Source organism: Thunnus thynnus, chromosome 8 (genome assembly GCF_963924715.1).
Source record: "Thunnus thynnus chromosome 8, fThuThy2.1, whole genome shotgun sequence".
NCBI lineage: Eukaryota > Metazoa > Chordata > Actinopteri > Scombriformes > Scombridae > Thunnus > Thunnus thynnus.
This window is the reverse complement of record NC_089524.1, coordinates 6121440-6193528: the sequence shown is the minus strand read 5'-3', so window position 1 is coordinate 6193528 and position 72089 is coordinate 6121440. Positions and strand designations below refer to the sequence as shown.

The window sequence follows — 72089 nt, the reverse complement described above, 5'->3', positions numbered from 1 at the left end:
AGAGTTTTGGGAGTCGCAAGCAGCGGCCTTGTTTGCTCTGACAGAGGCGCAATTCACACTCAGAGACATTACCGCAAATGCAGCAGTTCAACAGCGGGCAGAGTTGTGAGCATCCTCAAGCTGTTGATGTTGAGCTCAAGATGTTGAGCAGCATGAAATGTTGGGTTATGAGACTCTCACGCTTTGTACAGTCATAGACTGTAAAAGATATATGGACGTAGTCAACGTGACATCACCCATTGGTCTGTGGAATGTCGTTTTTGAAGCCTTGAGTTTAGCAATTTGACTGTCACCATCTTGGATTTTTGGAGCCAGAAGTGACCATATTTGGACGAGAGGGTGGAGTTGACCCTAACGCTAGCTGCTAGCTTACTTAGCATGGTGCATTTACAGTCTATGGTTAACTGTGATAATGCTAATTTCCACTAGCAAAAAACAGGCCTAAAAGCCATTAAAACTAAATGTACTTACTGGAAAAACGGAATAGACAATTCCTTAGAGGGTCTTTTAGTTCAACCAAACACTGGACAAGAATCTTTTAGTCGACCAAAATGTCACAATTGATTTTCATGAACTGAAAACACACTGAAAAATAGCAGCAGCTACGGCTATACACTGTGAATCTGGGGTTAGACCATCGTTATGTTATCAAGGTTATCGCAGTGGTAGCAACTTGTCAATCACAAGGTACCCACGCCCTTAAGCATACATTGCTTTATTGTCTATTTTACTGTAAATGGGACCATAATTCACAACATGAACATCATGCTTTATTAAAGAAGACTTGAAACTAACGATTGAGACCATAAACTCATTAGGAATTGTAGGAAATCGTAGACTTCCATACAATCAGACTTCTTTTTGCAACTAGTGGAGTCGCCCCCTGCTGGCCTTTAGAGAGAATGCAGGTTTAAGGCGCGTCCACATTGGTTTTACTTTTCAGACCGGGAGCTACCCGCTTGTGTACAGTTAATGTTGACTCACTCCATGATTAACAGCAGCGCCATTTTGTGGTAAAGCGGATGTTACCATGCCACCATTTTTTGGTATTAAACGAAAGAACTGGCACGCTCAACTCACAGTCTTAAGAGAGTAATGAGTGCTGACCCCCCAAAAAAATCACAAATTGAGTCGTCAGCACTCACAGATAAGTGTATATCACTTCTTTAATAGTGCACAGTAGCAAAAAACGGATGCATTTCAGTGCCTATGAGTGCTGACAACTCCATTTGTTATTTTTGCCATTTTTTGGTATGGCAGTTTGAGTGTGTTAATAAACAGCCACAGAGGTGTGCAGCCAAAAAGAGAAGCTTACTGGTTTTGTTAATCCCACGACTCCTACAACAGCATGTAAAACCCTTTTCCCAACACCTTTCTGACTACAGAATTGGCTGCCTCTGATCATTTTTGTAACTTACTGAAAACGACAATCTGACAATCACACCCACTTATTCAATGATTGCCCAAGAGGTGTGAAAGTAGGCTGGTTTGAACTTCCAAAGCTGTCTTTTTTCATTGTGTACAACATCATGAATACCTTTGAGGAGTGACTGTCTCGTCCCTTTCTATGACTTTTTACCCTGCCTTCATACATGGCCAACAGTTAAACACTTTTCCCTTTAGACGTCACTTTGTACGACCTCCTTTGTTTTAAGCATATGCTGGACTTTAACCTGTCAGACGTAGGTTCGTAGGAAATGGTGTTCCTTAATGTGGCTATATCAATTTTTTATCATAAAAATGTGTCAGATGACAATGTGTAATGTCACAGGAGTGACTTGTGGTGATGAACCTACAGAGAATTATCAGCGACTCTGCTTTATGGAGCTTTATAGCGAGTTTCAGCACATTTTCAGAGAAAAAGCTCTAAAAGGCCACTGTACACTAGCACCAAATGGCAAACAGACAGCTGGTGAACATAGTGGTGCATTTAGCAGCTAAAGAGCCAGCTATTTCCATCAGGAATTGGTAGAGAGCAAAAACAGCGCTAAAAGAGATTGAATATTGAACTAACATTCACCAGGTGGACAGAAACACGACTCCGAATGAATGATAATGTTGCTCCGTAACTGCTGGATGTGGAAATAAACTGTTTGCTAACAAGTTCAACATATCAAGTTAAAAGCTGATGATACGTCAGTGTTATGTTCTGTTTAAAGTCGACTAACAGTATTTTATATATATATTCACCACTCCTCTTTAAAGTAATCCAAATTAATTGATCTTGAGCGAGGTTGCAGATTTTTGGTAATTTGCGTTATTAGAAATGTCACATGGATTTTAAATTAGGGTTTCTTTGGCGTTCACTTTGGCTCTCAACACATGTTGGGCAGTTAAAGAGTCACTGCAAAAAACCACCAGTATGGTCCCTTAAGTATGACAAATCCTACAAGCGACAGTCCAGTCCAGGCTCTCCCAGACAAACATTCAAAAGCATGCAGGCATGCAGCATGCTCATGTAACGAATGAGAGGAATGCGCGCACACTCATCTTAACACACACATACACTCACACACACACACACTCCAAAATCAAAGCCGGCATGCATCACGCATACAGTGACTGAGTGGAATGACGTGTGAGGTAAGGGCTGCAGTGTCCTGTGGCCCTGCTGCGAAACATAATAAAACGCACTTTGATTACATTCCTCTGTGACCGGTCTTATCCCATTTTCCATTCTCCTCGCCGCCAACGAGTGTTTTATGCACAGCCGCTCTGTTTTCATGATGCAGGGCAGCGATCTGGAGCCTGTGGGGGTGACTCACCCATGATGCATCCTTTTGATGTCCTGTGCTCAAGACCTCCCAACATTTTATGTCCCACCTGCCACTTAGGTTAGAGGTGGGGGTGGTGGAGCAGCAGAGGGGAGAAGCAGAGGGGAAGGAGGTATTAAAAAAAGAGGACATGTAAAGAGGAGTGAGACTGCAGGGATTAGTGGGGACGTGGAGTAAACGCAGGCATGGCTAATGTGTTTAATGACATGTATTACTGTGTATATATACGCTCAGGCTGGAGGGGTTTCAATGACCTCGGCCCAGGTAGGCGCTGATGTAAGAGCACCGGGTAGTTGCATCATCTTATCAGCCCTTACAGCTGTGTCCTCGTTTGTCCTCACACTAGGAGATGCATAGAGAGTCTGTATTTGTGCTGAGCCGGTACAATGAAAGTCATTTGTAACATTTTTTATATGTTTTTCCTCATTTTCTATCTCATAATATTCATTAATTCTGTTTTTCCTGTTTTTCTGCCTCTTTTTGTTTTGTTCCTTACTCTTTTTCCTTTAGTGTGACATCAAGTCTGTCTTGATTGAACATAAGGTCAAAGAAATAAATGCTTCTATTTTAAGAAATTTCAAGCTGTTTTCTACCGTTCCGGGAAGTTATTGGTTTCTAATTAATTCAAGCAACTCCTCATTTTCTCCTTTGTTTTCTTTTGTTTTTCCTTTCCATCCTATTCTGTATTTAGATATCAAGTCACCATCCTGTTTAAATAAAACATCAATTTAATCACTGCAACTGTGTTTTTACATGTTTGCATCCTTTTTCAATCCTTCCAAACAGATATTGTTTTTTCACTGATTTCATGTAAAATTATGTTTTTCTCCAATTTTTTCCTTCCTCATTTCCTTCCTTTAGTGTTTTGTGTGTGTATTGATTTATGTAACATGCTGTGCTGGGTGATTGTTTCAAAAGAGAGACCCTCCCGGTTGAATTTATGTTTAAATAAATAAATAATTACTGTTTCCAACCATTCGAGGCAACCATAGGTCTTTATTCAATTCTTTTATCCGTTTTTCCTCTTTTTTTTTTATTCCTCCTTTACTTCTTCCTCAGTGTCACTATTGGTTCATGGAACATTAAAGTTATAGTCAAATAAATAAATGATACTGTTCTCAAGAAATTCAAATGGCAGCCATTCATTTTCATTCAATGGTTTTTTTAAAAGTTTTTCCCACTTTTTGTTCTTTCTCTTCTTAATTTAGCGCTCTTATTGGTTCATGTGACACTGGCTAACTGTGCTGGGCAGGACTCGCTTTAAAAAAAACAAAACTTTAGTAGATCTCAAGAGACGATTCTGGTTAAATAAATGTCAAATAAATAACAATTAAATGCTACATTTGATTTTAAGCCACATTATCTTGGATGCATTACAGAAGTGAAGAGTTTGCCCTCTGCATTGCATTTTAAGAGGTAGAACAGAGAAGTAAAATAAGCCTGGCTGTTTTCTGCTGCTTTCGATCAAGCTACCAGATGATTTGACCATAGTGAATTTCTTTTTAACCCCTTGACTGCACAGCTCAGGAGGCAGGGCTTCAGCCCGGCTGCCGGGGTGAGCCATTGGTTATGGCGGGATGATTGACAGACTGCACGGCCGGGCTGTGATTGGCTTCTGAAACCTCCTGATTTGTCTCCACCAGTCCTCGCCAGTCAGGTGACTGTGACACGCTGCAAAAGATCAATGTTATCAATCCGTCCTCACAATCAGCAGGACCACCGCTAATGGGGAGCTGAAATTTATCAATGCAATAAATTGTTCCTCTTTCTCTCCTTTAACAAAAAGCCAGTTCAAACTTCTCTAGCTTGTTTGTGGTTTATTACAGAATTGATTTATTATGTGATAGTCTGAGGATCGAATGGGTTATGAGCTGTTACAAATTGATTCTGTTTCTTTTTAACTCTCCGCCTCATAAACAGTGAATCTTTGTGATTATTTTTGGACAGATATGATCATTTCAAAGCCCTTCTGGCGTATAAACTGCAGGTTTGTGACGTCTCTTGTTTCAGTTTGACTCACAAAGGTCATCATATGACGCTGTTTCTCCTCTCTCTCTTCTTTTTTTGTCAGCAAAATATCACCTAATAAGGAAAAAGTGCCTCATAAATAATGTTGTTTTGACACAGTGTGAGGTTAAGTGAATAAGACAATGACTTCTCCACCTGTTTTGAGTGTGGGTTTGTATATACAAATGACATTAATGTGTGTCTGTGTGATGTGAAACACCCTTTATCACAATCTGGCTCTGCAGACCAGGTGGTTTCTTGCACAACACGAAGGATGTTTTTATCACATTTAAACATCTGTATTAGTCAGACCTGATGTATTGGTTATCCCTTTTTGCTCTGCCACACTCACACACACACACACACACACACACACACACACACACACTCTCACATACACACACACACACACACACACACAGCAGAGTAACCTGTAACAGTTCTTCAATAACATAGTCAAATTATATGACTCATCAACTGTATAATAAAAACTAAAAACCTATTCATATTTGATACAAGGCCTCAGGGTTTTCATATTCTTTTTATTATTATTATCAAAGGTTTGTCTCAAAGTTCAAAGTACAGGCTATAATAATAAAAAAATTATTTATTTACTTGACATTAAGCAGAGAGTTCACCAACACAGTTTGGTCGGATTAGAAGAAAGTAATGTTTTTCCACCTGGCTCTTATTTTGGGATTTGGTGATTTTGGCCGTCATCCCTCTTGGTTAGGATAACCATTTACTTGCCTGCTTTTTGTAGTGATAGAGCAGCACCACTAGTCATATCACACAGGACATCAAAACATGAGTGATCACACATGTTTTAAACATGTTAAGCTCTTTGGCGAACACACATACAGTCATTTAGACTTCTTACCACCATGCAAACTTTAAAACCTGTACAGATTTAGAGTTTTTTATTAAATTTTCCATAGCATCCCTGCCTCCTGACAGGAGTTGGCTCAACCAATCAGCTTGCTCGACACTCAGGTCTGCACGACACATTGCAAAGACATTAACATGTATATTCTGAGAACCATAATTCCAACATAATGATATGTTCAGATAGAGCGTTTGTGCGAGTTTGACCACTGGACCTTTTGTGTTTATTCCCCCGCAGCCAATGTACTGACAGTAGCTTAGCTGTAAGCTAACTAGCATCAGACACACTGACTGTATTTGTGGGAGCGTGCCTCTGTGTTTGTGTGTTCAGCTTCTGAAACATTTTCAATATGTGCCATTGAGAGAATTAGCATCTACTCGTGCCTTTCCGTTGACTTTACATGCGATCGCTCTGCCTCTACAATTTGCTTCACGTTCTGTCTGAACACACAGTGAGTCAGAATGCTATCCGCCAAAACAAAACAATAAATCTGCATTTTTTTCTGTTATCATTAAACCCCTGACACCTCAAAGAACCAGCCCTGACAATTAGACTGATCAAATGTCTCAGTGATCTATCAAAAGTTGCACTTGAGGGCACCCTGTTGGCCAAATGTTTGGGGCACATACCACATAACGGCAATGTCCACGGTTCAACTCTCAGCTGGGCGACCTTTGTTGTCTCTGTCTCCTTATGTTTCATGTCTCCCTACACTGTCTGTCAAATAAAAGCCAGAAAACCAGAAAAACTGCACTCAGACACAAACTCGTCTTACCATTTTAAACCACCGAATCAGTTTCAAATGTCTACTTTTATGCTCCGAATATGGTTTTTTTTTTTATGTTTGATAAAAAGCTGCAACTGATGTGTGTGGAAATTTTTTGCTTTGCTTTGTACTCATATTTTCAGTATTTGTGGAAAAAGAAATTAAAAGACAGTGGGATAAGATAGAAGCCACATGAAATGAGTAAAATCACTGATTGGCTCGGCCGAACAGTAAATCAGACTCTCAGCAACAGGTTTCGCCATGGCCTCAGCCAAATAGTGAGTGGTAAGGGCTTGACTACAACCAATGTCATCTGAGATACCGCAAAAACTCCAAGTGATGGGCGACATCAAATGCTCGACGGTGGCCTGACGGCAACACGCGATGGTCGTCTTGGTATATCAGGTCATAAACAATACTGAGCATAGTGACACAGTGGGTTACCAAACTTTCAACAGCAGTCACTCTGGGATACATTCAAGAATATAACTTCCACAGCAACATGCTGCTTTAGTTATTATGGGGATCTAAAATCTGGAAAGTGTTTGATCTCTTGAATGCAAGGAAAGTAAAAATTCTAAAATTATTTCTCAGTTGATCTACCCTATTCCCCGACGCTCACACGCATACAAATTCATCAAAATCCTGCTGCTTTTTCAGCGACTACATCACCAAACACACACAGACAATCCCTTATTTGCACTTGTGTGATGTTGGCGTTGCAGTTCTGCCTGCTTCTTGGTGTGAACGGCCTGGATCCAGAGCACCATGTACTTTTGCGGCAGAAAGCGGCACTTTCAACTTAATGAGGCCATGTACTGCCTGGTTCATTTACTCTAAAATACATGTTGTGGGGACAAGAGCAGTGTGTCATTAGAAATCACTTGACAGGGACAAGAAATAGAAAACATCTCTCTGTCTTTTTCTCCTCATCCACAGAGAGAGAGAGAGACAGACAAAGGCAAAGAGACAGGAAGAGGGAGAGAGGAGGAGGAGGTGGAGTGAAAAGGGGTGAGGGGTGTCAAAAAAGTGTGAACTCCTGCTACTTTGTGACCTGTTAAAATCACTCGGTGAGCATTCAGGGTCAGCGAGGACGAAGGAGGGAGGGGAAGCCGTTCTTTCTCCGCTCGGCAGGGAACAGCCCCATGCTTGACTAACTCTTTGGATCCCCGCGGAGCCAATCTATATGCTCTTTCTTCTCCCCTTGTATCTGATTCTGAAAGTGTGTCAAAGCCGATCATTATGTTTGTTTCAGATATCATTGACCTGTGTGTGCGTGCATGACTCGGTGCGTGTGTTTGGAAGGGAAACCTCCAGGCGTTTTTTCGTGCACCGACTGTTCAGCATCATACACAAACCGCACAGCCGAGTGTCTCTGGGAAGCACAGCGTTTCTGTCGAATGTGTTTTGCGCTGCATGCAGCTCCAGAGGTCTAATTATGCTCGGTTTGAAAGCACAGACACCCCCATGTCAAAGACAGACTCTATAAATCACACACAGTCATTAGTGGGAAAATATGCTTTTTTCTATTCTTTTGAGGGCTTGGCAATACAACATAAAGCCATGACAAATAAAAGCAATAAACTATTTATTGTCTCGGGGGTAGAAATGGTTACATCTCTCCACACAGACAGGAATGGCTTTTACGCAAACGAATTGGCTGTAAACGCTTTTTATTTGAAACCCAGGTTATAATTAGAAACTTGTGGCTTTCCAAGAAAGGATATGTGTATGTGTGTGTGTGCATGTGTGCATGTGTGTGTGTGTGTGTGTAAACCTTGATGAGTCCATGTGCGTGCATGACAGTGTGTTTTTTTTCTTTCTCACACACTTTCTCTTCTTCATTATGTCAAGTAGCTCCCAAATATTTTGTGTCAGAAATAAAGTTCACATGAGGAATTTCACAGGTGGTCGTGGCAAAAATACATTAGACTATATGGTCAGGAAATATGAATTTGCCATGCACAAGTTGTTCAGAGTGCACAGGAGCAACCTGGATTTCTGACTGCACACGAGACGACCCTGCTTCACCCCGACTTTTGGTGCATTTGTGATCACGAAATTCACTCTGTAATCTTTAATGCAAAAGACTCACACTAGTCTAATAGACTCACGTATAGTCTTAGTTACTCCTCACCTGCCTTATTTTCTTAATATCTTTCCCTTCGACTCTTATAAGATTGCTTCAATTTAGAGGGCTTCAATCAATAATCAAACAGAAAGGACCAGTAAGCAATTTAAAGTCATAATCCTCAAGATTTTAATTATATCGAAACCCATTTTTTAATACTATTCATGGCTGTCATCACTTCACAGGAAATGCAAGGACAGCAAAAGCTAGTGTGCTGTACTATATGTGCGCATTTCACATAACAATAACAACTATTTTGAGTGCACAAGATATTAATTATTTTATTTGTGTAATTAAATATGTTTCAGGACTTTGGGGGCTCTGCAACTATCTTCTTTAAACTTATTTATTAAAACAACGTGATGTGATAAATCCTCTCAGCGCTCGGTTTGTTTGTGTATATTGAAAACAGATACATTACTTACTCTTCTTCTATTGGATTTCTGCTCGTGTTTGTTGTCCCCGGTGGTCACTACACAAGTCATTCTGAAACTGTGGGAGATGTGTAATGATGATGCACTTGGTCTTACCACCAGTAACCACAAGTGTTGCCGTAAAGGCATCAGTATGTTTAAAACGAAGTGCTTGTGGCATCGTTTAACAGCATCTGAAACCTTTTTTTCCAACAGTAGAACGACATTTTTTGCAACTTTTCAAAAGAGACAGCGACTGGGCAAGTGTGTAGAGATGAGAAACTAAGTAGTAACTTTCTTTTTACATTCACACAACCTCTGCCACTTTATTTATGTACAACTGAACACAACACCATGACTGCCTTTGAAAAGAGACTATTTGAAAAGTGAGCACACTGCACATTTATCTCCATTTGTACGATACGATGACAACAAAGACAGAAGACACCAAACTGTTGGGGACAGATCAGTGAGGCAGTAGGATGCAGTCAGGAGAAAGTTATGATGGGAGGCCTTTGACCTCGCTTTTTAAGAAACATGGTAAAAATCATACTGAGGCCTTGAGGATTGTCACTACTACACTTTTCAAAACAATAACACTTACTTACTTACACTGCGATGTTCATTTACATAGCGATTTCCAATTTTTTCTTGGCTCTTGACCTTCAACTTGAGCATTATTAAATATTTAATTTTAAAAGAACAACTTCAACTAAATTGTGTTTCTGTCAACCTTCTTCCAGTTATTGGTGTAATCCTACTTCCAGTGAACTCATCCTGCGAACATTGTTTTTTTTGGTAATGACTGCCGACATCAATATACTCTGATCTTAGTGGTGAAATATCAGCATGCTCTGGCACAAAAATGATCACTTATATCAACTCATTCCCAACAGCACAAAAGGTTGTTTCCAGAGTCTGAAAGGCATCATTTTACACTCCTTATTTGGCTCCAAATGGAAAAGATGGCACTCACCACAAGCTGCAACTCTGGGCTTCAAACCAGCTCCATTGCAAATCAACGGATGACATCACACCTCGCTACATCCATCTTTATATTCAGTCCGTGGTCGAGTCACATGGATGCGCGTTAGCATGGAGATAAATGGCAGCATTCAACTGCAGTTAGCAAGTGAAAAGTTCACGCGTGTCACATTAATGAGATGTAAAAATTAATCTAACTACAAACTGCCTACTGGGAAAATAATATGTCAGTCTTCTACTGGCAATCATAAGTAGGATAAGCTGGATGTTTTGTAGGGTCGGATATCTTCTCCCACTTGATGATTTGCAATACAAGCACTTTTGAACATTTTGAGACCTATGCACTTCAATACGCAATGTATATTTTTATCTGTTCATTTCTTCTTCTTGATCCCACAAGGTTTGTTCCTCAGCCTATGTGAGCACCAGCCTACAGCTCCTCTATCAGCAGCTCTGCAGCCTTGTAATGAAGAGCAGGTGGCATAGAAACACAACCTACAGGAGGCAGCTCTTCAGAGAGATGTTAGCCCAGACGCTGATATTGCTTTCACTCCCGGCATCTTTATTATTGCTCTTCCCCCCACTCTTCCCCACAAATCAAATGATATGATGCATGCATAGAGCCCTTCCTCCCGTCTTCCTCTGTCATCCCTCCCCCGCCAGACTCCCACACAGGCTTCCCAGCACTGTTAGAGGACCGGGATGTGACCATGCATGAGTTACAGAAGATTAATCTGCCGTTTGATGGGAAACGTGTTGTTCTCAAGGTCTCGCAGGGGAGACAGATTTAAAAGCTGGAGTGAGATTACATTTTCATTCTTCTCTCTTTTTCCACAGCTGACAGAGGAGTATGGTGTATTTACTTTACCAACCTTTTACTGCCACTCACCCCACCTCAACACACCAACACCGCCTCACTCAGCTTCTCTGCTAAGCGATAAGCTGGGGGAACCATTAATTTTTCCCCCCGCACACCCTCACTCTCTCTTCACTTAAACAATCTGCAGAGCTGATTGTGTCCTCTACAGAATCACTGATGGAAGGAATACAGTTACATGTGTGCATACAGTACAGTATTTGTAAGCGCACGTACAAATCTAAGGCACCTTAAAAAATAACAGCCTAAAAGCTTATGTTTGACTATCAAACACTCACCAAAAGGTGGCTTCGAAAAGTTTGTAGGACAGAAGTTAGGGCAGCTGATGGCAATTATGACCGATTCATGAGGCATCACGATTTCATGGGAAAATAAAAGCATCAAATTATAATAAAAACTCAAACCACTGCGTCTCTGTAGATTAGTATGTTGACTCACAGTTTGGACACACTTTCCCATTCATTTGAATGGGAAAGTGTGTCCAGACTTTTGGCTAGTACTGTATATTTTGACACAGCACCAATTTATTGTTAGCTTGGTAGGCTGTTTAGTTTAGTTGTGAGCCAAAAGCTAAACAGCTAATCATGCTAATGGTAAACAGAAGTTGTGCATTCAGCCATATTTCAGCAAAAACATAATAGTAATACAATTGAAATATGAATAACAGCAATGTATCAAACATATAAAGATATGTTGCCAAATATGGCTAAATATCCACCTTTGTTACCAAAGCAAGCATATTTGCAATTGACAGACATATAGGCTATGGCTAACTTCATTAGCGACAAAGCTAAGCTGTGTATTTAGCCATATTTTGGCTCTAATATGACTGTTTGGAATATACTGTGCATATGAATGAACAGAGGAGAAGTGTCTAATCCTACAGAGTTATTTGAGAAGTTTCTATGGCTATTTTCCTGCTTCCTGATTTTCCAACTTTGTGTCACTGATGGAATCTATTGCTACTGTAGTGAATCCAAACTGCCTTACTCCATAAAGGAACAGGCTATAAATATTTCAGAGCCACTTTTTTAAGCCTATAAACGGTGAGTGTTTGATAGAAAAAATGCAAAATATTTACTGGTTCCAGCTTCTCAAATCTGAGTTTTCTGCTACTCTTTGTTTTAATTGTAAATTGAATATTGTACCAGTGGTTGGACAAAACAGGCCATTGGAAGACTCCATTTTTGGCCCTGGGACAGCCATCCACTATTGACATTTTATAAATTTGATGATTACTCGAAAAAAAAATGATAGAGCAATTGATAATAAAGTCCGACTCAAACAATTTTAGGTGTAGATTCCCTTTAGCAGCATAGAATCTGATAAAGTTGGAGTCTGAGAGGGACTTCCATACATCATCTTACATGTCGAACATTATGGCCATCCATTAGGCCACAGCTAGGTGCTGCTCGGAGCAGCTGTTAGCCGCCTGAGTGCAGCAGCTAAGACGTGTCGTGGTGGAAGGGCTCCACATCACGACCTAATCAGTCACCCGCAATCCAAACAGCACGTCAGTCGCACAGGTTTAACAGGCGGCGGGGTTCAGCCAGAACAACTCTGCAGCTGGTATGCAGGACATGTTCCCTTTTAGCCCATTCTGGCACACATCTGCTCAGTGTCAGGTCAGGCTCCAAAATGTGTCCAAATATACAAGGGTCGGGAGTGTTACTTTCATACATGATGGGCTGGACTGTGACCTTTGCAATGTTCTCTGCATACTTTTATTATTAGATTTAAATTCCAAGAGCTGCCTTTACTTTTGATGACATTTAAAAGTTTCACTTCACCCAAATGCCCACAAAACATATAAGTGAGTCCAAGTCAAGTCACAAATCTTTAAATACTAAATGCTGGTGAGATGTAAGTCTTTTAGGTTTTGTGAATGGTGATTGTTAAGACTTAAATGTTTTTTTTCAAGATCTAAAGGTGGCTTTGGACTGTGCGACAACAACCATCATGTAAGTTTATTGCATGTAACATTGTGCAAGACGCCTTTAATAAAATCTTGGTCACAATCCGTGTCAGACTGTACGATATATCAATTTGAGGTATGTCAGGTTGTGTGCTGGATGCATGGTGAATCATCGCGCTACGGTGTAAATGGAAAAAAGTATATGAAAGCGGAGACACGTCACACAAAGCCGCAAGTTACACAACTATTTAGTTTCACTTCCATCATTTTGGTTTTTGTGTGTCATGGATGTATTAAGAAGAATGAGTGTGTTTTGCCCCTAAGCTTTATTCAAAAAACTGCACTGTCATGCTGGCCAGTAGATTCTGTGTTATTTAATGTTGTATTCTCGTTGTTTGTTTGTAGACATGGGTTGTCGCAGCAGTCACAATGTGAGAAGTTTGCCTCAGGCTGTCTTTGGTTGCTAAAGCTCCAAATCAGTCGATCTGTGATCCAGGAGTAGTGTTTTGGCGACCAAAGATTTCACATTTCTCTCATGATTGTCATGTTTTGTCTCAGACAGCCCAAAATCATACAGTGTAAAGTCACGCCTAAGTCTTAAGCGTGACAAGTCTCAGTAGGTCAAGTCTTTCAACAGTTAGATCCAAGTACAAAAACTTGGACTCAAGTCCCAGTCTCAAGTATACAGATCTGTTTGTCTGTAAGATTTCTACCAATTCTACCGATGCTCAAAACATTAAAAAAATTATAACAGTAATGTTTCTCTTCTGCAATGTATGAATATGTCATAACCTGGGCATAAAAAACCCCAAACTATCTGTATGTATAGATACCACTAAATAGGAGTGACAAATATGTTTTTTGTTACTTTGGGGAACCAATCCCTTTGAGAAAATTGCTTCATCCCTCCCTCTGTGCCCTATTTCTTTCATCCAACTTAACTCCCCCAAGTGTCCATTCACAGATTCTTCAAAAGGATCTATTGACTTGGAACACATGCACAGCTCTCCGGAGGTGACATCACTACATGTGACACGCTCTGTGCAGCTTCGCCACTCCAAGATCCATGATCCAAGATTAGACACCTCTCTGTCTCTCTCCCCCACTGTGTCATACTTTTCTTCTGTCTGCTTCTCTTCCTTCAGTCTTTCCAGTCTCAATTCCAATGCAGCCACTTTTAAAAAAAATCTATTCTTTTCTACACTATTCTAGTCTGTTTGAACACAGAGTTGGTGAGCTGTATGTGTTGGCCTTTGCCTGCTGCCTACCTGTGGTCACAGTTAGACTTTGTGAGAGTTAAGTTTAAGATCTCAATCCTCTTAGTGAGAGCTTTGTCTTTGCAGTGAAACACTCTCTGATCCCATCCATGCTGCAGGGTAGCATGGCTTTTAAGAAAGCGTAGAAGAGTGTTGGAAGCAGCTATGCCTGGTGAGCAGTGGGCCTGAAAACTTCTGAGTGGCGCTGGCTGGGTATGTGTATCAGGACAGGAAGGGGAAACTGATCCTCTTAGCAGCCTGGAATTGGCCCACTCTCAGGAAAGTGTCACTTGAGTTGGTCAACCTGAGAGCGTCAGGCGAGATTGTGTAGCCTTGTATCTTCTTCCCACAGAAGCCTCCTCCTCCTCCTCCTCCTCTGCCCGGCCGCCCGTGGGAGGACTGCTGACCTAAAGACAGCCAGTGACGGCGAGCACATGACTGTGATCTTTCCTCAGTATGCTGCTAAGTATGCCGTACCTGGCCTCCAGGCATGAGTTCAATCCAAGGTGCCACACTGCCTCTTTGACCAATTAGAGTGAGTCTCTGCTGGGCAGGACTCAGACCTCCTGCTGAGAGCTGCCAGGCATATCTAACTGCAGCCCAGACAAACTGCACAGACTTCACCACAAACACATCATTACACATGCTCGAACCCTAACCTCTTCGCCCTCGTGTTTCTCCCACATGCAGCTGCTTTGATTAAAAACCTACAGCTAGTTAACTTTTTTTGGTTTGAATGTGAAATTTCCTCTCTCTTCACCTTTCTAGCTCCACGCATTCCTCCTCTTGCCTCCAGATGTTTCTCTAACCATCTCAGGCAGACAGTGACAGAGAGCAGTCAGGCCATGTTCATTCCATCAATTTATTGAAAACAGATATTACAGGAAGTGTTCATTCCTGTAGAGCAGCCCCCGTTATAGCAATCAATGAGTAACGGATGGTTTTAAAAGCATGCGTGGCATTTTATAGATTTCAATAAAAGCTGCACCATTATCTCTAGAAAAAGGGTGGCATTGTGTTACAGCAGCACAACTTGTGTCATAAAAGTCACAAATGTTATAATGAGAGCGCTTATAATTTCTGGAACATTTACTCAAAAGTCAGCCCAGTGCTCTCCGAAACCGTACATACCCAAGTCACATTGGCAGCCAATGTGGAAAATGTGATAACTTTTGAGATTATCCAAGGAAAACACATAAAAACACAACAGGATTATGTTGACACAGTTATTTACCTGCTTTCTATCCACTTAAAAACCTTAATGGAAATTCTAACTATTTCAGATACAGTTACAACACCAACTATAGGCCTTGAACTTTCTGGAAAACAATTCAACTGTCAGTCCTAACCTCAAAACTGCAAAATTAATGAGGTCTGAGGATGGCGGTTAACAAAGGCAGATGTCTACCACCCAAGTTCACATCCAACACACTGTTACATCTCATCTACTTTGCTTCACTAAAGTCAAAAGACAGTTGACAGCATTAGGTGGCAATTCTACAGTAGATGTCATTTCTAATTATGATGGATATGTTTGACATCTATCAACTAATCCTTACATTTTTGTACTTTGATTTTACCATATTTTACCACATAATGTACAACTTTTATTAAATCCTCCAAAAACATCCCAGATGCAACTATTAGCCTGCAGAAATGAACTCCACTTCATTAGCTGATCTTCATGTTCCCCCATGACAGACGAGGCCTGTCTTTGCTGTCAGCACCCCGGCTGAGTTAAGGAGCACCAAATGATTTTCCTCAACACGAAGTTGGCGGTGCACATTATTTATGCTTTTTCCCTGTAACCCACAGTCAACATCATTCAACAAAATTACATCTTAATCATTCTCCTGATGGGAAAGCAAACCAACTGTGTGCAAAGAAGAAGGTAAGATTGAAAGTGGCTGTGTTGGCTGAGCAGCAAAACAAAAAACGGTACAACACAAAGCAAACATTTGGGTTGCGTTATATGTATGTTTACCAAGTTGGAATAGATTGTGTTGATAAGAAAGGCCTTCGTTTGGTTGCTTAAAGGAATGCTTAATTAATTTCGACTCTGTTAGCCACTTGGAATGTGCTGAATCCTGTAAGAATTTTTTTTTTAAAACAAAATGTGAAACAGTAACAGGGAACATTTGGATACACGTCAGTGACTTATTCTGCTTCCCACTGTGATTTAAGTTCCTTTTACAAACTAATATATGGCCAAATTAAAAATGTAAAGTCCATCCAAACTGAGTAGGGTTAGAACTGACAAATATTTTCATTGTCAATTATTCTGTCTGATTATTTTAATGATTGAGTGATTTACTACAATCTGGGTCTTATTTTTGTCACACAGTTTTCCTTACCTTGCACTTTCAGTACTTTTCATACCTTTTTGCCTATTTTGTATAAAATTAGAAGGGAGAGGTGGGTTGACATGCCACAAAAGTTCCGATCTGGACTTGAACTGTGGACATTGCAATCACATGGTCAGCATTTTATACCATAAAGCCACCAGGACGCCCCCACATGTTCAGTTTTACCTCCAAATTCAGGCTAAAATCTTGCAACACTGTTACGCAAAATATGACCCACACATTTTCATAAGTACATTGGCCTTTAAAATTGAAGCTAAAATTTAAAGTGAGTGCACCTAAAATGTCACTTATAATCTCATATCGCACAACTACAGCAAATGCTGTACATAAAAATTGATCCTGGAAGTTCAATACAATGGATATGTACAACAGACAGTTTGGGTTATAATTTTACTGTTCACTTTTGTTTTCTCTTATAAATAAGTTTTGACTAACCCGGGGTGTTTGTGTGCAAGCTGTCTGACCATCTGACTCAGTGTTTGAATTACAAAGGAGTCAGGGGGTCTTAGCTCCCCCAAAGGAGTCCAGCGCTCCCCTGGAGGCGACAACAATGTTACTGATAGAAATCATGCCCAAAACTACAAAAATAAGGCACAAGTTGTTACAAACTGGAACTGTCATTTATTTGCCCGGTCTATAAAACGACAACATGATGAAACATGTCCATTACTATTTAACTGAGGCAAATGCTGGTTTTGTCTAACAAATAGTCCAAAGCTCAAAAATATTATACACACATACATACACACACACACACACACACACACACACACACATATATATATATATATATTTTTTTTACAATTTTATTTTCCCTTTTTTCAACAACATAGCAAACTACAATGGAAGAATAATAAATAAAATAAAAACAATAAAAATGAAAAGTAGAAACATAACATCAAAACACAGTATAGATAAAATAATATTAATAATAAATGAAATATATATATGTATATACACACATTTAAAAATTTACATAAACAGAAAAATAGATCAAAATGTAAATATATGTATACATACATTCATACAAACATCCATACCACAGTGTGACGATTTGATATAAAGCTGCGCTGTTGTCTCTGTAGATCGAGCACTCAGCCAATAAAGCATATTTCGTACATTTGCCAGCTAATAACAGAACCGAAAAGTGGGTAAGGCTAGCCCTCCTGATTGTTTTGTTCTTTGTATAAAATCTTTACAAATCTTGGGGGGTTTACTATTCCAAATAAATGCACAAATATATTTGTCCAGTGTATTAAAATACTTTTTTGGTATACCAGTGTGGATACACTGAAATAAACGTAAGAATTTAGATAAAGTATTCATTTTTATGACATTAATGCGTCCAAAAATGATAACGGGAGATTATCCCATCTCTGAAAATCTATCTTGGTGAGATCAAGAAGGGGGGTAAAATTTTTCTCAGAAAACTTTTTATATAAATGTTTAACCTTGATGCCCAAATAGGTTGTAGAGCAAAAGGTCATCGGCATATAGCAACACTTTTTGTTCTTGGCTTGCCCATTGGATTCCCCTGACCTTCTTATCTGCTCGTAACTTAATATCTAATGGTTCAATAGAATCACAAACAGGAGAGGAGAGAGGGGACATCCCTGTCTGGTTCCATAGTGGAGTGGGACACAGGGGGACTGAGAAGTATTTGTTATAACACGAGCCATAAACTGTATAGGAGTTTCATCCATGTTATAAATTTTCTACCTAGACCGAATTTATAGAGGGTGTAACACAAGTAATCCCACTCCAATCTGGTAGAAAGCTTTTTCAGCATCAAGCCATAAAGCAATCTCAGGCATTTGAGGTGGTGCAGTATGTATAATATTAAAAAGCCTGCATAAATTGATGAAGCCTTGCCTACCCTTCAAGAATCCTGTTTGATCTGAAGAAATCATGGAGGGCAAACATTGTTCTAGTCTAAGGGCCAGAGTTTCAGACAATATTTTAATATCCACATTTTAAAGGGATATTGGGAGGCCATTCTAAGGTAATTTGCTCTTCTAGTTGATCTTTACCATGTGGGTCTAAAGTTGGAACTGGCAATTTATTAAAAAAAAAAATTCAAATAATTCAGGTTTGTTCAACAAGTCAGATTGATGAAAATTGGAATAGAAATATTGAAAACTCTTGTTTATCTTGTTAGATTCCATGGTAATACATCCCAATTGGGTTTTGATTTCAGGGATTATATGGGTTCTGATTTACGTAGCTAGTGGGCTTGAAAATCTTGGAAGCTTTTTCTCCATGCTCATACCATGATCGTCTAGACATAAACAGCGTATGTTCAGATTGCTTAGTTGAGAGTAAATTAAATTATGTTTGTAAATTTAGCCTTTGTTTGTGGAGATCTGGAGAAGGAGCGGCTAAGTGTTCTTAATCCAACTTCATTATGTTAATTCTATCAATCGTTTGTTTTTGTTTATTAGTGAACAAACAGTATGAAATTATATGGCCCCATAGGAATGCCCTTAAACTTTCCCAAATAGGATCATGGTTACATCAGTAGTTATATTTGTTTTCAGAAAAATATCAAACTATTTTGAAATGTACAAGATAAAATCCTTCATCAGATAGTAAGAGAAGGTTAAGCCACCATGAATAAACTGAATGTTGATTTGGGAAGCTGAGCCCTAAAACAAGAGGACTATGATCGGATATTACAATAGTATTATATGTGCATGCTTTGGCATTGAATAATAGCTCTTTATCAACAAAGAAGTAGTCAATACGTGAGCATGTTCCATGCACCCGAAAGAAAAATGAGTATTGTCTGGTTGAAAAGAAATTGCCAAGCATCATTTTTAGATATGACTGTAAAACCAAAGGGGACTTTGAGTGTGGTGTGTGTGGTCTAGTGCTGGATCCATAATAATATTTATATCTCCAGTCAAGTATTAATTCGTGAGTATCAATACCAGATAAAGAGTAAAGAAAATTTCTGAAAAAATTACTATTATCTCAATTATACATTTGCTAAAATTAAAGGGGTATTAAATAATGAGCCAATCACAATTACATAATGACCATTTGGGTAGGCTGTTACAGCAGAAACAATAAATGGAGTAGATTACTTAATAAGAATTGCAGTACCCTTAGCTTTACTATTGAATTTAGAATTTGCCCAACCCAATTTTTCTTAATTTTAGGGCGATCTATATTTTCTAGGTACGTTATATTATACTATATATAATACCATATTATATTTGATTTGGTGGTTAAGCCCCCTAACATTCCAGCTGATAAAGTTAATATGGCAACCATTCATTTCTGAGGTTGAGGGTGTAGGTATCACACATTTGAATTAACTGTGACCATATAGTAAACCTTAATACATTTAAACAAGACAAAATAAATAAAAAACATAAACACAAAAAGCAAAAACATAAACCCTACACTCCCCATTATCCTCAGTGTCATCCTCTGAAGAAAAAACGGAAGATTCCTAAAGCTTCCTAGCTTCTCCTGAGATCACAAGAAACATTCCTAATCTCAACCATCGTTCCTTTAATAAGTAGGTTTTCTGAACTATAATGTGTATATTCAATAAGTGATTCAGTTCACTGATAAAGAGAATCAACACGAAGAAAAAACACTGCAAATTGACTTTATAATGACAGTCATAACGTACAAGACAGCACCTGTCTTGATAACAGTAACAGCATGGGTGGAGTCAATTGTAATTCAAGACAGTTGTGCAATGGTAGCGTAAACATCACCAGCCCAGACCGCCAAGAGAAAGGAGACGAGCGCATCCCACCGGGACCTGCCCTTTAACCCCATGGCTTCGGTTTGTTATCATAGGAAATTCATCGCTTGCCATGTAGAGGCTATGCCCGAAAGGCTCCAGAGAGCTTAACAACTAGTTCCATAAGCACATAATCAATAACACAAAAGAACTGCCTTTTAGAATATGAATGAAATCCAAGGCACACATCAGTTATAAACATTAAAACTTCCCCCCACAGTTAAATCCAGTCGAATGGATCATTGTTTCATTGACCAAACAGCCTAACATACCCAGCCTATGTTGACAGCTTTATTACTGGAACAAAACTTATGAACTCAGAAAATAGTTGGTTAGGCATTAACAGAGTCAAACAAAAGTCTGTCGGGGGGATCAGTAACCTTAGTCAACTTATTATACAGGACATTTTAATCTTTTTTTCCCCCTTAAACTGGGGCTGGTCAGATCTTGGTCATGATGAAGTCCTTTGCTGCCTGTGGGGTTTCGAACATCTTTACCTGCCCATTGAAGGAGACCTGGAGCTGGATATAGAAGAACCATAATGGATACCCTCTTCTTTCCAAAGGAGACCTTTCACCTCATTGAATGCCGCTCTGTGTCTACCTGAGTCCACACTGTAATCTGGGAAGATGAGGATCTGTTTTCCCTGGAACTAAGAAGTCTTCTCCACCTGCCCTCAATGGCTATAGACCTGTTGCCCTAACCTCACACATCATGGAAGTCCTGGAGACACTGTTATTGGCCCATCTCAGACATCAGGTGATCGCCTCTCTAGACCCACTGCAGTTTGCCTACCACCCCAAGGTTAAAGTAGAAGACACCATGATGTGGAAACAACCACCTCCTTTTAAATGTAACCAAGATGAAGGAGACGATTTTAGGAGGACCAGGACTACACTACAGATACCTGGCCATTCACCTTGCAACAGACTGGAAATATAACACTGAGACTGTACTTCTTGAGGAAGCTTAGCTTCTTCAATGTTTGCAGCAAGATTTTACATATCTTCTATCAGTCTGTTGTGATAAGTGCAATTTTCTCTGCAGCCATCTGTTGGGGCGGCAGCATCAGAACCGGCGACTCTGAAAAACTGAACAAACTGATAAAGAAGGCAGGCTCTGAGCTGGGGACTGCTCTGGAGTCCCTAGAGTTGGTCTTGAAGAGAAGGACAACCTTCTGGTCAGACAACAGAGTGTCTTCAGTTGGAGGCTCCATCAGCTCCGCTGCAATAAGGACCATTACAGGAGTTCATTCCTGCCCACTGCAATAGCATCAACAATGACTCCTCCACTGAATGACAATGCACAATAGACATTTAACATTTAATTTGCACATTAATAGCAATATCATGCCTTAAAATTTAAAATTCTATTTTTATGCTATCTTTCTGCTTCTACTTATTTTTATCTAGTATAGTACTTTTGTATGTATGTATATATATATATATATATTGGTAATTCACACACATCTCATTGTGTGTTTTGTAAGATAGGTGTGATTTTTGTGTTCTTTATGTGATAGCTGCTATAACACTGAAATTTCCCTTTGGGCATAGATAATGTACTCTGGTACTCCTACAGTATGATACTGTATGTAAGTTACATTGGCATCCCCTATTTTCAAGATCATCAGTTTTGACCTGTAATTTTTTTATAATCACTGCTCAACTGTGCTAGCCAACAAGCGGAGATCCATAGATCCAAAGATTGTTCAGCCCTTTGATCGTGATCACACAGTTTGTCACTACATTCATCAAGGGCAATTTTTACTGGAGAGATGGCTTGTTTGATTTCTTCTCGTAGGCTGTTGCTCTCTTCTTGAATATCTTCTTTGACTATCTCTCAGAAAGCCTGTAGCATGTTTGTGTCTACAGTGGTCTTGCTAGTACCCTCCGAGTTACTAGCTTGCGCAGTTTTACAAGGTTTGGGAGGTGTCCAAAAATCTTTCCAAACACTGAAATACTTTGTTGACTCTCATTTAAACAAATTATAACTCATTTATACATAAAAGTTGGGACCTTGTGGTTTACATGTCTACTCCACGACGCCAAATGTTATTTTTTTAACTATCAAAAAAACAAAGCAAAACAGAAAAAATCAAGAAATTGTCACATTTGATAGGGTGGAAGTGGAACCAGTGAATGCTTGAAATTTTTGATACATAAATGACTTACACATCGTTAATCAATCAACTAATTGGTTTAGCATTTACTCTGCAGATGAAAAACACCACAACAGCCACAATAAAGATCCACTTAAAGCATACTGTAGACCGTCTATAGAGCATTGCGATGAACTTGAAAGTCGTCCAACTGACGAAACACTAAATAACAGTGCTGTCAACATGATCCATGGAGCGTAGCATGTAAAATGCCTGTTTTTTGTATGAAGTGATATGCAGGTCATAATGTGGTCAGTGAGTGCGGCGCGTAGCAATGGTATAGCTCACATATGAAGACAGTATATGTTGACAGCGAGAAAATTTGCTGCTCGAATCACTCGTGGAGGAAGGAAACAAATAAATCTGTCGAGATCTTTTCGTTCCCACAAACCTCAAATTATAAAGTGCATTGTGCCAGTGTTACTGAGGACCGTCACAGACTTTGTGCTTCCAATTAATGATTTATGGCCTGAAATGTGCTGCATTGTGGGAATGTAACACAGAGGAATGTTGACTGGAGCAGAGACACTATAAGGAAGGAGAGATTAATAATGAGAGAATATCAGATTCCTTGAGGCGGAGAAGACAGAGAGGGTGAAGACAAAGATGCAGACGCAAAATGAAGACAAGATCGCTGAGTAAGACAAATAGTGTCTTATATTGCAGTTCGCTGAGACTGCAACAGACGGTTTGAACATATGGTTTGGGAAATGAGACATGCAGGTTTGTGCCAGCAGTTATCTGAATTCATTTTATCTTTTTATTATACCCCTGTCTGTCACGAGGCACATTACAGCATACTCCTCTGCTATGGAAATTAAGTTCTGAGGCATGAATCTTGAAATTTGGAGGATCCCAATAGATGTTCATGGCAAGGTGAATGTCATGTTATGTCCTGATTAGTTGGCGTTAACCACATTTTATCTATCCTGTGCTGCATGATATCTAATCGAGCAAAAATGTCATAAACCTGAGAATGTCATCCATTTAGGGTGCTTATATATCATCTGAGGACCAGTTTAGAAGCTATCTTCAGGCAAAGAAACAATAATGGCACATCAAGCTGAACACTGTCACCTGTATGGTACGACAGAACAAACTGAATTCATACCAAGGGGGCACATATTCTCAAAAGTGTGATTTTGCTGAATGAGTTTTAACAGTAAGAAAGGGAAAAAAGGCGCTCTTGGTAATTCACACCCTGGATGGACGGGCAGACAATAAACAAGCCAAAGGTCAGAAGCTGAATATTTCAGACATGAAAAAATGCAGAAAGAGAGAAAAAAAAGAGTCAAGTAATAAGAAAACTAATCTTAGCTGGAGACGTTTTCTTGCTATTCCGGGGGTGTTTCCTTACTCTCTGCTTGTTTTTCATAATGCAGTCTCAACACTTTTTCTGCTTCTGTGGTGGAAATCACACAATGGCCGATACTGATTGCTTTATTTTCTCAGTGTGTACCCCCCTCTCGCGTTTGTTATTGCAGAACAGGAGGATATGCTGGACAGGGGGGCGATGCTGAGCCTGCAGAATCTGAACATTTTCTTTCTAATAATTTGAAATCCTGTGGGGTCGGGGGGGCATACAGGAGAGGGAAGGTGCAGGGGGCCTGGATGCTTGCCGATGGGGCTCATAGGAGATGGGGGTGGGGGGTGGGGCGGGGTGGGCAATGCAAAGTGCCAGATCACCAGGTCTGCTCAGGGTATGTGAAAGGTGAGCACTGCTTCTGAAACTATTTGGGCAAAAGGGTCAAGTATGCAGTCTGGTCTGCACGTGCTCGCTGGTGGCTGGTGTTCTGACTGACATGTGCGCACTGCAACCGAACGCTGCAGGTTCTACAACCCAGAACAGTAAAGCAATACTTCTTTGGCTGCACCCACCACTGAGCATGTGGTCGCACACACACAGAAGTTATATGCAAAGAAATTATTGTTTTAGTGGGTTAGTATGGAGGCCACCTACACACCTGCCCAGAGGAATGTTTTATCAGTATTGCATGTGGGGGGTATCACCAATGGCATTCACTCACATACCATTGATGCCAGCAGGGGATGTGGCCAGTGGTGTGGAAACCTCCAGAGGTTTGGGAACAGTCAACAGAAGAAAGCTTCAACTGGTGCAACTTATGTACTCTCTGAGCTCTTCTGGTGGAAATCTGCAGATGTGCATCTTATCTGTGACAAGAAAAGTATTTACCTTACTGAACAGTGAGGAGAAATGCAACACTTTCAAGCTGCATGCCATCTGAATCATGTTACTTGCCTGTCATGAGACAAGAGGCCAGATTTCCAGATGGACACAAACACCTTTGCCTTTTTTTTTTCCAGAACAGAGTGAGCATGAAAGCGCAGCAGATGAACAGACCTCAGTAAATTGTTATAATAGATTAAAAGAGTTGAATGTTTGAGCTGCTCTCTCCTCAGACTGGATGTAGCGGTTCCTCATATCGGGGCTCTCCGTTTACATTATTCATACGGAGGAGGGTGTGACTTGTTGGCTCTTTTTTCCGCCTGTATAAAACGAGAAGTTCGCGTAAAAGAAAATACAGATGGAGAAGGCTAGCCGGCTCGCTGTGTCACAGAGAGTCCCCTTAAGCCTACGTGACAACTCACATACTGTCCCTTTGTGACCAGCTTAATCGGCAGAATGCCCGGTCTGTGTGTGCTTTGTCTCGCCGCCGCGCTGGCTGTGTTCACCCGGCTCGCCGACACCGTGGGGCCGGTGGTCCGATGCGAGCCGTGCGACGCCGGGGCACTTCTCCAGTGCAAGCCGCTGCCGAAGGACTGCGCGGAGCGGGTGAGGGAGCCCGGCTGCGGCTGCTGCATGACGTGCGCCCTCGGCGAGGGACAGGCGTGTGGAGTGTACACGGCGCGCTGCGGCTCCGGCTTGACCTGCCAGCACCAGCCGGGGGAGAGCCGACCCCTGCAAGCTCTGCTGGAGGGACGGGGAGTGTGCTCCAGCGCCGCGTCCAAAAAACTAAACAGCATACTCACACCGACGCAAGCAAAACAAGGTAGGCAGCGGTGCTTTTATTTGCGCTTTTCATGGTTTGCTGATACCTTGTTGCTTTTTTTGTTATTTGGTGGCTTTGACAGGCGCTCTCCCCATGAGGTGTTGCTCTGTGCTGACCAGTTCTGGGGAGTCCCCTGCTCATGAAAACACCCAATTAAGTGCGTTTTATTGATAGTGGATGAGATAAAGATGCTCAGATTGATCTACTTAACATAGAAGGCACACTGAAACATGCGCAAAATGATTGCCTGGTCTGTTATGCAGCGTGCCACAATAGAAAACACCATTCCTGTCCGTGAGGTTTTAGAGGGGAGGTTTGACATTGCACAGTGATGTGTTCGTCTGGGTAAAACTAATCCCATAGGCTCCTGAAAGTTTGAGTGGATAACACCAGCTATGGGGTTGGAGGTTTACGCAGCAATTAATCGTTGCTTTCCCCCCTCAGGCTTCCACTTTTTTCTTGTGCGTACGACATTGGACCATCATGCGTAAAATGCAAAATAAAATGTAAGAAATTATAAGATTGTCGTTTGAGATTCGCAGATTGTTTGGTTTTTTGTTTTTTTTTTAAAAAAAAAAAAAGGACAACACTGCTTCCTCTCTCTTTCTCCCTCACACACTCATACACGCAACCTGGCTCCCTCAAACCAATACTTAAGGAATGCCACATACATACTGTAAGTATACAGTGGCTGAGCGCAGACCATGTCCTTGTCTTCTGTAATGTCCTTATTTTCCTACAAGTAAAGCTCATGGATTTTTGTACACAGCATGAAAATATGTGCTGCAGCTTTCATGGTCCAGGATGTGGGCCAAAACATCTCGGGTGTGTTGCAGAGAGGGGGGGGGTGGGGGTGGGGGGATCATTTCTCTGAGTTCCCTATAAGCAACCAACACACACTCACAGCCATATTATCAATCAAGTCCAAACTGCACATTTCCTCACTGCATGCTAGTATGACATTGAGAGACCTTATATGCATGTTTTGTGTGAATGGAGTCATGCTGCTCACACTGGTGAAATGGCACACATGCCACCTCCATGTGAATACACACTGCTGTGTGTTTAGGCACTGCTGACGTCAGGCCTCCAGGAGCCTCTGTGTGTGTGTTTTCTTCTTCCTGGTTATTTGGTTTGGCCACATTCATGTGTGGTGTGCAAGCACTCAGCAGTCACATTGTCATACACACACAAATGCACATAGGTATGCATCCACCATCATCAACTTGCCCAAACTGTTTTACTCTTTTTTTGCTTTGTCATTGGCTGATATGAGTCTCTGTCTGTTCTTGTCTCCTTGTCACTGTTATCAGCCTCTGATTTAAGAGAAAATTAACATTATTTCAACGTGGAACAAAATAATTCCTCTTCTTGGACTTCTCAGGCCTGTGAGACAGCCCAAAATAAGTCACAGCAGAAACACAGATATCAGTGCATGCGTCTCTACTGTAGCCTATCTCCTCTACTGGAGATAGAAAAAAAAAAGGTGGGAAATGATCCCAAGCGCCTCTGTTGGTCAGAGTGTGTAAGTGCAGCCCGGTGGTTTCCACCACCATCAGTCCCCAGCTCCAGAACAGCCTCTCCTCCCAGACATTAACAAGCTCTCCTCACCGCAGTTTGTGCTGTTTACCCCTGTGCCATTATACAAACAAATTGCGTAATGTGTTTATCTTAAACGCCCCAGACTTCCTAGAAAGGTTATATAAAAGTTTATATTGACAATTAAAAAATATGCTTGCAGGAATCTTAAACATGGGCTCAATATTTTTGTCCTTGGTTATGGACATTTATACGGAGGCTGTATCAGGTTGAAGAGGGTCTGCTGTCTTTTGACTCTGTGTTGTTGCAGTTAATGCTGCTGTTGACATCCCATGTTGTTATTCTAAGCTCTGGTGAGCCTGGGAGACTGTGGAGCCCCACCACGTCACTAATTGATCAGGTGGTCACAGAGAAAGGGTGGGCTGCCAGCCTGCCTGCCCACACGAGCTACACCCCTACATGCCCGTCCGCCGCCCTCACCGCAGCTCTCGAACACAAAATCTGCTTTGAGTTAACGGTTTAAAACTGTGTTTGGGAGTGTGTGAGCCACTGCATGTGTGTTCCCATCGTCCCTCTGCTTCTTGGGGACGTGCTCCGAGCTCACTTAGCTCCTCAGACTGTGGCCTTGTGGTGGTGTGAAGTTTGGTCCTCTCCTCTATTAGGGAGGAGTGTTTGGAGCCCCCTCCTCTCTTCCTCTCGGTCAGATGGTCCTTGCACCGTTCTGTGTTTAACGATTTGACAGGAATCTTTGCCAGCACCACGGGCTATTAATATATCTGCTCCCTCATCTTCCGCTTTACCTCTTACTGCCTTAACCTCCTCCTCTTTTAACCCCAACCCCCTATTCCCCACCTACCATACACACATATAAACAGCATTTTTCTTCTCAGTTTCCTTAGATAGTCTTGTTTACAGTCAGCTCATCTTAATGACGCTATCTCTTGGTCTGCATACTGTGGAAATTTGTGGACATGAAATCATCATGTTTCTGTTTATTACTTGGCTTCATCTCTGGCTCCAAACAGCCCACAAGGCAATGGGCTAACTTTTTTTTTGTAAGTTTTAAACAGGCCTCTTTTAGATGGTCAAGAATTCTCTCTGCTGGATTAAGTGCAGAGGCGTGTTTTATAAGAACTGTAAACTAAAACAGCTCTGTCAGTATGAAACACTTTTTGACAATTTCTCTTCCCACACAGAGAACGCTGGAAATCAGGTAGAAGAGGGCTGTGCCAACGTGACCGCAACGATGCCGGTGTTGCCTGGCGTGGCGACTGTGAAGGGCGGGCACAGTCGGGGGTCAATGGACACCAGGCCTCCGCTGCACAACAAACTGATCCAGAAAGATCTGAACAGGAAGACTCAGAGCTACAAGGTGGAATCAGTGTCAGGAGGAGCCAATATGGACATGCACAACTTCTCCCTGGAGAGCAAGAGGGAGACTGAGTATGTAAGTCACACCCAGAGACAATGAAAGAAATGTGACAGTGGTGCTAATTTGTAAGGGGAAGCTGAAATGGCAGAGGTTCATAAAGGCAGCTGATGACTGTGATCCCACTATGACTGCAACTAACATTAGCTTTAAGCTCACTCTCGTACACCAAATGGTAACATTTATGTTCAATATTGTAGATGAAATAATAATAAAATCAAATAATTGACTTGCTATCTATAACAAATGCTGTCATTTTTGTTGCCAACCTTGCTTGAACCAGTTAGAAGAAGAGAGTCTGTCACTGAATGGCTGAAAACCGTTAGTTCTTTTTGCTGGCTATGTTTTTGCTAGCTAGTCAGCTCTCCGGCTACCTTGTGTTTTGTAACTGCTCAACGACATTTACCTTGGAACAAATTACAGTTTGGAACAGATGTTATTGGCCTGTCGAAAAACTGACGTTTCGAAGGCTGAAAAGAAGAAAACTTGCAATGAGTGGCTGAAAACTACAAGCCAGCTAGTTAGCTTGCTTGTTTAATTGCGAGCTAAATAGCTTGCTAGGTAGGCCTAACATATACTTTGTATAGTGTTCACCTTTGAAGAAGTTCTGGTTTTGTATCAGTGTTTTGGCCTTTAAAAAACACAGCCACCTCCCTATTTCCACAGGTTTCTGGGCTGGTGTAGGGTGATCCCATGTGTGTCTGGTCAGGAAACTTGGGTATTGGTGACATCATTCTTTTTGAAGTGACAAGAGTGAATGATAATGTGTTCGCACACTGAACTATGGGATGGTTCTTTGTCTTTATGAACCTCTGCCAACTGAATTTAACCATTTCTTGTTATTGTAGTTTAAACACCTACATGGAGGTGCTCAGTGGAGTTTCAATTGTAAACAAACAGTTTTTTTTACAATGCTTTACGTACTTAATACCAAATCGTAATGTGTATCTTTAAGGTCTTAGTATGCCTTGAACAAACTACGGTCATTGTCATCCAAGCATCTCTTAAGGGCAGTGTTTACAAATGTTACAAATGGAATCAATCAATAAAGTAGGCAGGTTTTATTATCTGTTTCTGAGAGTAACAAAAACTGCTGGATCCAGCCACCCACCGATTCCACTGTCAGAAAAGTTGTTTCAGATGCTAGAAGATGAACCATACTTGTAGTGGCAATTTTTATCATGTCAGTTTGAGCCATTAGGTTGCCTGTTTAGCGTGTCTGTTGTTTTGACGCGTTTCTATTTCTTAACTTTCCACTTTGCATCTAATTGAAGGGTTATTCACAAATCCACACAGTCAGAAGAATACTTTGACTTTACTTGTCTCTTCCAGCAGACATGAATAATCCTCCTTTTTACACAGCAAGAATGCGTTTAAGTAAAATCCCTCCATAGAACAAAGTTATACTCCAAAGGATTATCCAAAAAAACTGTATTCCACAGAAAGGTAATCCAAAATATTCCAAATGAATGGTCAAAAAAGTTGTATTGAGCCAAACTAACTGTAAGGCAAACTCCCTTCTCCACTAACTGCTGACTAATCAGCTTTTTATATCTGACTTTTCGGTTATGACACTAGGAGGCACACTTTACCACTAAAGGTCTAGTAATACACCCACAGTATACTAAACATCAGCAACTAACAGCAAAAACATGTACAATTAGTCAACAATTATCATGTATCAACAATAATAAAGGATGTTATGATGACTTTGGCTCTTACATTCCCAGTCCTATAATTGCATATGGGGCGAGCATATCAATTATTCAGTACAAATTTAACCATACGAGCCAAACCTACAATAGTCTCAAGAAATTCACATTAATGTCCGTTTTTATCCATCTGCCTTATAAAGGAGGCAAAGTTTGTCAGTCTCTCTAGTGTGTTAGTCTTTGTCTTGACTAGAACCTTGTGGACAAGACCCTTTTTATCTGACATAGACTTTAAGACTCTGCCCATGACCCATGAATTGTGGGGTCTAGTCTCATCCATGATGAGGACAACATCGTTTGTTGCAAGGTTTTCTTTGGTTTGAAACCACTTTTACCACCCACTTTTGTTCTTGAATAAGTGGGAGGTTGCTTGTCCAGTGCTTCCAGAACAAGTCTGCAGTGTACTGTGTCTGCCTCCATCTCTGACCAGTGTACAGATCTGCCCTTTGGAACAGCCCTGCAGGTAAGAGGGGTTGTTTCTTCATCAACAACAAGTGGTTTGGGTTAATGGCTCGAGGTGATTGGGGTCATCTGAAGCAGTTGTGATGGGTCTGGCGTTAATGATGGCCTCAATCTCACATAGTACTGTTTGGAGGCCTTCATCATCAAGTGTTTGTTGCCTCAGCACAGAGTTAAACGTCTTTTTTACAGTGTGGATTTGCCTCTCCCAGACTCCACCATGATGAGAGCCACTAGGTGGGTGAAATATCCATTGAATCCCCTTTTTTCCACAGTTAATTGACTCACACAGCACTCGCTCAGCACCTATGAAGTTAGTGACGTTGTCTGAATGGATTACTGTAACTTGCCCTCTTCGACACATGAATCTCTGTATTGTGTCTATGCATGAGTCTGTGTCCAGTGAATGTGCCACTTCTATGTGCACAGCTCTGACTACTAGACAAGTGAAGAATACACATCTTTTCACAGTACTGCGTCCTCTGTTTATTTCAATAGGTCCAAAGTAGTCCACACCTACATTACTGAAGGGTGCTTGGTCAGCCAGTACTCTGTTGACAGTGAAGCATTTACTGTTATTGCCTTCCTCAGCATCATCGTGTTCCATGTTTTTACAATCAGGGCTTTTAAGCCACTTTTGTTCTGGACTTTGGAAGAACACTGGACCATTAATCCACTTGTCATTCTTCAAGAAGTCTTCTGCTTTTAGCCTTCATGATGCACAGTCTGCAGGATTGAGTGCGGTGTTGACATAGCTCAACTGTGACGGGTTTGTGTTCTCCATCATGATTGCAACTCTGTTTGCAACAAAAGTTTTGAATCTCCGTGTTGCAGTTGGAATGTATGACATTACCATGGTGCTGTCCGCCCAAAACTGTGACTAGATCAAGTTGCATCTCTTTTCTCATCATTTTGTCAATTCATACAGCTATAACGGCCACAGTGAGTTCCATTCATGGTATTGTGGTCTGTTGCACAGGTGCAGCTCGTGCTTTTCCCCATGCTGAAAGCACAATGGGATTTTACTTCCTCATTTACAAGCCTGAGATATGACACCGTTACATATACTAGCTCACTTGCCTCAGAAAAGTGATGCAGTTTTGCTGAGGCAATGAATCCAAAGACAGGTCGTTTGACACACATTTTCATACAGAAACCTGAGAGTAGGAAAGGTTCTTTCAGCCAGTTTTTCCATTTTTTTGCAAAGTCCTCTGGTATATCTTCATCCCGTCCAAGTTTCTTTTTACACATCTGCTGTAGAGGTGTCTTTGGGAAGGAAGCCAAGTGGATCATAAATTGAACTCACCACTGACAGAAGTCCACGCCTTGTAAACAATTGGTGTCTGTGCACCACTGGACTCCAAGAGCCCTTTCCATGGGCAAAGCATCACGATTTAAGTCCAAATCCTTGAATTCCTTAGCCCTCTCCTCTTCTGGGATTGAAGCCAACAGCTCATGACTGTTACTTGCCCACTTGGTTAAATGAAACCCTCCAGTGGCACATAATGCAGTTAATTCCTTAACCATGGTGATAGCGTCTTTCTCAGTTGCCACAGCCTTCAAGCAGTTATCGACATAGAAATTTTTGAATACAGTGTGTCTGCTGTTTCTGGAGATGACTTGCTTTGGTTGTCCTCTGCTGTCCTCCTTAGTGCAAACGTTGCACAGCTGGGTGAGGACATGGCTCCAAAAAGATGTACAACCATCTTGTACTCTTCAAGGCTTTCTTCTAGATCTCCCTGAGGCCACCATAAAAAACGTAAAAGGTCAGTATCTTCATCTGGCACCATGACCTGGTGATACATTGCCTCATGGGAGCCATGGAGCCTCTGTGCAGCGCTGTTCCGAAATGTGAGTTAACCTCTGCGTCGTTGCCCGGGAAACTCTTGGTAGCATAACTCCTTTTAAGGAATAGGGCAGTGCATAATGTGTGTGCGTAGCAAGTGAGTGGTTGAATGAGAGAGCAAGCGGCAGACGGTGAATGTGAGTGGAGCAGAGGAAAAGGTTAGCAGTAAGTTGTCAATCTGGCAGTATATATACAGTATAGACTACAGTGTGTGAGTTCATAAATGCTACAGCTTCTCACAATCAAGAAGAGTTATTGTGTCCCCAACTGCTGGAAAAGTGAAGGGGGTTAGCAACAATGGGTTTGCCTAACCTGCCGATGCTTAACAGAGAAATAGAGAACGGGAAAATTTGTGCTGCTGAGTCTCCTCAGTTTTGCTCAGAGCTTCCTGGGTCCATGAAGTCTTAAGTCTCAGTCATTTTGGGATATTTGACTTGACTTGAACAGGTACTGTGGCGAGGATGCAGCCACAACCTCCGGCTCCTGTAGATGTACTGTTTTCCTTGTGCACTGATGCAAGAGCCCTGGACAAAACCTGAGGTTCTGTCTCATCATTGATGGATCTCCTGTTGTGTTACTGCCCTGAGGTCTTGTGGAATGAAGACGACTTGGATGTCTTTGGAGACAAACTTGACATGACGTTTTTCTTTTACAGTCCTTGCTGAGATGTCCTTTGACTAGACAGCTGAAACAAAGCCCAGACTTCTGCAAAAACTCAACTCTGTCCTTGTGAGGTTTGTCTCTGATGAAGTGACACATTTACAATGTGTGATTCTTTTCACAGAACAAACAAGGTTTAGACAAAGCAACAATGAGAGGAGCACTTTTACTCTTAGTTTTAGGTGTCTGAACTGTAGAGGTAATGTCTGTTGCAAAGCTGCTTCTTGTGAGTCCATCTCCTTTTGGACCGTTCCCTGATGGTTTGCTCTTCTGACTTCCCATCCTCTGGCTTTATCTGAGGCCACTGGAATGCCTTGTCCATGTACGCTGCCGCAATTTTTATCTCGTTGACATACTGGTTCTGGAGCAGTTTCATTACCTCCATAAAGCTACTGTGCATCCATCTCAAATTGAAGGGTTACTCATAAATCCACACAGAGTAAGACGAATAGTTGACTTTACTTGTCTCTCCAAGCAGACATAAATAATCCTTTTTTACACAGCAAAAATGCGTTTTACAAAGTAAAATCCTTCTGTAGAACAAAATCATACTCCAAAGATGTATCCAAAAAACTGTGTTCCACAGAAAGGTAATCCAAAATATTCCAAATTAATGGTCAAAAAAGCTCTATCCTGCCAAACTAACTGTCAGGCAACCTCCCTCCCTCACTAACTGCTGACTAATCAGCTTTTTACATCTGACTTATGACACTAGGAGGTGCACTTTACCACTAAAGGCCTAGTAATACACCCACAGTATACTAAACATCAGCAACTAATAGCAAAAAATGTACAATTAGTTAACAATGATCATGTATCAATGATAATGAAGTATGCTATGATGACTTTGGCTCTTACAATACTGAAGGGTTTAAGGTTGTAGGCAAATTTCGTGTATCTTTTTTACCTCATAACACTTGCAAAGCCTTTTAAAAATGTTTTGAAACCTGCACTGTTTACATCGGCTGGTGGTCTTCTCCTGCCTCTAGCAGAAATGTGTGTCATCTCCATATTTGTGATGCAGAGCATTAGATACAAACAATACTAGGACTTGATCATCAAAACAGCGCAATTTGTGGTCAAACCCTCCACATGGTACCTTTAGGTTATCTACTATCATTTAAACAACGCCAGTGTTGATTACAAGCTGTCAAACATTTTCTAAGGGAGGGTACCACTTTTTTTCCTCTCATTTTGGGACTTAATCTCTTCAACCTGGACCTAAGAGTCAATTCATCACTGCTACCCAATGTTGTTTAGACAAGCATTGTTTAAATTTACAAAACTTCAAAATCATAAAGTTTCCAAAAATACCAAATAAGTCAGGTGGTAATTTGGGGGCTTTTCCATAAACTGATACACAAGACATTTAAAATTCCATTGTGATGTGATGTTGCAGCCATAGAAATTATGGCCAACCTCATTCTGAGTATTATTTCACTTTAAGCATCATATCACTTGAAGAATTTGTTTTGTAAATACTGAAAAAACTTCTTAATGAGGATGTTAATGGGACATCCAGGGTGCAAGAGATTAACACTTATAGACTGTTGAACCATAAACTTCTAACATTGCATGAACATGCCTGATGTTCTTCATGTTCTGTGATTGTGTAAGGTTGAGTGTGTAATATTGGTGTGGTTGGGGTGTGTTTGCTGTGTTGCTAGGGACCGTGCCGGCGGGAGATGGAGAGCATCCTGAACAGTCTTAAAATCAGCAACGTGCTCAACCCGAGAGGCTTCCGCATACCCAACTGTGACAGAAAGGGCTTCTACAAGAAAAAACAGGTGAATAGCTCTCCCTGCTGTTTCATCTTTCTCTTTTCTCTATCTGTTTTACACACACACACACACACACACACACACACACACACACACCTGCGGACATGCAGCAAGACCCACCACATGTCTGAACACTTCCAAAGAATCCTCAACGACTCATCCCACCCAACCACACATGCACAATCCCCCTTTTTTTTGCAGCTCAGGTTGTCTTGACAGCCACATCAACACTATATTATCAGAATGGCTAATGACCATGTATTACCCCGGTAAATGCACTGCAGCCGTCTGACTCATGCTTCACAGGAAATGAAGTCGGTCAGGTGTGTTTGTGGGTGTGTGGTGTGGGAGAGTGTGGGGGGTAGGGATGTAAGAATGTGGTCTGGGAGTGTGTGTGGCACGGTAGATGTGGCGGCAGGGGAGTGTATGTATGGCGCTTGTTTGATGGCGGTAGTTTTGGTGAGGGTGTAGGTGTGGGGTGCTGTTGGTGAGGTAAAAAAAACAAACAGGCTGTCACTGGTTTAGTTTTTCTTGTCCGTGGTACAGACTTGGGCCACCCATAGCCTGCTCATTTGTAAGACGAGGGGGGGAAAAAAACAAGGAGGCTAAAATTCGTTTGCATACAGTGGTTCCTTGGGTGCTGATCTGAGGGGAGGAGGGGCATGGAGGGGGGGGGTTGGTTGGCGAGACAGGGAAGGTGGCGGATAGAGGGAAGGACTTGTGGGGCATTGCTGAGACGCACAGCATGTCAAATAAATGCCACCATTCCATTTACTGAGGTTGGGAGTCTTATCAGAGGGATTCCGCGGAGTGAGAGCCCGTTCTGAGAAACACATGAGTCACCAAAAAAAGCCCCACAAGCACCATGAGTCAGAGACCAACTTGAGCCATAACAGACACACACGTACACACACACACACACACAGAATAAAATCATCCTCTCAGATTCTTACCTTACTCTTTCCTCAAAGTCTCCAAAGTGCGGTTTCATTGTTACTTTTATTAAAATTAGACTCTTTCTTGTTCTTTTCTTGGATTTCATCAACAAAATATCTTCCAGGAAAGTGTCAGTCCTGGTCTAAGTGTGTGTGTGTAAATGTGTGTGTGTGTGCAGCAGTGTGCCAGCCCTTGTCGCCCTTTTCTCAGAGGGCCAGTGGGGTGCAGGGTGTTGTGTTAAATCCATCCGAGGGGATGTGCCTTCACGGTGTGTTGCAGAGATTTATGACCGGAAACACAGCGAAGAGGAGACCGTGTGAACCGTCTAGGTTGACAATACTGTGAAAAGAAGGGAGCAGGGGGGGGAGGAGATGGGAGGGAGGGAGGGAGGGAAGGAGGGAGGGTTTAGGGGTAGGTGGTAGGGGTGAAGGACAGAGCAGGGGGAAAAAAGGGCATAACCATACACATGATACGCAAGCTGTCTTGATATCTTGAAGTGATACTCCACCCAAAATCTTTTAACTTCTTACCACACCCCAGTTTGTGCACAAGCCTGAAAATAATGTACCCAAAGTAAAAAAAGCCTTTTGATAACAGTCATAACTCTAGTTTCATTTGAAAGGTAACTGTTCGAATTTTACAACCAAAAAAGTCTGAATGAATATAATTAATCCTGAAAATACCACCACTGAGGCTAAAGCGTCCTATGGGTGGGACAGTGTCGTTTAACAGGTGAATAACAAAATACTCAGCTCACTGTTGAAAGGTGGCTCATAAAAGCTGCTAGTTTCAACTTTCATATAAGCTTTTTACACTAAATAGTACCAGGAATTAAACGAGGAGCTAACACGCCTTTTCCACCAAGTAGTTCCAGGAATGAAGGAGCAACAGGAACTAAACTGGGACCTGTAAGTCCACTTTGTCTATTCTTTGTGTTTTTTTGACTAAAGGAAAGGAATTTTTTGAGATGCAATTTTCACACACAATGAATCTAAAACACAGAGTTCAGATCATGTTAGACATGCAGAAGTGAAAAGGAGACTCAAAGTTATGTTAATGGATTAAATGTAACAGGTTTGTTTGAGATGTAAACTTTGCATTCATCAGGTTGTTCTTTGTAGTCTTAACTCTCTGATGCAAAGTTATGATGTTCTGATTAAGGAGACAGAAAAGGGAGGTTGGAAATGCCAGAAAAGCAAGATGTCTAAGATGTTACCAAAGTGCTGATAATCTGCTGAATGCTTTTCTGGTTATTTTACGTACATTTACACAATTAGCTTCTCCTGCTCGCTAAATTATTTGCTCATTCTTAGACTATAATCAGGAATTCAGCTACATAACTGTAGTTTAAACGTCCACGGCATGCATCCCTCGTCTGAATATTGATACTAGTGCCAGCCGGTTCTTGCTACATTACGAAATTCTACTTGCAGAACGAGGACTTTTTGGGGGGCAGGAGCACTAAAAAGCTTTCTGGGCTCCTTGAAAAGTTTGTGCAGTCGAAAAGGGACAACAGTGTGGTCAGTTTCAGATTTAATGTCAGTTACAGTACAACAGATTCCAACGGTGTCAGGATTTTACAGCAGAGAAACTATATAAAAACGTTCATAGAAACTTTTAAAACCCTTCCTGCAACATAATTGGGCTCCTCACCATCTGCTTGTCTGTATGCTTATTTCGTTGCAAACACTCATTTTTATGCTTGATATATACCAAAACATGGCTAAATCACCACTTCTGTTTGTAGCTATTTACATTTATCCCATGCAGCTACATTTGCTTTGGTTGGTCGTTAAGCTGCAACCTGCACAAGTTGAGTTGAAGTGTAGATATGACGAGGAGCTTTGCAAACAATTAGACATGTTGCCATACTGTTTATACTGATGCAGTTATCCAATCAGTGTCCCTCGTTGTGTTGGTCCTTTGTAGGCAATGCTGCAAATCATTAAGTAGGACTGAATTTTATGTTGCATCAATGTTAATGTGATTAGCTGTACAGATGGATATCAGAGGAGTGGTTGGAGAAATTGCTTAATTTTTTTTATTTTAAGTATTAAAAGTTTAATTTAAGCATTAAACTTTGATGTTGGTGATGGAGGTGAATTTTTGATACTAAAAGGATAGGGGTGAATTGTCTCTTAAAGGGTCAAATGTAGTCACAAGCATGTGTGTGTGTGTGTGTGTGTGTGTGTGTGTGTGTATTTCTGTGTATATGTTGCTGGTAACGTGAGTGGCCCAGGAGCAGTCTGAGTGGTGTTAGCCCTACCTTGGCTGCAGAGAGACCTATTTTTAGCAACAGTTATATGAATTGGCTCAGTATCCCAGCTGAGGCCATGCATGCCCAACACTGACCCACTCATTACACCCCTCAACGTCTCTCACTTTCTCTCTTCCTCTCACTCCCTCCCTCGTATTCATTTCAGCCACTCATCATTACCCCCATTGTGTCCTGCATACAGTCATCCACTCGTCTTTTGTTCAGCCTGCCCGCTCCATCGTTCTGTCCATCCTGCCCTTCCGCCCACCTGGCTTTTCCTTCCTTGTTTGGCCAGGAATCACCCCGCAGAGGGTTGTGAATGGGACGACAGTGTCTGCGTCTCTCTCTCTCTCTGTGTACTCTTTCAGAGTTTAGCGTGTGTATTGAGAGGAAGAGGAGGAGGAAGAGGCAGTGGGTTAAGGATGCGAGCCAGGTGCCTGCATACCCTTATCCCTCCCTCTCTCCCTCCACTGGGTCCTGCCAGTGCCAGGCCCATAAGGGCTGACTTATTGAGCGTGACTCAGAAGGATCTGTGGAAACGTACACACCAACCACAATGGCTTTATAATAACTGGCCAACCTTCGGGGACCCAGACAGCTATTTTCACTCTGTCTCTCTCGCTCGTTCTGTTTCCCTCCCTGGATTTCTAATTCACCCCTTGTTCCTTTGCTCTGGGGGATATGGAGTCATTTTTTTGGCTGTTGCATAAAATGTAGGGCTGAGTATAATTGGACATTTTACGATATCTGACTTTTATTGATACCAAAAAAGAGAATATAAACTACAAATTCCTTTTTTTAATTTTGCAAAATATGCAAAATGTCAGTGCATCAATGTTTAATGTCTTAACACGAGCAGCTGCACAAGAGGTTTAACTACATCTACCAAAGCATTTGATGCTGACTTTCAATACTAGACAGTTTTTGATACTTGAGTCGAAGGACACGTCAGTTGGAACTCAAGATTTATTGAAGTTCAATACAAATCCAGAGGTTTTTTTTTAATTAATCTTTCGATTTCTGTCTCACAAACTGTTTAGTCTCATCACAAGACATGAAAAGAGGCAAATTCTAACATTATTTGGAAGCTTCAGCTAATAAATTACTTAACTGGTAATCAGATTTGCTGAGGACGAGGCAATATGGTAGCTGTTCTAGAGCTTTTGATCATGTCACACAGTCTTCCTCACCACATGGACTTTCCTCTGATCAGTTGTCATGGAATTGTTGATGTTCGAATTCACATTTTTCTGTGTATTTTAAGAACTTCATGTCCACGTTAAAAGTTGTGGTTCAAAGTTCAGTCTTGATGGAAACAGCAGTTGACAAAAAAAAATCTCTGCACAGGGAACTTTGAATCATATCACATGATTTATTTCAGATGGAGTTCACTTTCAATCTCAACTTTCAAGCCAACATGAATGAGAAGCTCTTAAAGGACTCAGAAAAATGGAAATTTAAACATCCGCATGACAACTGAGCAAACTCTATCTGCAGAGGAAGATTGTGTGATACAGCTGAAAGCTCCAAGACATCTACTAAATGTTTTAACAAAGAACTTTCAGCCTCAAAAAGATTTGATTTTATATTGTTCTGTCAATAGAGGACTTCTCTTTTTTTTTCATCCACTCATTATTATCGATCGCGGACACCGCGTCCAGTCCAGCCCTGCACCACTATCTGTTGCTTGTAGGTTGCAATCTTTGTCAATTATTATTTAGGCTCCTATTTTAATGTTTGTGTGGCTCCATTCTTCTAAAACAAACACAAATTATTTTGAAGTGAAGTTGAATTCACTGGGACCCTCATTAAACTTTTTTTTTTTTTAGAAAAAGCAATATCCTGCAGCAATGTGCAGGCCAGCTACTCCCAATGAACTTGCAAACACACACACAGATGCACCCTCTTTTACACAAATACATATACGTGCGCCCCTATACACACACACACACATTGCATTTTATGAGCTTGTGTTTATCCTGTGGTCAGACCGGGCTCTTTTTAATGTCCGTGAAGCCCAGCGGCGCTGCTATTAGCTATAAAGACCGGCATCACAAGAGCACGCATTCATACGCACAACACACACGCATACACACCCCATAAAGGTAGCATTATGAATGTGAAGGTGTGTAGGGCTCCACAGATGAATATGTTCATTGTGTGACGAACTGAAATTTATTTTGAAATGTAAAAAATTACACCTCTTCTCCAGTCACTTCCTGTAACTGTAACCTGACGCTTATGGACCCTCCTCCAATCACCATTGGTCAGTGTGACCTATGACCCTCCATGACATCACCAGGTCAATAAAAGGGTCAGCTGGCCTTTATTACTTTCTCTTTCTCCTTACTGCTGCTGGAGGGGCAGCGACAACTCACTTCTCTTCACCGCAGCTGAGGACGCAGCTCAGCTCTCTGCTCTCACGTGTGGCCTGCTCAAAGCAGACACACACAGAACTCGATTCTTAATGCGAGGAAGACGCGAGGGCCTACCTGATTCAAGTTATTTAGTGCCAGCAGCTAAGACACAGAAGCCGCGCAGCAAGCACATCTGATATCTGTGACACAGAAACCAGCAGCAAGACCAGCCTGTACACAGCCAGAGAGCTGCGTAAGCCTGCAGCCCGCTGGACTCAACAAAGGAGCGACCAGTTTCTGCATCATTCAGCACCGAAACCACAACCCTCCCCAGCCTGGCTCACCCACAACCGACAACATCGCCAGCTCAACAAAGCAGCAAGCCAAAGCACCTCTCTCCGTCCAAAGACTGGTAACATTAAACTGGACATAGCATAGAGCATAGCATAGCACAGCTAATCACAGAACTGCTTAATTTCGTCAATGTATTGTACATGTATTGATTCGGTTTAATGTTATTCATTGAGCTCTATTGTTGTAATGTCTGTTCACAGTTTCTGAACTAGTTCCCCCCCATTGTAGTTAGTTTCAATCAGGTTAGACTTGCATGCAAACTGTTTTCTGTTCCAACGGAGCACCGTCATCTCACACACACTCAGCCAGCCTGTACATGGTCTGAGTTCCACCTTTCTCTTTCTCTGTCTCACACACACCATGCAGCTCCAGTGGCCATCTTTGGTTGTGCCATCTCGTTTGTAGTTTTTCCTTTGTCAGCCATATTGTTTTGTAGTTTCCCTTTGTTTACACGCCATGCAGTCCCATTTTGAGTCCAAGTGCAATTCACACACACACATACACACCAGTGTATATAGCCTCATTAGTTAGACTAGATATTGTGTGTTTTTACTCCCTTTTTTGTTTTCTTTTGAAATAAATGCTTTTGAATATACCTGCTGGTCTGTTTAATGTTGCACAAGAGTAAATATTGCTAAACTCTTTGCTGTAGAACTCCACAGTCCTTCAACATTTACTAGCTATCGATATGGTCATTTTGGTTGTTAGTCAGTTGGGTTCCAAATTGAAAGTTTAGCATATTTAATGAGACTGAATCAGTGAATTAGCTACCCTTTCCCTTTTTAAGGGTGGTGCCCCGAGATGGAATCAATGTCAGTTGAATCCTATTGCCTAATATAATTATTTCTGATTATTATTTCTGATAGCCAAATTTAATCTAAATGCCCCACAAAAATGGTGCGTGATCCCTACAGGTGGATGAAATGTGCTTTTTTAGTGACAGCCATGTGGACCACTGTGCTGGGGGCTGTAAGGTTCAGACTAAAGGCCACAAGGTCTGCACCGAACCTGGGTTCGGACTTTGTGGTTCAGGATGCTGGGATCAGTGAGCACTGTAAAGGAAATCCTCTTAAAAAAATGTATGTTTTGAGTATAAGCTGCTTACCTCATTAGACTTAAAAGTGCTCAAAAAAGTTTGAGGAGGGCAGCTGAAGTCAGCTTGGACTTAAGATTGATACAATAAATTTCATCGCACAAAAAGTATCTAAATGTCTGAGGAAGTTTTCCCAAATCAGTCATTTGGTTCAACTGTAAAATGTCCCAGTTACAACATATTTTAGTCATAATTCTGTACAAAACAAATGTAAAGGATCTTTATCAAAATCTTTGTTTATGATAGGTATTAATGTAAAAAAAATACATCAGCCACTAATTTTTAAAATTCTGAAATATTAAAATCAGTATCCGCCTCAAAAATCCAGTATTAGTTGAGCTTTAGTTCCAAACATTCAAATTGTCACCAAAATATGGCTAATGGACTTGCACATCTCCAGGTCTATAGTTTTATTCTGGGGCTCTACTGGAATATCTTTGCATGATTTACAGTTTAAAAAAAACTCCCTATTTAACTTATACTGGTCCTTTATGCAGCCCCTCAGTTCAGCCTCTGTCTGAAACAGGCAGTTTTAGCTCCTGTCTCTTTAAGGCCCGCCTCCCGATGAGTCCACTCTGCTTGGCCAGCTTCCGGAGACTATGTAAACAAACGGTAGTAGTAGTATTTCACTACTTTTTCTCATTCTTTACTCAAAATGTCTAATATAGAGCCAAAATCAGATCTGAAATATGCAAATGGACAACACGAACAACCCCTGGATCAACCTCAAAGAATGCTACGGAACGCTACAGTTTGTGGGCATGCATGAACAATTTGATGTCGTCACAAGGTGGAAGTAGACTTTGCAAATGAAGTGTTCAGAGCAGGTTGAAGCCCTGGCTTTTGACTTACAGGGAGCATTTTTACATACCTTCACCTCAAGTTTTGGAACTGTTACTATGTTTAACATAGATATCAGAACCGGTGATCAGTACTTCTGTTTTATCTAGGTTGAGCTGTAAAAAATTCTGTGATGTCTAGGACTTGATATCTAAAATACAATCAAAAGTGAGTCAATCGGCCCGGTGTCATCAGGAGACACGGCAACATAGAGCTGAGTGTCATCTGCATAGCTGTGGAAAGAGATGTCCTGCCTCCTAATGACACTGCCCAGGGGCAGCATGTACAGATTAAAAAGTAACAGTCCTAAAATTGATCCTTGTGGTACCCCACAGGTAGAGTGGTCATCTATAGATACAAAAAAATCCACAAAGATATGAGGTAAACCAGTTATAAACAATTCCAGACAGACCAACATGCTTAGTTAATCTATCTAAAAGAATCTGGTCATTCATAGTATCAAAGGCAGCACTCAGGTCAAGTAGCACCAGAGCTGAAGGCTTGTTGCTGTCAAGATTTGTTCTGATATTGTTCACTACTTTTATCATGGCTGTTTCTATGCTCTGGGTGATGATAAAACCTGATTGAAACATTTCTAATCTAGTGTTTGAGTTTAAAAAGGTACTTAGCTGATTAAAAACTAGTTTCTCTAAAATTATGCATAAATATGGGAGATTTGCAATCGGTCTAAAATTTATGGGTGTTAAAATATCCATTTCTGTTAAAGAGGTTTTACTAAAGCAGTTTTAAAATCAGTGAGGAAGACACCAAGCTGCAGAGAGTGATTTATTATGGCAAGGATGTCTTCAGATACAGAATTAAAAATAGTTTTAAAAAGGGAGGTAGGAATTTGGGTCAAGGGAAAACGTGAAGGGCTTCAATTCTGTTACTATTTTCCTGAGAGATTCAGCATCAACCGGGTCAAAACGTTCCAGCTTGACATCACCCTGTACAGAGGATATAGGTACAAGTGCAGTATGGGTGTTCTGCTAATGTTGATTATTTTATCCCTGAAGTAGCCAGCAAAGTCCTTACATTTAAAACCTGGAAGCTCGATGCTGTAGTTAGTTGTGGGATTTACCAGAGAATCTATTGTATTAAAAAGTAGTCTGGGATTGTGAATTTCAGTGTTTATCAGGTTTGCGCTCAGTTATTCAGTCCCTTTTTAGTTCCATAGTTTGACTGTTTTTCCATGGGACAACCTTTTTAGTAGTTAATTCCCTGGTTTTAATTGGAGCGACTGCATCAAGCACTGTTTTCATTTTATGGTTAAAATCATTAACTAAGTTTTCACAGGATGACGGTAAGACGTTATTTACACTATCAATGTAGAGATTATGAGAAAATAAACAGACAGACTTGATTGCATCGTCTCTAAAGGAAATCAGTGCTCATGTAATTATAACAAAAAGCACAAACTCAGTGCAAACACTGAAAAAAGTGACGGCTTTTACTTAATGCTACTTCTACTAGTCCTTAAGTCTTAATTAGGGGACTACAAAGTGACATCCAGTCTAGTGGATGTCTGGCTGTCTTAACCTTTGTCCTACTGTGCATGTGCGTGTGTGTGTGCATGTGTGTGTGTGTGTGTGTGTTGATTGGAGCAGTAAAGAAAGGATCACTTGAGATGACTGCTAATAGTTCACAGATGAAAGAGAGACTGAGCGGAAATTCAAAGGTAGCCAAGCAACAGGGGAATGCACACATGCACATTTTGCTCTTCCTCTCCCTTCTGCCTCTCCTTTGGCTTTTCAACCCTCCCTTATATATACACACACACACACACACACACACACACATGCACACCAGGCACATACAGGACTCTATCATCATTAACCAGAGCAGAGGAACACAATGTTAAGCTCCTCTCCACAGTCTCGTCGCTGGGTCAGGGCTAAAATAGAAGCTGGCCGCAGACTCAGACGATGGCACCGTGAGGGGGAATGGAGGGAGGAGAGAGAGACAGAAAACAGAGTGAGACAGAAAAGGAGGAGGAGGAGGAGGAGGAGGAGGAGGAAGGTAGGAGGGAAACTGAGTTCACCGAAAAGAATCCCTCGATGATGTTAGTGTGTGAGAATGGGGCGTGTTGGGCTGCGTACTTGCCCCCAGACTGCTGCAGTAGTTGTTGGTGAGGTATTTTAATAGGCCTCTGTCTCTATAAAGCTGCCTTTGATCATGCACTCAGGCTGCACGTGGATGTTGACTACGCCGGAAACAGACACCTGGTCACACTCTAAAGCCTGTCTGTCTGTCTGCCTCACTGTCTGTCTGCCTCTCGCTGCACAGCCGCCCACAATGCAGTCTGTAAGTATTAGGAGAGTTTTGTTTTGGCTCTGCACTCCTGGGGGTTGGAATTTAAATGGATTTTAAATAGTTAGTGCCATATATGACTGTTCCAAAAACGAGCCGTATCTAGGTCGAAGGTCTGGTCTGGTCTGGTCTAGGCAACTAAAACTACTTGCGTGAGGTTAGAGAAAGGTTGTGATCATAGTTAAAAGAAACCAATGTTGATTGCTGGAAAAAAAAAAAAAAAATGCAACGTGGGGTTTCTGGTGTTGAAGTCACACACTTTGTGTACCCAACTAACAACCCCAGACTACCTTCTCTGAAGGGCAACACACACCACCAGCAGCAGGTTGTTGTGATCTGTGCAAGCCCACACACTGGTAGCATCTCAGGTCAATCGTCAGATTAGACCACTGTCCTTTTTTGCCAGTGTCAATGCGCGTCAACTCTCCAGAAAAGCAGCAGTTTTACCACATTAGCTCCCTGGCTTGGCATATCCCTGTTGCTAGACCTTGACTACTAATTTTGTCTCTGTAGCACATCGGGTTGAGTATCAAATGACAGTGTTTAAGGCTTTATTTTAATCACTACAGCTGTATTCATCTAGGCTGCATTTCAATTGCGCTTTACACACGTAACTGCAGACTGAAGAGTCTTTTTAGGCCTTTTTATGCAAGTAACTACAGTGATTATGTATTTGCGACCTACACAGCAGTACTGTGGCTGAACACATCCTGTGTAGACACTGATGAAAGACTCAATCTGCTCTGCTGTTGTGCTGCTTTCACTACACAGCCTGGGTAGAAACGATGAGTTTGAGTTTTTGCAGCGGTACAAACAATGTCTCTTCTCTTCTTCACTTTGCTTTTTTTGTTTTTGTCATCGACTTTTAAGTTGACACGTCAAACTTGTTAGCAAACAGTCGCTTATGTCCACATCCAGCAGTTACGGAACAATGTTATCATTCATTCGGAGTCGTGTTTCTGTCTGCCTGGTGAATGTCAGTCCAATATTCACTCTCTTTTAGCTCTGTTTTTGCTCTCAATCAACTCCTGAGGGAAAAATCTGGCTCTTTAGCTGCTAAATGCTCCACTATGTTCACCAGCTAGTCTACAGCTAACTGTGTCTGTTTACCGTTTGGTACTGAGCAGGTAGCGTACAGTGGGTTTTTAAGAGCTTTTTCTCTGAAAACAGCTGCCTGCTGCGGCCAAAAAACGACGCTATGAGAGCGCTGAGAGTGAACCAAAACAGTAAAGTTGCAGCCGGACGGATAAACAATGAGCTGAAAGTTACTATAAAACTCTGTAAAGCCGAGAGGAGCTGAAGAGTCGCTGATAATTCTCTGTAGGTTCATCACTACGAGTGACACCTCTCACATTACACACTGTCATTATAAAAAAACATCAATTAAAGCCACTTTAATACTAGCCTAACACTACAGACAAGTCTTTGTTAGGCTGAACCCAGAATTAACTGAAGAACAGTAGAAGTGGTTCGTAGTAAATGGGCTAAAACGTGCAAAACCATGTTGGTCCTTTAATGATGAGAGTAAACACTTTGACCTTAAAGTGATTGGTAAAATAATCCAGTGCGCCAGAGTACAGAGCCAAATATATATTTAAATATACTAATGGGCTGTATTTACAGTGTATACTGACAGACAGGCAGAGAGACAGACAGGTGTGTCTCGGCCCTCACTGGTCACCTCACTGGTCTGTCACCACTCTTCCTGCGGGGAGATGATGGGTAGGAGGATTATTCTGAGCCAGAGTTTTAGCCTGGCCCGCCTGATTGTGTCGTTTCATGCGCACCCCAAATGGAGCTCATAAAGTTGCCACTCCACAAAGCCCGACCCCCTGTGGGACATCTGATATTACTGCATACATGTGTGTGAGCGCACATGTGTGTAAGCAGGTGGGGGGTATGTATACTCGCAGTACATACGACTCTTGTTTGTGTGCGCCTACATGTTTGCCGATGTGTGTTTATGTGCACACGTGCACGCGCCCTTCGTGCACTCGCGGGCCATAATCAGCTCCAGATGATTTTGAGTGTCTGCCAGCTTCCCAGAATAGCAGCGCTGGTTTCCCTGCAACCCTCCAACTGGCCTTGGCAAATATTTTAGCAACTCCATGTTTACCTTCACACTCCTTCACTCTCACTCACTCAGTGCGTTCCTCATTCCCTGCCCCTCTCCATCAAAAATAATCTGCATTTTCATCGTTTACACCCACTGGTCAGGAACACATAAATAAACCTAGATGGGACAAACTCCATAGCAGTTTTGCATGTTGTTCATGCTTGTTGCACGTGGATGCCGGAGCGAGGCTCTCCCGTGCTGATTTTGCAGCCCCCGTTTTCACTCCCAACTCGTCACATACCCCTCGGCGTCACTTTTGAATACACTGGGTACCCCTTCAGCGTAATTTTTCAACGTGCAGCGTAGTCCAATAGACTTTTATAGAACTCCCACAACGTCTGAAATAGATGCCATGAGACCGATAACGTCTATATAAGGTGACAAATTTCCATATTTGGAGGTGGCGGCTTGGGTGGATGTCTAGATAAATAGATGGCAAAAACAGGACTTTGCTGCAGGAGACCGCCATTCACTTCCCGTTTCCAACTGCACTTTTTAACCGCAGGTTGGGACAGTTTTTAACCCAAACCATGATCTTTCCCTAACCCTAACCAAATGGTTCTTGTGCCTAAACCTAACCAGACCTCAACCACAGCGTTGTCACACCATAAAACGTAATTATTTTTTAACAGTGACTGCCATGATACTGCATGTTGAAAAATTATGCTAAAGGTGTATTAAAAAGTGAAAACCAAGGAATCCAAGCTTTGGTATGTGACGAGTTGGGAGTGAGAACGTGTTGGATCTTGATACATGTATTATCGTCTTTCACGAGGTGAGCAGCTGCATCATCAGTGTGTTTATCTCTGATAGTTTCTGCACATAAAACTCTGAGACAGTTCCAGGCAGCAGGGCATTCCTCTCCATGATCGATGAGATGTTTCTCTTATTAGAGTTCTGCTGAGGCATGACTTGGCCTCTTGACAAGCATCCAAAATCTGAAAGCCAACAAAGAGAGTGTTATTATAATACACACATGCACAGTGAAGCTGGTGTTGATAAAGCTGTGTCAGGGTAATGCCTCACCTTGGAAACGCTAATCTGTTTTCACTATGTGTCTCGAAGTGATAAGTCCTCCACTACTTCACTGTCTTTTCCTTTATCTCGTCTCTCTCATTCCTGTTTGCCTCCTGTCTCTAAACTAAAGATGGAAGTCAGAGCTAGTCGGGTTTTGTCCGTGCTCTGCTGGTGCCACGTATCTGTGCAATCCTTCTCGTTAAGGTCTGCGCACGTTCGTCTTCAAATGTGTCCAGTGAAAGCAAACAAGCAGCTTTGCACCACAAAAATTTTTTTTTCTTTTCTCTCCACATGTCTTTTTGCAGTGCCGTCCATCCAAAGGCAGGAGGCGGGGATACTGCTGGTGCGTGGACAAATACGGGCAGCCTTTGCCCGGCTACGATGGCAGGGAGCGAGGTGAGACGCAGTGCTACAGCCTGGAGAGCAAATGAGAGGATGGAGGGACGACAAGTGGACGGAGAGAGGAAGACCGAGAATAAAGGGGGGGGGGGAGAGAGAGAAAGAGAGCCTTTGCTCTTGCATGTAGTTTTATGTAAACATTTGAAGGAGCTCTGGACCTTTGATTTCAGGTCCCATTTCTTTGGGAGAGGGAGGGACTTTGGGAGAGAACACGGGGAGGGGAGAGGGAAGGGGTGGAGCACCGGCCGAGCCTCCTGTCCATCACAGCTATCTGTCCTGTGCTTAGGGAACCTCTATCCTTTCTTTAAAAAAAAAACAAACAAAAAAAACGAAAAAAAAACAAACAAAAAACAATTAAGCTGAAAGCTGAGACAGAAGGGGAAGAAAGAGAGAATCCTATCATCTGCACTATTCTGTTAGAGAGAGGAAGGAGGGACTTTTCCACTCACTTTAAAGAGGACTTGTTTGTGACTGTGACCCCAAAAACCGCACCACCCTTTGTTTCTATGTGTGTCTGTGTGTGAGTGTGTAATCATGAGTCTCTGTGTGTGTGTCTGTATGTGTGTGTGTGTCCTGCATAACGTACATGTGCACAGCTGCATGTCTGTGCAAGATGATGTGTGTGTGTGTGTGACTGCTTTCCCAAAAGTGTTTATTTGTGTAAATACTGTATGTCACTAAGCTTAGAACACCCATCCCCAGGCCCTGCTCCATTAAACAATGCAGAAAAAAAAAAAAAAAAAAAAAAAAAGCTCTCTGGCTCAGGGTCCATTTTGAAGTGAAGGATTATGGGACGGCAGGGCTTGGACTTCTTATCCAGCACGTTGGCCGTCAAGGGCCTTCTTTCTTCTTTCTTTCACCCTGCAATCAGTCTGCAGGAGGAAAGGACTGGAGGCAAAACCGTGCAGTTACAGTGCCTTAAAACAGACCTTTCCACACCTCCCTTCCCCTTCACCCTCCATAGTCCTCAGTTAAGGGAGCACATCACTGAAAATCTATCTTCTGAGTATCAAATACTCAAAATAAAAGTTTGTAGCTTGCTCCTTCAAGGAGGACCGCAGCTTGGATTCACAACAGCTACAAGAGATTTGAAGAGTAACCCAGAAAAACCAGCATAAAAACATCCATAGTACCTTCTGAAACCACTCCTGCAGGATAATTCATTGTTTGCTGCTGATATCAGAGCTTCTGAGCTATGAGGTGGTGATAGTTTGACATGGAAGGCGTGTTTTTAGCCATGTTCTGGAGAAATTAGGAGTGTCTGGAACAGATTCAAGGAACAAATCAGCAGCGGAGAAGTGGTTAAGCCCATAATATAAATATTAGCCAGACCTCTGAATTGATGTCCACATGGGTTTGGTGTTGTTTTCATTGATGGCTGTTTCTCTGGTCATCTTCCTAAATGAAAACCAGCTGCAGAAAAAAGTGCAGCTCTACAGTTTTGTTGTAAGTTGACTTTCAGAACTCTTTTTTTAAAAATGTGTATGTTTTGGGGCATTTTTAAGACTTTATTAAACAGCTGAAGGCAGGGAGAAGAAGTAGATTGGAGACATTGGGGTTCATGGACGGCACCTTTTTTCCAACTTGCAGAGCTGGAAATGACACATTTCTAGCAATCTAGCATTGCTCCTAGCAACCACTGCCACAGCCTCTACGTCGACAAAATGAAAATGACTCTCATGGAATGAAAACTAATTGGTTTGTGCATAATAACCAAAATAATCAGCTAACATGAACACATCAGTTTGAGTAATGAAGTGAACATAAAATGGCAATTAAGTCCGATTATCAAGCTACCAAAATATGGCTAAATAAACAAGTATTGTTGTCGCTTGTTGGCTGTTTATGTTGGCCGTTGGTTACCAATGTAGGTCAACACTTAACTAAGCTAGCAACTAATGGAAACAGCCTATTTAGACATATTTTGGTGACAATATGGATGTCTGGAACATGCCAATCAAATGAATGCACATTGGAGGAGTACATTATTTTGCAGGAGTTGTTTGAGACGTTTCTAAGGATGTTTTTGTGAATCCAAGCTAACTTCAGCTGCCGTCACCCACAAAGGAACAAGCTACAAACTTTTCTGAGCCGCCTTTAAAGCCGACAGTATTTGCTACCCAAACGATAAACTTTCAGTGGTGTGTTTCTTTAAGGTGTTCACAGGTCACCCTGCAGTCTTAGGGATCAGTTTGGTTAGAATAGCCTGTCCTCTGCCTCTTTCCCACCACCCACTATTTCTGTCGACATCCATGTCCCTTTTTTTCTGTGTCCATCCTTGTCCCTTGTCTGTCCTGCAGCTCTGGTGCTGAGGTCCTCCAATCCCTTATGTCTTTACCCTCCTGTCCAAAACTTTTGTCCTTGTCTCTGTGCCTAATCCTGTCCCCATGTCCAACCCACTAATCCGAGCTGTTTGTTCCCCCCCCCTAATCCAGCACCCTGACCACCTCCGGTCCTCTTCCTGTCAGTGGTGCAACCTGGTGTAGGCTTGTTTGAAATGAGCGAGCCCGTGACCGGCTCGCCCTGCCGCAGGTGCCAGCTGCCCCTATGCTTCAAGCCCAAGCACAAGCACTTAAAGCACTTTAGCTGCGCCGCTACTCGTCAATGCATGCAGTTAAAGACAATTGGACCTATCTGCATCTGCATACCTTTCCTTAGAGGTAATGTTAGATGAAACAGTGTGATACTGTAAGAAAACAATAATAAACCCAGGGAGGAAAAAAAAAAAAAGAAAGAAAAGAAAAAAAAAAACGAAGCTACACCAGGACTTCTGACAGTGAACTTAGCGAACACCCCTCAGAAATTTTCCATTCAATGCAACTATTTTCTTTTTTGTTGTTGTTGTTTTTGTTTCTTTGAAAAATGCTTGTATGATCGTATGCCAACAAATCTCCACAAGGTGGACACAGCACCAAATATGCATTCACACAAGTGGTAGGGGGTCTGAGGGAGGAGGCGTGGTCCTCCCTGAGGAGCTTCCTGCCCGATGCTCTCCCACATCCTGTGTAAAGACTTGAAAAGTGGAGAGAGTGCCGACAAAGAATGCTTGCCCAGTAGCCTGGTAGCATGAAATCGGCTGTACACTTCCTTTAATAGACAGCAGCAACTTACAACCAGCCTGTTGGTGCTATAACCCATCTATTCAAAGACTTGATGTAAGGGGAGGAACATACATAAAAATATGTTTAAGCTATTCCCTCCCTAATATTTGTAAGTGTGTCTTTTTATATATTATTATTATTATTATTTCCTGGCCAGCTATGTGTCTGACTAGACATCATGTACAGTACTTAAAAATAAAAATTATTTATCTAATAAAGAATTATAAGCTGATCCAAACTAGGTTTTCTTATGAACAATTCAGTGACTCACCGATTGCACAGCAAAGTCTATATGATTCAGTGTATTTTGGGGAATATAATCACTAATGAATGTTTTATTTTTTAATGAACCGTTTCCTTCTGTTGCTCAGCAATGTCATTTGTAAGCTCCGTGCCCAGCGGGCGGGTTTTAGCCACGGGCAAATCTGTGTCAGTCAGGCACTCAGGTCTCTGGTCATCTTAGTTCACTGCTTCTTAAGGCCAGTGAACCTCTCACCTCTCAGTAAGTCACTTCTCTCCATGCACACCCAGCCATCCCGCCTCAGTCTGTTAGTACAGAGCCAGGGTCACACTTCTGTAATGTCACTTTTTATTTTGTATTTTTTTTTTTTTTTCCCTGCTGGTCATGTTAAGAATCTCTCTGTTCACGGGTAAATGTGTTTTGTTTTTCAAGTTTCAACTTTATCCTTCAAAGATTTTTTTTTTTTTTGATTCAAGCTTTTCATGATACTAAACTAGAAATCACACAGCTATTATTTTCTCTGAGAAAGGAACTGATTTTGATTCAAAATATAATTTGTATTTAATGTCTTTTTTTTAAATAAAAAAGTGAACACATTTTAAGATGCTGTTTCAGATATTTGTCTTCGTCTCTTCCGTGACATACATTTCATATCACTGAGCAGGAACTGGCTTGTGTGTTGTCATCAGCAGCTTATAATTTGATCCTCCGCTCATCTTAATTTCTGCAGGCAATCAGGACATAAATTTACCCCTGTTGAAGTCCTTGAATGCAATCAGGCTCCCCTCAGTCTTGGAATGTGTCAATAAGGATAAAGCAAAGGTTCAATTTGTAAAGAATAAAAATAAATCTGGTGGTGCCAGGCAGGCTGGCAGTGGGCACGAGAGGTTGAGGCGAATTCCTGTGCCCGACCAAGGCAAACAGAGAGCGGGTCAAAAGGCAGCGCAGAGCTGCATGTTCCGGCGAACTGTCTAAAGTTAGACAAGGACCTCCACTTTAGATCACTGTGATAACACTACACGCACACACAAACACACTGAATATAGAAAATGTGGTCCAGCAGTGCATCTACACAGAGACTTTCACAATCATGTCCTGATGAAGCTGTTATGATTCTCACGTTCTGCCACCTATGGATGTTTGTGCACAAGAAAAGCCGCATATAACCCGCCTGAGGTGAAAGAGAGGCTGGGAGCACATAGCTGAGGTTAATGTTTTTATTAAATATATCACCTTTTTTTTTCTTACATTACATCTCAATTACAAAAGTGTACATACACACGAGTGAGCAGTTAGTCACTTTGGAATTCACACAAACAATAATTCTCTCTCCAACAGCAGCATGTAGGTAGAGCGGCGCCATCACCGGTGAATCATGTGACGGTTCAGATACATCGACACAACTGACGGCAGACACATAAATATCGGAGGTAGGTAAATGTAGAAATACCCGTCTGAGAGGCGGCACGTGCAGGGGGGGCACCGCCTGTCATGCTATCTGCAGCCCCATGGAACCATGGGAAATGTTTTCTGAGACTGTTTAAGGATTCCCGACTGAGAGTTTTGCATTAACTGACAAGAGTTGATCATGTGTCACATCAGGAAAATTTAAAAAAAACAGAAGACATAAACAATGGCAACAATGTGAAAATGAATCATAAAAACATTTAGAAATACTTCTAAATGACATTTGGTCACTCAGTGCTTTTGTTCTTGCTTGGTTTGTCACAAACCAAACCTCCAGACAACTCCTTAAGGGTTAGAGCGAGCTCAACTCAGCAATGGAGTTACTCAGGGCAAAGATACATATATACACTTTATACACCCATAAAAATAATAATAATAACAATAAGGCAAAAATGATATAAATACTCATGAAATAATTACAAATACAATGCAATGAAATTGAAATAAATAAGGCTGAAGAGTAGAAGTGAATGCATCAATATTAAAATCTCCTTTCAGAAAAACAAAAATAGATTTTTTTCTCTTTGGGACGGGTGTTTGAAGAGGAAGGGGAGGGGGACGGGGGAGGGGGTGGGGGTTCAGGGTGGTTGGGACCTACAGTCCCACAATGACAGTGTACCTGAATTAAACACCACCATGGACAAGATCAATAAATAAACAGCTATCAAAAAGGAAAATCAGTGGCTTGCTTCTTCTTTTTTTTTTTTTGTATTGTCGAGATCTTCTTCAGTGGTTGGATCTCTTTAAGGGCACTCGGCATCTGCAGGCAGGTCGGTCAAACCTAAAATCTTCTTGCCGTTCCAGGAAATCACACACCAGCATCGACCCCTCTGCCCGTCCAGAGAGGATTCACACTGCGGAGAGAAACATAAACAGAAATCCCTCTTCTTTAGCTTAAATGGCTTTTTATTTTCATTCCATGTGTGACACACACATGTACGGTCATGCAGCGCGAAACTGGATGACATCACGCTCAAACAAAATACACTCCCGAGGTGCAAACACTAGTGCAGCAAGCTGAACAAATCCCTGCCTGCAACACACACACACTCTCTCTCTCTCTCTCTCTCTCTCTCTCTCTCTCTCTCTCTCTCTCACACACACACACACACACACACACAATCACTTTAAAACTGTGGTTGACATAATCTTGGCTACACGCTTGCACACACAACTTGGTGAGATTCTTTCATGCTGAGTGGAGTCATGAATCCATCTCCAAAAAGCCAAAACACACACACACACACACACACTGACACACATTTGCTGGAGGTACCAACCTGTTTGGGTTCATAAAGCCCATGTTTGTCACAGTTGGGGAGGTAGAATCTGGTTAATTTGTCTCCTAATTTCTGCTGGGATTTGGCAATCTTGTCCAAGGCTCTCTGCAGCTCGATGTGACAGGGCCCCTGTACAGAGGAAACAGGTGAGAGAAGGGTTAACTGAGCTCTGTACCTGCACGCTGCCAACACACAGAAATAATAATCAACGCCGCTTTATTATCAGCAAGCACGTGGGCTGACATCAAACTGCATATTAAACTTGTAATAACAAGCATCCCCATTCTCCCTCAGCCTCAATCTCATCATTTCAAAACAGCGCACGAGCTCCCCCTTGTGGCGCAGCAGTCATCTCCCCTTCAAACCTCCCAAAAAACTTTTAGCAACATATCGCACGCTGAGGGTTTCACAGGATTCACACAATGACACTGATACTTGTGTTTGGGTCTCACCTGCTCGACAACCCTCTTCCGGTTGGCGATGAGTTTGGCTTTCATGCTCTCCTGAGCGTCGGCAGCAGCCCTCGGGTCGTAGGGCTTACTGTGACCGGGGAGGTAGTGGCTGGAGACGGGGTCCGAGACGATGGCTTGGTTCTCCATCTCAGCCTCTGGCTCTCCCTGATCTGGAGAGAGAAATTGAATGAATGTGACTCAGGAGTGACTGAATGCCACTGGAAATGGCTTCAGAATGGACAAGTCAAGTGTTTTGGGGAGGATTGCAATCATCAGGATTTGCTGGATGAGGTGAAACTGATGTGTAAATGTGGAGGTGATAGGCCTACCTTGTGTCTGGGTCTCGGGGGTCGGCTTGGGCTCAGTGCTCTCCGTGCACAAGGCTTGTCCCCGGGTGAGGGAGTGCAGCGGCCGGAGGTCGCCGGGTCTCGGGGTGCACCTCAGACCGGAGCCGCACGGCGCCGTGTAGATTCCGCACAGCTCCCCAGCCTTCAGGGCGCAGGCGAGGCAGCATCCACAGCCGGGTTCCCGCAGCACCTCGGTGCATCCGGGCGCCACCGCTGGACACTGGCTCAGCTTCTCCGGAGTACACGGGGCGCATCGGATCGGCCCTGGCCCCACAACCGGGGACCCCAGCGTCCCTGTGGCCAGCACGGAGCACACCGCTGCCACCACGACGTGTTTCAAATATAATCCACCCATGGCCAACATAGTGAGCTGGATACTAAATATAGAATATAAAATGTAGAGCAAGGTAGAGAGAATAATCAAAGGTAAGCCGGATTCCCACGGTTCTTGCTCAGTTGTGTCTTTCGTTTGATTTTGGGAAAATGTCTAACTGTGCGTTGCGCGCAGCCGTATTTATAGCCGGAGTGTTTGACGCATCGGGGTTATGAATGATTTCTGAAAAGAAGGTGTAATGATACGATGGGCTCTGATTGGCCCGCCTATGTCATTTGAATACAACAGTCACGTCAATGTTTATTTTGGAACCGCCAGTGCCTGCACGTATCCCCACCGAGTGACGACACCAGTGTTTGATGTTGCAATCAAGAACCCCCCTTTTCTCACCCGGGTGTTACACTAAACTAGGCTACTTTACCCCACGCTGCCAGCTTACAGTAACAACACAAGGGATGTGAATCAGACAGGTTTTTTTTTTTTAATGTGTGTGTGTTTTCAGGAGTTGAAGCGAGAACAAGTTCACAGAATTCAACTGGAGCTGATTTAATCGATTTCAGATGTGAAACAGTTCCTTGTTTTCCGGTCTGACACAAATGAGCCCTTTTCTTTCGGAACAACGTTGCCTATTCATGACGGCTTTCCATTAATTGTCCTCCCCAAACTTCTTACACAACTTTTGGGAAAACTAATAATGAGCGCGCACATGGGAGCGTACGCATGCCCACGCTGCGCGCGGGGAACGTGGGCCCACTGAGAGCGAAGCACCGGCTCTAATTTGACATGAGAAAGCATCTGTGTATTGCGGAGGGTTAATAAACTGAACTCCCAGAAATAGCTGCGTAAATGAGGGTCACCGTTTACGCCATTGAGTCCGGGGCTCGGGACTCTGTGGTATGTGTGATCCCTCTCTGTCCCTCGCGCGCGCACTGAAGCCGGCTTTTGGGCTCAGTCCAGGAGATGTCCCGTTGTATTTACCCGTTTCCTGGGATAATAATAGACCAAAGCTTGAATGGGGGCTGCGCTGACATGGCCATAGACACGTCCCTCGCCTCGCCACTCTCCAGGGGATTTGATGGTCCCACGGTGGACAACATGCACGTTTTCACGGCTTGCTGCAAGACATTTGGTGCTTTATCACTGCTGACCCCAGACCTGTATGTGATAACGTTCACTCCATTTGCAAAATGACAATAAAACCAAAAAACGTGGTACAAATCATATGCTTAACTAATACATGACTCATTAATGCGATAATTAACGCAGGATGTACCTTGAATTCCTGTTGCTCACTATTAAAAATGATCAAGTCACTATGACTTTATGTGATTAGTTCACACTTAAAAGATCATCAGTTAAGCAATGTCAATTGACAGTTACTTCATTCATTAAACTGGATTTATACGTGTGATACTAATGACTAAGTGATGAACATTTCATGTCTTTTACACTCAGTTGTCAGTTTATTGCATCAGACTTCTGTTGAGCTTAAACATGTCTCATCATTCTCCTCTAATTTGTCAGTTGGTACCTGATAGATGATTTTGATTGTAGTGCATCTTCCTCTACAGTGCTGCACTCCACTGCTTTCAACAGCAAGGCATACTCTTTTTTTTTAAGAAACAACTACCACTCACTATGTTGTAAATGTGTCAAAAATACCACTGGATCTATTCTCATAGAAATATGAAGCTATGATTTTTTAAATCAGAGATGCTGAGCAGATGCTCTGTCCTGAAATAAACTTTTATGTAAGAGGAATTCAGCTAATTTGGTCACATACTAATTAATGCATGAGGTAACTGAATTAACATTCCTTAAGTGATGATCTATTAAGTGTGAACTAATCACATAAAGTCATAGTGACTTGATCATTTTTAATGGTGAGCAACAGGAATTCATGATACATCCTTCATTAAATCATATGATTTGTACCCTTATTTTAAAGGTTTACCAAAACCTCTAAATTTCATGGATTCTTGCCTCTTTATTTCCATATTTTCACCCCCTCCTCATCATCTGTTGTCATAGATTTTAATCAATTAACTCCCCACATCTGGTGCAGGGGGCTGCATTGTGTGATTGGCTCCATGCAATTGCTTTATAGGATTGCATCATCTGTCAACTGACGTTAACAGTCACTCTCATGTGACGCCCAGATTTGTATTCCTCAAAGCCCTGAGCTAAATAAAGCTATTAGAGTAATCTGATGTGGCATGAGAGTGTTTTTCAGAGCCGCTGCTCCTTATGACATGTTGACATCTTTATCAGGTGATAAGTCCAACACTCACCTGAGCTGCAGGTAACTAACTAAAGTAATTAAGTACATTTACTCAAGTGCTGTACTTTGTACTTCAGTGTACATGTTTCTGTGCAGTACTTTTACTTCACTTGATGATAATTCTACATTTAACAGAGGTATATTGTACTTATTATGTGTATTTATGTCACTTTAGAGACTAAGATTTTTCATTTAAAAGTGAATGAAATATGATATTGGCTATATGTAGGAGTTAAATCTCGCTCCACTTTAATGCATTAATAAAAATACCCCAGTTATTTAGTATATTTCATAATCTAACACTAATATGCATAATGAGTGTTTTTATGAGTGAATGAATGTTTATTTTTGTGACATACATTAATACCACAAATAATAACAGATCATTGCTGCAAACCACCAGCCCAGTATCACACCAATGTGTTTAATACACCCGCCAGTTCACCGTGATACTGGGTTGAAACCACATACTGTATGCATTATCCAAATACTCACACAGAGCAAAAGTTTCAAGTGTTTTCATAAGTTTAACATCTTCCATAAGAAATATATCTTGTTTTAGTTTTACTGAATAACATATTTCTGGAGCTTTTATGCAAAAGATAATAAATAAAACAAAATGACTTTTATTTTCTGTTTCATTTAACTCACATAGCTGATAACACTTTTGATACATATATACATTTTGCTGATAATCCTTTGCTACTTTTACTTATGTAAGGTTTTGAATGCAGGATATGCTATTAATACTTTTGTATGTATGTATATTTCTTCCACCACTGGTTATAAAGATCATTACATGCTTAAAGGGCTAATCTGAATTGTTTTTGATTATATCAATTACAGATGTGATTTATAGATCAGTGAAAATATAGACCACTTTACAGATTTTGCTGATAGTCAAAACATTAATAACTTTTATTAAAGTGTCACTAAAGATTATGTTGTTGTCCAGTGTTACAGTAATATGTGTACTGAAAAAAACTGTCATTAAAAACAAGTGAACATAGCTGATAATAAGCTCAAAACCTGCTTTTATTGCTGATGTAACAAACCGTCAACAGCATCAGAAAACATTAATAACTTTGACAAAAAAAACATCTTAGCACAAGGTCTACTTATGGTCTACTTTCTGGAGCTTTCAGGCCTCATCAGTGGATCTTCATCATCACTCCATCTGCTCATAGACACCATGAGATGAGGCTGAAAGCTCAAAAATAAAAAAAGTCCAGTAAGTAGAGCTTGTGCAACAATTTTTAGAATCGTGTTAGTAGTGTCTTGGGAAAGCCTGTCAAAACAACACGTTTATTTTGTGCCTTTAAAAAAGAAAGTACATCTGGTCCATTCTGTCAATAAAACTTGTGATGTGTCTCATCTGTTGCGTACACATTGTATCCGACAGGATGTCCAAATGTTTGTTTTTTCTCACTCTCACTGAACAGGAAGTCCTTTAATGCATAAGTGAGTGGCCCCGTCCTCATCATGAAAACAGTAGTTTACAGCAGCAGAAAGCCATTTACTCAAGTACTGTACTGTACGATGTTGAGGTCAATACTTTGCCACATTTCAGAGGGAAATATTGTATTTTCCACCCCACCAGAAACATAGTAACGATATATGATTTAGTAAGTTATAGATTAAAGATCAGAATATCCAACAGTATAAATTAAAATTAGCTGCAACTCAACCAGCTACAACATGAAGATGCTGCCTACATGTTAATGATCCAATACTATAACACTGTGGTGGAGGAAGTATTCAGATGTCTTGCTAGAGTAAAAGTAGCAATACAACGATGTAAAAATACTCCATAATAAGATAATAAATCCTGCATTCAAAATCTTGTAATTTGTAATGACAGACAGACATGAAACTACCACACACAGATACTTAAACATGCACATACTTTTGTAAAAACACATAGTTTGACCCCAAACATAAAAGTTATACAACCCAACCCCAAAACTATCTTCTTACCAAATTGCTTAGAACAACATGGGTGTAACTAAGTGATACCTCCAGGTTTCATATGTCAATGTTTTGTCTTCTGTCTAGACTTCTGTCCAATTTTTTGCTATTTTTTCTTGCACAAAGTTCAACAAAAACAAAAGAAAACCCCAAAAACTAAAGAAAAAACTACAGCGGTATTATCATCTGAATATACTTAAAATATCAAAAGTAAAAGTGTTGAATAGAATCATCATTGTGAGTGACATTAATGTGTTATTATAATAATTACTGTATTATTATTGTATTATTATGCCTTAATGTGTAAGCAGCATTTTAATGTTGTAGGTGGACGTTTCATTTTATCTTCTTATACAGAGTTCAGTAGATTAATTGATCACAAGGCAAAATCTACAGCTGTTAGATAAATGTATTGGAGCAAACTGTACTTTAATAGAGTAATTTTAATACTTAAGAACACATCGCTAATGATACCTGCACTATCTACTTTTATCTAATTATCTAATTCTGAATGCAGGATTCTCTACTTTTAATAAAGTATTTTTTTTTTTTACTATTTGTGGTAATGATACTTTTACTCAAGTAAAGGATCTGTATACATCTTCCACCTCTGCAAGTTTATGAACTGAATAATGTTATTCCGGTGTTAAAAGTTTCAGTCTTACAAGTACAGTCACATGTCTCCAGATGTATGCAGTATGTTTGGCTCAGCGTGTCCTCAGCTGAACTGTGACTTGAGGATGACGCCTGCAGTCTGTGTCCTCGCGAGGGAATGTGGACTCCGGGGCCGCTGGGAGCTGGAACATGAATTGGATGCTGCGTTGACATTTATTTCCACTTTTTATAGAGGATGCTCCTTAACCCCAAAACTCTTAAAATAGTTGGTAAAGACCTCCATGTCTGTGTAAAAAACTTTTTCTGTCTCTGATATTTTCTGATATACTCCATAGCCGGTCAGGCAAAACGTAGCGTAGGGATCATTTATGTAATTAGCAGGTTGATGTAAAGCGGGAGAGACGTGAGGGATTAAAACGTGTGGTTGTGCAAGGGCTTTTTTTTCCTGCTGCTGTCAGATCAGAGAGGCGGAGTGGTCAAACAAAGCGGAGTTATCTCAGGTCAGGGGCAGACCTACTTTTTCAAAAACACATGTACACAGTGGGATACATCACAGCTCCCGAGACCCGAGCAAAACCACCAAAGCCCCTGTATCGTTGCTGGAGGGTTTGTGTTTGGAAGAGCGATGATAAGGGGTGGAGGGGGAGGGGGGGGGGAAGTGGAGGGGGGGGGGGGGGGGCTTTCCATCTCTTTCAGATGTCACATGATGGAGATCAAACAGTGCTTGGCATTGAACGTCCCAAGACTGGAATGTTTACCTTTGACAAGAGCACCGGGAAAAACAGTTTTGTTGTCTCAGGAATTCCTCATATACACACACACACACACATATACACACGCACACATACACACATACATACAAATACAAACCCTCCAGGTTCCACTTATGGTGATTTAAACCTTGGCCTTTTAGGGTGTCAAAAGGGGGGTATCTACAAGAGATGAGCTCAGAAAAATAAGGTTTGTTTGAAATCACACCCACAGAAAGAATGCACACCTGTGTGAATACTACACAGGCCCAGAGGTTCTCTGATGCTAACATACAGTACCAGTCAAAAGTTTGGACACACCTTCCCATTCACTTGAATGAGAAAGTGTGTCCAAACTTTTGACTGGTACTGTATATACAGTACAAGATTATTGGAGTCAGGTGTGTGCGTCGCTCTTAAAGACTTAAGACTTAAGACTTAAGTCATTGCAAAAGTTGCAACATAGCAACATATTTGCAATTTGTTTTTCATGCTCTGCAGCTCTTTTGCAGGAGGTAAGTGGCCAAACTGGATTGGAGGGGTCTTCCTGATGGACAAAGAGCTTAATAAAAAGGCAAGACATCATGATAGAGGCGAATAAACGCCAATCAAAGGGATTTTTTGCAACCCAGCAACTCAAAAGGTATCGTTATAGATTGCTAAGGTGGTTGGACTTATGTTGAAGATTTACTTTAAAATGTAACACTTTAAAACAAGTGCGATGATGTGTCGTCTATGTGCTTTTATCAACTGAGTTGACTCCGTGAATGACCCAGTGTTGTCTCTGGTCCCGGGACACGTCCGTGGTCTGGTTAACCAGTGTCCTCTCCCAGGGCTGAGAATCAGCAGTGAGGAATGTGATGTGAGTGGGCACAATGACGCTAATCCCCAGCAAAGTTGTTCTTTTTCTTCTCCTCTCCTTCTCACAAGATTTCCTTAATCGGATAATCCATGTCTTATTAAACAGGCAGCGCAGATCATAGATTGAGGTCTGGGAGAAAAACACTGAAACAGAGCCAGGGTCATTCATGGCGAAGGAGTCTTGGGACACTCTCACTGCTTTAATGTTGTGAATGGGTAAATGGATTTATCCGTTAGACTCCGGTGTCTTGGCATGTTGCAGGATGGTTCACATGTGTATGCCTGTGTGTGACAGTGTGTTTCGGTGTGCCTCCGAATGAGTGTATATGTTTGTTAGCTTGTGATTGTACACTTGTGTGTGGGAAACCCAGGAAATCCAGGCTCCCATGCGCCAGCATCCATTGTGTTTAGTTTCCTCCTCTCTCTCTCTCTCTCTCTCCCTCTCTCTCTCTCTCTCACTCTCTCTGAGTGACTGTGTCTGTGTGTGTGTGTGTGTTTGTGTGTGTGTGTGTGTGTGTGTGTGTGTTTAGCTGCAGTGCTTCCCTCTCTCGTTGTGGCTCTAATGAGAAGTAGGAGGAAGTCCGAGCCAGAGGATTGCACTTGGCAAAGTTAACTGGAAACAATCTCATGAATGGGTCAGGGAGCTGTGTTGGTAGGATTTGCCATTATTATGTCCCCAAGCAAGAAAATGGAGTTTTAGTCACCCTCCCCTTTCCTTCCATCAAATGTGTGTCTGAAGATCCTTTCTTCAATCACAATAGAACACTCTGTCCAGAACATCCAGATCAAACAGTTCACTGCAGTAAATAAAGACTGAAAGATCATATACTGTGAGGTAGAGCCACACAAGGATAAACACTGGTCACCACCCTTTGTAATGGAAGCTGTATTGACTCTCTCTTTCAACCTCATTGTCCCCAAGAGGGGTGAAAAAATATATGCAACACGGTATCACAGTTGATAAAAATACATGCATTCCTAAAAGCAAAATTCAGGTATAGGAGGAGAATATTTTTGCACACTTGAGCCTGAGACGTCCAGGTAGTGCAGGAGGAAAAGCATTTTGTCCCTACTTAATATTATAATAATTATACCAACATGTTTTATGGTACCAATTATACCATAAAACATGTTGGTACATGACTTTACTAATGAAGGCATATTAGCTTCGCTAGCTTGTTGTGCTACATATCGCAACCTCTTGACTTTGTTTTGAGGTTATTTATAATATAATACAAAGTCAAGAAGTTTGGATATGTAGCATGTAACAAGCCAGAGAAGCCCTTGAACTACATCCCTGCACATGCTCAGTGGCTTACACAGAACTACTCTCAGGAGACTGAAAACGCTGTTATTAGTCGTTTCTAAACGAACGTGACCCAACTCTAACGGAGGAACATGTCACCCAGCACAGTGGTGTGGCTCATTGACATGTTTTTAGTACTTTCTGGACAACAATGGAGGTCTACGGCACAAAGGAATAAGATATATCAGGCTTTAGATACACATGCAATACTTGTAAGTAAGATCAGACATAAATCATCATTTAGGTATGAGGATTTGTGGCATACAATGCAATGTAGTCTTGATTGGCTGTTTCTTGGTTTTGTAGCCCTGCTCCAAGACATGTTTTGTGCTATCTGAGGATACTAGTGTTGTAGAGTAGAATATTTCAAATTATTCTGCCCTTTTTTCCATCACCTTTCTTCTAATTTCCATTTTGTTCTGAGACATGGCTAGATTTGTAGCCTGCCAAGCTTATAATCTTCACTGCTCTGCGTAAAATGACACAGCACAACGTGAGGTATCAAACTACACTAAACAAACATCAACAAACAAGTGTCCTACCTCACACAGAACTACTGTCCAGAAACTGAAAACATGATTTGGAACCATTTCTAAACAAACTAACGTGATCGTAATCTTCATAATGAAGGAACATGTCACCCAGTGCAGCGATGTGGCTTATTGACGTGGTTTAAAAAGTCTTTGGACAACAACGGAGGTCCATGGCTATATATATCAGGCTTTGGATGCACACACAATACTTGTAAGTAGATCAATTCATTGTTGGTTTGGCTTTGCACATTAGATTTGTTGACAACAAGAAAAATATAGAAAATTGCCAGCCTTATCCTTACAGTATATGCATAGCCCACCATCACTCTATATCACAAGGTATGAAAGAACACAGTTAATCATTTTAGCATAATGCGGCCAGATCATGAATGATACAGCTGTGTTTTTTTTATTCACCAATAAGTGCATACATATATAGACAATATATATATATATAGACATACCAACAAATAGAAAGGCAACAAGAGATAATATTGGTTTACAAAACATAAAAGGACATAGGTAACACAGGACAGTAAACAAAACAAAACAAAATAATTCAAAGAAATAAAAATAAATAAGCAGATGATGTGATCTGTTTGAGTTTGGATGCATTTTGTTTGGTTTAGTATTAATTCTTTCTGTTCATACATACACACATAGACGTTCCCACACACACACACACACACATACACACACACACACACACACACACACACACACACACACATACATACATATATATATATATACAGCTCCCTGACCCATTCATGAGATTGTTTCCACTTAACTTTGCCAAGTGCAATCCTCTGGCTCGGATTTCTTCCTGCTTCTCATTTGAGCCATTTGAGCCACAACGAGAGAGGGACGCACTGCAGCTAAACACACACACAAACACACACACAGACACACATATATACATACATATACATATACACATACATACATACATACATATATACACACACACACATATATATATGTATATGTATATATATATAGAGAGAGAGAGAGAGAGGGAGAGAGACAGACGGGTGACAAATTAAAGGAAAAACCAGTTCAGGTCTGAATGCTTGACCCCTACAGTGAGGGGATCCGGTGGCTCTGTTATGCTGTGGGGGGCATTTTGCCGGCATGGTTTGGGTCCACTTGTCCCCTTAGAGGGAAGGGTCACTGCAAATCAATACAAAGTTGTTCTGACACACACACACACACACACACACACACACACATATATATATATATACCCAGTTACATGCCTACATCTACATTTATACTCGTGTGGTGGCATTAGCTTACCGGCAGCAGAATAGATCTGAGAGTTGTTGAATATTTTTTATTGAACAAGTTATTTTTTTTTGTAAAGATAATTGTTGTTCCAGTGATATCTGTCATGTTAGGAGATCCAACCATTGTGAGATGTTGATTTTTTCCTCCTTTTTCAGTTTAGTAGTATTGTTTTCTTGGCGATAGTTAGGGCTACAAGTAGGGGTATTAAGATTTTTGTGGAACATGTGTTTAGTATATCCACAGTGCCGAGTGTGCATATGAAAGGGGATAATGATATGCTACAACAAAGGAATAGGAAAAGGGTGGTGATTACTTCTTCCCAGAAATGTTGGATCAGCGGACAGAGCCGAAGTGCGTGGAAGTAGTCATCAGTTGTGTTGAGTATACAATGAATGGATATGTCTGATCTGGATAATCCCATTATGTGAATCTTGTGCTGTGTGATATGTGTTCTGTGAATGATCTTGTATTATATTAGCCTTACGTTAGTATTCCTAGACATGCTGAAGTTATTATTACAGATTTTATTCCAAGAGTGGTTATCGGTGTGGATGTTGAGGTCTTTGTCACATTTATTTACTGGAAAATGAGGTGCACTGGTAGAGTCAGTGGAAGATATGAGTTTATACAGTTTTGAAAGAGGCTTGCTTCATTTTGGAATTTTATTGATGCTTTCCAATAGTGGTGGATTGTTCCAAGTGTGTACTAGAGATATCTGTTTTTGACCTGATCGAATGTTTTAATGGGATGTATTGTAAGTATTGTTGTTTCTCAGTGCCATATATGTCAATAAGCTGTTTAAATGTTAACAAGGTGTTACGGTCAAAAATATGATGGAGGTGTGTAATCCCTTTTTTCTTTCTATTTAGTTCCTATTAGAGGTGATTTATTTGCAGTGTAGTCTGGATTGTGCCATATGGGTGTTTTGCAGTAGGTGACATTGTAGTGTTTATTTTATTGACTTTCCACCAAGCTGTCAAAATTGTGGCAATTGCAATGTTTTTGGAGCAGCTGGGTGTTTGATTGTGTCACTGAGGAAGGGTAGGTCTGTGATCGCTATGCTTTGGCATTCAGTTTGTTCTATATCTAGCCTATCTACAATATATCATATTGTAATTGATTTGTGTGTTGGAAATTTGGTGCTTCTAGGCCCCCTTGAGGTTTTGATTGTTGTAATGTGGATAATTTTATTCTGGGTTTTTTGTTTTTTTCAATAAAATGTTGTTAGTGTGTCTAATGTGTTGAACCAAGCTGGGTTGGGATAATTGTGAATAAGTAATTGATTCTTGGTAATACCATCATCTTTATTGTGGCAATACGTCCTATAATGGATAATAGCAATGTCATCCATCTGTCTAAGTCGTCTGGTATTGTTTTTTGTAGTGGAGTGAACTTAAGGTGATACAACTCTGACAGTTTGGGGGAGAATTTTATACCTAAACATGTGATGTTGTCAGTAGCGAGTGCTAAGTGGGGGATTTGTGATGTAGCATGAGGGCTGTCTCCATGTATTGGGAGGATGGTGGATTTATTCCAGTTTATTGTATAATCAGAGCTGTTGGAGTATGTATTGATGATTTTGATAAGTTCTTTTATTGATTTAATTGGATTTTGTAGGAATAGGAGTACATCATCTGCATATAGGCTGATTTTATATATTCTTGTCTTTCCACCTTATTGGTGCGGATGCGTGTGTTATTATTGTTTTGGCATATTTCTGCTAATAATGGTTCAATGGGGAGTGAAAGTAATGAAGATGAGAGTGGACATCCTTCTCTGATGCCTCTGTGGAGTGTAAAGTTTTGTGAGATTAGTTTGTTAGCCCTTGGTGTGTTGTAGGATATTTTGATCCATTGAATAAATGACTCTCCAAAACAATATTTTCTCGGGGTTTTTATAAGAAATGTCCAGTTTACTTTGTCAAATTCCTTCTCAGCGTCTAGTGAAAGGATTACAGTTATTTTGATGGGACAAATTTATCAGGTTGAAAAGTATTATTTCATGAATGTCTGCCTTAAATAAATCCTGATTGATCTGGGTGAATTAGGGATGAAATAACTGATTCCATCTGGGCTGCTAGTGTTTTGCTGATGATTTTGATATTGGTGTTTATTAAGGAAATGGGCCTGTAACTTGTGCAGTGAGCTTATTTGTTTTAAGCAGTACAGAAATTAGTGCTGTGTTAATATGATAGGGGATGGATTAGTTTTTTATCTCGTCTGCCATTCTGTTGAATAGTGATGATAGCGTTTGCCAAAAGTGTTTATAAAACTGAGTGGGAAATCCATCTAGTCCAGGAACTTTATTGTTTGACATTGTTTTTAGTAACTTTTCATAATCTGTGGATGTCTGCTTGGTCTTTTGTTGGTGTTTTTTTTCTATTTCTGCTGTTTTTTTCCTTGTTGTCACTGTATAATTCACAGTAGTATAGTCAGAAGACATTTTTTTTAGTTTGTGGATTATTGGCAATGTTCCCTGTTGAATCTTTGATTGTTGAGATGAGTGATTTCTCCTGATTGCATTTGAGTTGATTTTCTAGGTATCTGCCGGATTTCTCATTGTGTTCAAAATGCTTATATCACAGTTAGTGTAAAATGAATTGTGTCGTTTTATTGATGATATTGTCAAGTTGGAATTTACCCTCTCTAATTTATTTTAGTGTTTTTTTCTGTGGGGTTGGCTGCATAGGAACTGGTTTGGCTTGGTCTTGCCTTCAATTTGTTTTCTACTCCTTGTTCTTTCTTTTTTTATATGTAGAGTATGAGATGATTTTTCCTCTCTGTGCTGCTTGAGCTGGTTTGAGCAGGTTTTAGTTTCTGGGGGTTTTTGTGTGTGTGTGTGTGCATTATGAACCTGGGGCATGATCAGATATGATGATTGGATGGATGGTGGGGTCAGAGATATCTGCCATCATTGAATTGCTTGTTAAGATATAGTCAGTTTGTGAAAATGAATATGGACTGGAGCGAAGAAAGTGTATTCCTTGGCTGACAGGTTTTGTAGCCTCGAACCTTCGCCAAGGCAGAGATCCATCATGTACTGTTTCATCTGTGTTGAGTGCCAGTTTTTGGTATAATGTGAGGTTGTTGAACTATCTTCTGTAGGGTTGATTACTGTGTTGAAGTAGACACTCATGATTATAATTGATGCAATGATGTAAAGAAGTCATGATAGTTTAAGTTCTTTTTGTTTGAAATGTTCAAATTTGGCGACAATAGGTCTTGGTCTGCTGTTGTTTTTGGGTTTGATGCAGCAAATTCGGTGAAAGGTTATGTTATTGACGGTATTGTGTGTCAGTTTCGGGCCCAATTGCATTAATTCTTTTATTACTTGTTCTGGGTTGTCTTGAGGTTGTTCTGTTATTCCTGTGAATATGAGATTATCACGCATGCTGCAGCTCTGGAGGTCCAGTATGGCTTCTTTCATAGTTTTATTTTCGTTCGAGATGGTTTCCACTTGGGTAGTGAATGTATTGGCGGTGAGTTTGAGTTCCTTATTTTCCACCTGTAAAGTTTCGATTTGTGACTGGGTATATTTGAGACTGTTTTTTAGTTCTTTTATGTCTGCATGTAGTATTTCCAGGATTGACAGTTTATTGTTAATGGATTGTAGTACACTGGCCTCAATAGTTGTGGTCCTGTCATCAGTTTCGGTGGACCAGTCTAGAACTAGTCATCTACAAAGTCTTCTAGGTTATCCAGAGTTTTGAGTGGTGACTGTTTTATTTGGTTTTGTGGTTTGTTCTCCTCCAGCAGCAGGGTGCTGCCACGATGGATCTCCAGTTGTCTCGCAATGTTCTCAGTCTCACAGCATCATCATCACCTCACGACATGCTTATCACCTCACTGCATGCCCATCGCCCTTCTGTTGCAAGGGGGCTATCAACAGGAGAAATGAATGAATACTTACTCTGTACAGCAGGATGCCCATTAACCTTTTGCATCACGTATAAATCCGGCTTTACAGGATAATCCACAGAACACACTGTTAAGAGTTAGGGAATGTTGCTTTGGTAGAAAGTCTGTGGATCATCCTGAGAAACCAGGATGTTGTTCCTGGAAAGATGTGCTGCTGTTGTCATTTATTATTACGTTCATCATCACAAATAAAATTCCATTCTCTATTCCATTTTCACCGTGATTGTGTTGGAGTGGAGGCAGAAACCTCAGAGACAAATATCTCGAAACCTGAGCAAATAAAATCCAAATTGCACACATGGCTAGACACCAGTTAGGGGCTAAGCAGAAAAATATGTTATTTTGGTGATGTGATCTGTCTGGCGATGTGAGTCTGTGGATCAAAGTGAGTCTGTTTTTCACAGGGTTTATCAGTTAACCTCAGGTCACTGTGATCCGCTCTGTTTTGGAGGTTATTATGACATTTTCTGCGTGTTTTAAGGTGTTTCCTCACAGCTCGTCACATTCCATCTGCGTGTGTGATAAGTTAAAAGAATGATGCACTAAAAGGGCCATACAAGCTTAAAAAGGACAGTACACTTAAAATGCTGTGATAAGGTTAAAAAGATCATAGTCATGAGAAACAATTTATAAGATGTGTTTAAAATGGGTTAAAAAGAAGTAGGAATTCATTATGTCAAAAGAGGTTAAAATTTTAAAAGGTCTTTAATTAATTCATTGTTCATTTCATCCTTTATTGTCAGAGGTTCAGCTATAATGGTATTATCAGTGATCCGCAAAGTAGTCTTAATCTACCAGCGTGAGATCGATTGCTTTTGTCTCCACCCACGTATCCAGGGGAACTCGCGGTGTTTTCTTCATTCGAGTAAACGCTCTCACTGAAGAAATCACTCGTATCACTCTTGTGATTATTTCTCCCCGTTTCAGGTATGTTGTCGGCATTTGACATTATTAAGGTGGTTGTAATAATTTTTCTAATATGTTTTGAGTGTCAAGTGAATGTATGTGTAACATTTCAAGTGAATTAAAGTAAAGTTTGCCGAGTATGGTAAAGTGTCTGGCGAGCTAGCTCCCGCTTGTTAGCAGAGTTCAACCCGTAACTACGCCAATTGCTTCCGCCATTTTGTGAATCCAATTGTCTACATATGCAAATGTATTTTACACAGTTTTTCTATATTGTCTATTTAGTAACTTTTATAAGGTTATGAGAGGTTACTGAGTTACAGCAGTATATTATTTACCAGTAACAGTAGAGAGAATAGGAATTATGTCTCAAAGAAATACTGTATATTTGTGTAACTTGAATAGGGTATGTATGCTACTGTAACCAGCCTGTTAAGCAGGGTAGCCTATGTTTATTTGTAGATTGTGTATATGTTCAATAATTCATTCGAGTAAACGCTCTCACTGAAGAAATCACTCGTATCACTCTTGTGATTATTTCTCCCCGTTTCAGGGGCGTAACATTTTGGAGGCACCGCTGGGATTGCTCCTTGGATGTCCGGTGTCCACAACCTGGCGGCCGAATCCTGTGGTAGCTAAATCCCCCACAATACAACCCAGGCAGGTGGTAGTGAGGAATGTGTTGCTGTTCGAGGAGAGCTGGAAGCTGGTGGTTAAGTACACGTCACCTGAGGCCAGTCAGAGATCATCAGGGACATTAAAGGCCATCCAGTTCAGAGTCAACTCCTGCACAGTAAAAGTTGCTCCTGCCCTGTCGACATGATGACAGCCTTGGAAGAGCTACAGGAAGAGGTTGTAGGAGAACTACATACCCTGACTAGAGAAAATTTGCTCGGAGTCTGTGATTTTCTTAACATCTCAGGAGAGCGGAGAGAAAATGTTGAAGGAAAGTCCCGCATATCACTAGTGACTCATGTAATGAAGTATCTTGAAAGAGAAGAAGTGGCAGAGTTAGAAGATGTCGGCATGTCAGAATTGTTGCTGCTGAAAGACAAAATTGCAGGTTTGGCCATGGGCACGGATAACGGAGCAGTACAAACTGAGGAGAATGTGGAAAGGGCAGGGACTCAGAGAGAAATAGAGGAGCAGAGAACTGTAAAGCAATGTAAAGGAGTGGAAACTGAGCAGTCCATCCCTGTTAATGCTGCTGGGTATGAGTCTCAGTGCCAGGCCCAACCTACTGTCAGCCCACCAGTCAGTATGCAGCCCCCGGTCAGTGCTCAGCTGCAGCAGCCGAGCCCATGCTGGCGCAAAGATTTCAAAATCTCAGGTCAAATAGGCGAAGCAGGCCAGAAAGATAAATTGACATTTTCTAGCCTCGCTCATCAGATTGAGAATGGACTGAACAGAGGTTATCCTGAAATAGAAATAGTAGATGCTGTAATTAGAGCTATATCTCCCGGCTCACAGTTACGCAGCTATTTGGAAGGAAAGCCCCACCTGACTCTCCCCACACTCCGACGCATCCTGCGCTCCCACTTCCAAGAAAAGAGCGCCACAGAGCTCTACAAGCAGCTAGCTTCTGAAGCACAGAACAGCAAAGACACTCCTCAGACTTTCCTCATGCGAGTTTTAGATTTGAGGCAGAAAGTACTGTTTGCTTCCCAAGAGTCAGAATCAGGGCTTAAGTATGATCCAGCGTTAGTCCAGCGCATGTGTTTACACACACTACTTACTGGTCTCCAGAATGAAAGTATCAGGATAGACATGCAGCCTCTCCTATTAGATACTGAGACCTCAGATGAGCTTCTGCTAGAGAGGTTAAATGTTGCCTGTGCTAATGAGGCTGAAAGGAGAAACAAAAGGAAGCTTAGCAACCAACAGTCAGCCACAAGTGTAAGTGTAGTGCAGTCAGAAGATAGGTCACCTGCTAAGTGCTCTGTGAAGGAAACCAAAACAGGGATTTCCCCAGAACTGTTAACAGAGATACAAGAGCTTAAGACAGGTGTAGCTTCTCTGAAAGGTCTCAGTG

At 41.3% G+C, this 72089-nt stretch overlaps 2 protein-coding genes across 2 annotated transcripts; one reads left to right on the top strand and one right to left on the bottom strand.

Annotated features, from left to right (window-relative positions):
- The first annotated feature begins 24655 nt into the window (after nt 1-24655).
- On the top strand, nt 24656-48766 carry LOC137187383 (insulin-like growth factor-binding protein 3). The gene is made up of 4 exons (XM_067596234.1): nt 24656-25307; nt 28043-28293; nt 34620-34739; nt 48319-48766. Exons 1-4 carry the CDS (start codon nt 24941-24943, stop codon nt 48442-48444), a joined length of 864 nt encoding a protein of 287 aa, XP_067452335.1. The 5' UTR covers nt 24656-24940; the 3' UTR covers nt 48445-48766.
- A 4191-nt stretch (nt 48767-52957) lies between these two features.
- On the bottom strand, nt 52958-55833 carry igfbp1a (insulin-like growth factor binding protein 1a). The gene is made up of 4 exons (XM_067596235.1): nt 55283-55833; nt 54954-55123; nt 54502-54630; nt 52958-54075 (listed from the first exon to the last, which is right to left on the bottom strand). Exons 1-4 carry the CDS (start codon nt 55662-55664, stop codon nt 53965-53967), a joined length of 792 nt encoding a protein of 263 aa, XP_067452336.1. The 5' UTR covers nt 55665-55833; the 3' UTR covers nt 52958-53964.
- Between the last annotated feature and the right edge of the window lie 16256 nt (nt 55834-72089).

What these genes read in the sequence shown, in the direction of transcription:
- LOC137187383 (XM_067596234.1), top strand. Translation starts at nt 24,941, where the DNA reads ATGCCCGGTCTGTGTGTGCTTTGTCTCGCCGCCGCGCTGGCTGTGTTC. An exon ending in ACCGACGCAAGCAAAACAAG is followed by an intron (nt 25,308 to 28,042) that starts GTAGGCAGCGGT and finishes CTTCCCACACAG; the next exon opens with AGAACGCTGGAAATCAGGTA. An exon ending in GCTTCTACAAGAAAAAACAG is followed by an intron (nt 34,740 to 48,318) that starts GTGAATAGCTCT and finishes GTCTTTTTGCAG; the next exon opens with TGCCGTCCATCCAAAGGCAG.
- igfbp1a (XM_067596235.1), bottom strand. Translation starts at nt 55,664, where the DNA reads ATGTTGGCCATGGGTGGATTATATTTGAAACACGTCGTGGTGGCAGCG. An exon ending in GGAAGAGGGTTGTCGAGCAG is followed by an intron (nt 54,631 to 54,953) that starts GTGAGACCCAAA and finishes TCCTCTGTACAG; the next exon opens with GGGCCCTGTCACATCGAGCT. An exon ending in GGCTTTATGAACCCAAACAG is followed by an intron (nt 54,076 to 54,501) that starts GTTGGTACCTCC and finishes TTCTCTCCGCAG; the next exon opens with TGTGAATCCTCTCTGGACGG.